At 37.3% G+C, this 60,948-nt stretch overlaps 4 protein-coding genes across 4 annotated transcripts; 1 reads left to right on the plus strand and 3 right to left on the minus strand.

Annotated features, from left to right (window-relative positions):
- Positions 1–1,339: 1,339 nt before the first annotated feature.
- tap2t (transporter associated with antigen processing, subunit type t, teleost specific) lies at positions 1,340–15,448 on the minus strand. Its single transcript, XM_054599038.1, has 12 exons — positions 15,357–15,448; positions 13,662–14,204; positions 13,244–13,358; positions 12,963–13,093; positions 11,942–12,147; positions 10,583–10,780; positions 9,678–9,806; positions 9,410–9,598; positions 9,130–9,303; positions 8,308–8,467; positions 6,888–7,024; positions 1,340–4,484 (listed from the first exon to the last, which is right to left on the minus strand). The coding sequence occupies exons 2-12, from the start codon at positions 14,164–14,166 to the stop codon at positions 4,290–4,292; spliced, it is 2,139 nt and encodes a 712-aa protein (XP_054455013.1). The 5' UTR covers positions 14,167–14,204; positions 15,357–15,448; the 3' UTR covers positions 1,340–4,289.
- Positions 15,449–16,708: 1,260 nt separating this feature from the next.
- Positions 16,709–34,285, minus strand: slc16a5a (solute carrier family 16 member 5a). Its single transcript, XM_054598925.1, has 5 exons — positions 34,178–34,285; positions 26,708–27,171; positions 22,765–22,908; positions 21,093–21,932; positions 16,709–18,786 (listed from the first exon to the last, which is right to left on the minus strand). Exons 2-5 carry the CDS (start codon positions 27,066–27,068, stop codon positions 18,515–18,517), a joined length of 1,617 nt encoding a protein of 538 aa, XP_054454900.1. The 5' UTR covers positions 27,069–27,171; positions 34,178–34,285; the 3' UTR covers positions 16,709–18,514.
- A 1,209-nt stretch (positions 34,286–35,494) lies between these two features.
- Positions 35,495–48,903, minus strand: kctd2 (potassium channel tetramerization domain containing 2). Its single transcript, XM_054598971.1, is given in 7 exon segments — positions 35,495–40,716; positions 41,554–41,679; positions 42,595–42,690; positions 42,801–42,892; positions 42,988–43,096; positions 48,174–48,389; positions 48,392–48,903. Coding segments are annotated over 7 exon segments (831 nt in total). The 5' UTR covers positions 48,554–48,903; the 3' UTR covers positions 35,495–40,686.
- Positions 48,904–51,279: 2,376 nt separating this feature from the next.
- Positions 51,280–60,611, plus strand: tubgcp2 (tubulin, gamma complex associated protein 2). Its single transcript, XM_054598958.1, has 18 exons — positions 51,280–51,368; positions 51,565–51,722; positions 52,604–52,732; positions 52,971–53,147; positions 53,454–53,616; positions 54,334–54,541; positions 54,621–54,820; positions 55,386–55,575; positions 55,666–55,811; positions 55,883–56,063; positions 56,588–56,768; positions 57,580–57,752; positions 58,738–58,866; positions 58,945–59,065; positions 59,169–59,312; positions 59,727–59,843; positions 59,980–60,143; positions 60,235–60,611. The coding sequence occupies exons 2-18, from the start codon at positions 51,573–51,575 to the stop codon at positions 60,308–60,310; spliced, it is 2,649 nt and encodes an 882-aa protein (XP_054454933.1). The 5' UTR covers positions 51,280–51,368; positions 51,565–51,572; the 3' UTR covers positions 60,311–60,611.
- Positions 60,612–60,948: the final 337 nt, after the last annotated feature.

The following is a 60,948-nucleotide window of genomic DNA, read 5'->3' on the forward strand; positions in this document are numbered from 1 at the left end:
AGAGCTTGCATCCAGTTTAAGACTCTGGTGCTAGCCTACAGGGCAGTGAAAGGAACAGCTCCTTCCTATCTCCAGGCCTTGGTCAAACCCTACACCCCTGCCCGACCACTTCGCTCTGCTGCCTCGGGGCGATTGGTTGCCCCGTCGCTCAGAGGTCCCTGCGGCCGATCCACCCGGTCACAGCTTTTTTCTGTCCTGGCCCCTCAGTGGTGGAATGAACTCCCCACTGACGTCAGGACAGCAGAGTCGCTGCCCATCTTTAGGCGCAGGCTGAAAACTCACCTCTTCAAGAAGTACTACCCGGAGCCTTCCTCGTAGCACTTATTGCACTCGTATTAGTTGCTGCACTTACTGTATTCGTATCAGTTCGCTGCACTTATTGAACTTGTATTTGTTTACTGCACTTATCCTATTCGTAGTAGTTTGTAGCACTTACTATATTCGGATTAGTCTGTTGCAATTATTGTTTTCATAGTAATCTGCCTCTGCACTATACTTTTGCTCTGGCTTATGCTTTGAGATGCTTGTTTAAGAAAGGAGATGCACTTATGACTTCTGGGGCCGGTATTTCAAAATGATCCGACAGGATTAATCCACCTGGATTGGATTAAATCCTGATCAGATCCTAAAAACGGGTATTTCAAAGCAAATCTGATCCTGAAGATTCAGATTCAGATTTGGCAATCCAATCCTGCCTTTGATCCGGATTAAAAGCTGCTGTTGAGTATTTCAAAACTTAAGTGGGAAATCTGGATCAGTTTGATCCTAAAAATCAGGATCACCCTGATCCCACCTCAGAGGTGGATTTGAGGGAGATTACATGTTAAGATTTGAACAGTTGAAGTGTAACTGCTCCCAAAGTTCTTTGTTTAATACAACTAAGCTTCACTGCTGTTTGATCAATGTTTATTTCCTTTTCACGTTCCTTTTTTTTTTCTGCAAACATGCACGCTGTTCACTGCAATGCTTTAACAAATCGGCGTCAGAAGTGCAACACAGAATAAACATTACACTACTGCGTGTAAGTGACATTACAAACTCCAATTAACAAGGAATTATGAAGGAAAAACAATGTGATTTATTAAACAAACAGTGTTAAACTATGCAGTATACATTTCAGTCTTTTAACTGCTTTTCCAGCAACTGAATTCTTAACTTCACTTCTTCTTGTTTAAGAAGTGTTAGTTTGATTTGTTCATTTGTTAGAATTATTTGTTGCTGAGCCCGTTCCGTTTCCACCTTCAGTAGTTCATTGTATGTTTTTATTCACATGCATTCAGCACACACACTTAATTTTCATAGCTGTTGAGTGGAAAACAAGAGAGACTTCTACACCAGATTCAAATTAAAACAAATTGGTATTTATTTTAGGATAACAGGAGTATATCGCCCAGCAGTTATACGTGCACGGGCCTAGCAGTACTGAGAAGTTCAGCAACTAAAAGGCGCTTATACAGAGTGCGCATCATGTTATATAGGTTTTGTGAGTTGAATATGATAGGTCCAAAAATGAGAGAGGCGGCTCTTGGTTTAGACTTTTAGATTTTCTGAGGGCCTTGGTCAATTAGTTGTAAAAAGAGCCTTTGTTATCTGTGGTCAGTTGGTCGTAAAGGCACATTCCTTCTTTAAGTGTCTCTGTTCTATTCCATCGCACGGCCAGGCACTAGAATGCCCTGTCCGGAGTATTTGACCTTCTAACAGAACTTATAATCATTTACCGCAATGTGCACAGTGTGGTGTGATGTGAAAGCATAGACAAAATATACTGTGTTTGAGATTTGTATGTGTGCATTTATACATATGAATGTAATATTTTACATGACATAGCCAAAGCTCAAAAAGTAATGCCATTTGGAGCAAGTCTGTGCAAGTCTCTTCCCACAGACATCTGTAAAGAAAATCTAATATTAAGGTTTTAGGGCTGTCCCCTTTGTTAACAACTGTTTCCTAAAAAGATATGTACAACACATTTTAAAATCTACACACAATGCCTTGCGAGTGAATGCATTCAAATGGACTGTGGACCGCGACATACAGACGCTAGCCTATTTACTAGCTTGTTAGCTCCTTAACACAGGAGTCAATGGAGCAGCGTTAGCTCGCATTAGCGCGAACTCTGCTTAATTAGAGATCGCCGAGCTCTTCTTTCAACTTTGTGCTGATTTACATAATTGGTTAACTCAATATAATGATTGCCTTTCATCTAGTCTGAGGACGCATCAACACTGGCTAAGATTATACTTTAATTCAGAGACAATAGTTGAGCTAGCTTCTCCTTTTTCTGTAAAATGTTGGCTCCATTTCCTGTTTCCTGTCTGTGATCCAGGGGGCGGGACGGATTTGGACATCCCAATCTGCCGGTATCAGGATCACTCTGATCCAATCCAGCAAAGTTTTGAAATACCGGGATAGATCAGGTTGATCCGTGGCTGAGGACAGGGGGATTTGGTTATCCGGATCATTCTGATCTGGATTACAAGTTTTGAAATACCGGCCCCTGGTGACTAGTAGTTCTCTTGAATACCTATGCTGAATACACTTCCTGTAAGTCGCTTTGGATAAAAGCGTCTGCTAAATGACTGTAATGTAATGTAATGTAAAGTACACTTATGAACCTCCCTATGCTCAAACATGGTGTTTGTTATGGACAGTCTATGACTAGCACAGAAGTCCAACAACAAAGCACCACTCGGGTTCAGATCGGGCAGGCCGTTCCTCCCAATCACACCCCTCCAGGTTTCTCCGTCGTTACCCACGTGAGCGTAGAAGTCTCCCAGAAGAACTATGGAGTCCCCAGTCGGCGCCCTTTCCAGAACACCACCCAAGGACTCCAAGAAGGCCGCGTACTCCGAACTGCCGTTTGGCGCATAGGCACAAATGACAGTCAGAGACTTTCCCCCCAAGGCTTCATTACAGGTAATAAATATTTTACTAATGCACTACTTTGTGTTTTAGACCACCTTAGACTTTTTAATATGATGTGCCACTTTCAAATGTTCTTGTTCAAATGTTGTGTGCCATATGAACATTTAGGTTTAATTATGAAACCACATCAAAATTTAAACTGATCTGTAGCTTTATTCCATCCACTTAGGCGCCAATAATCAGGAAAGTGTCATTTCTATATGAGAGCACTATACATGAAGGCTGCCATCCTTTTAAATAATCAACCTATCAACCATCCACCAATCATGTTAATCTGCTATAATTTTTTTGCCATAAATACTGCCAAGAAAGGCAACTGTTACTATCCAATCAGAGGCAGAGTAGGGCTGAAAAAACAAACAAATTATCGTAAATGACAGGTTGCGCAACTGCCAATGCCTGTTTGGCAAGAGGATTAGAGAGCACTTTATAAAAACTCCCTTGCTGCCTCTACCACTGGCTTAGATTAAAATAAGACTTTGCTCAACTTAAGTAACTTTTCTTTTTTACATATTGTTGTATACAAATGTATAAGAGCAATGTTGGAGGAAGAGTTAATCCTCAGAACTGAATATCCAGTGACAGCTTCACTTTAATTGTTGTGTATACAACATTAAGAACCTGAACTACTCCTTTCACTGATTTATCCTAATTTCAACCTCCCTGAACTCAGTGAACAATCAAACATTCTAAATGCTTTCCTTTTATTTTGTTGTAGTCACTTCTTGTGGCTGACATAAAACCCACAAATCCGAAAATGATAAGGAAATAAAAGATTACATCAGAGGCATTTCTGGTACTGGTATCAGAACAACTTTAAATTGTATTTGGTGATTAACACCTCACAAACTAAACAAATAAAACATAAGGAAACAAACAAACAGTGGTGGAAAAACACATCATGATTCGACTGCAACACATTGTCCATTAATATTTTACACAAGTAAAAGTATAAAATATAATAAAAGAAAGTATCTAAATCAAAGGTGGAGTAATCTTTTTTACACAAAAAACTTTTTTTTCCTCTCAAATGAAACTTGAATTCAGAATTTTTTTTTAATCCTGGTTCCATTAAAACACTTGATGGTTTGGCTGCTACATTCTTACTTGATTACAAGTAAGAATGTAATTTACATAATTTACATAATTTAATTTACATTCTTCTACTTGACCAGATATTACTGGTTCTTCTACCATTACATTACATTACATTACATTACAGTCATTTAGCAGACGCTTTTATCCAAAGCGACTTACAGGAAGTGTATTCAACCATGTTCTATTATGTAGTATTGCCTAATACACTCACTTGTTGCAGCTAAACTTCAATTGGAAACTGTAAAACTTAATTTACTGATCTTTTCTCAGCTGACTTGAGAGAACAGTTCTTCCTTCAAACGGTGGTAGCGCCCCCTCTTGGCCATGAGTTCTTGGTGCGTCCCCTCCTCCACGACGACTCCCTTCTCTATGAAGACGATGTGATCCGCCTCCTCCACAGTCTTCAGCTGATGAGCCACCACCAGGACGGTCCGACCGCAGGCCAGAACCTCCCGCAGCACCTGAGACAACGAAACCCAACAGAGAAAAGACAAAGTTAGGGTCTGTTTGACTCTAAATGGAGCATAATTTACTAAATGAACATCATGCTGAATTGAAGAAGACTTGAAACTAGAGATTGAGACCATAAACTCATGTTTACAATGTTTACTGAGGGAATAAATCAAGAGAGAAGTAGAGTCATTTTCTCATAGACTTCTATACAACCAGAGGAGTCGCCCCCTGATGGACAGTAGAGAGAATGCAGCTTTAAGACACACACACTCCAATCCTACTCAATCATCTAGCTAAAAAAAACTGTTTACTATTTTGTATTACTATTATATAATATTTTGTTTCTTAATTTAAGTGACAATGGACGATCACTGACTATAGTATTCTTTAAAGATGAATTCATAAAAAAGAAATCACCTTATTAAGACAATAAGACTCTGAACTCTTAAGGACAAGCTTGCTATTGTGAATTAATCTTTCAAGGGCCAGTACAATCATACAAGACTTAAAGTAATCTCCAGTTAATACAATAAATTAGATATTTTATGATTATCTCTTTTTCCTGATGTCATTTGAGAATAGAAAAGCAAATGTTGTCAATGCGGGAGGAGTAAGACGGTGGGTGAGTTTGTTTATTAAGCAGGAGTTTGTAAGGTACAAAACATTATGAAAGGTCAAAAGGTTGTAATTATTTGACAGAGATCAACCCCTCGTAGCCTTTTGGTCCAATATTTGGAAAGTTATTTTGTGTGAACTGTGCATGGGATCAAGTGTTAATACAATGAGCCAGAGAGTGAGAATTATTGAGGAGCAGCCTCATCATTTATCGTCATTATGCAACACAGGGATGCACGACGAAATGCAGTTGTTGCCCATTTGCCACACGAGAAAAACAGAAATGCATTCCTGTAGTGCACTTTTTGAATTTGCCTCATAAGGAATGTAAAGCGCAGCAACAAAACAAGTTCTCTGGGAAGACAATATGGCCGACATCCTAATGTAAAAAATTAGACATCAGTCCGAATTTTCCATCAACTTTGACTGTGTGTGAGCATCAAGCATCATGATGTAAACACAGAGTCCACCTCCTCTCTTCCCACCAGAGTCCTGCACTCAGACCTGTCCGTCCGTCAAGTGCGGCTTTATTTATTTTATTTTCATCCATCTTGTTTTTCTGCTACTGGTTATCAAACAGCCAGGAGCATGCTGGGTAGTGGAGTAGCCTTAGGTCCTAGCTACACCATGAAAAGTGAAGGTCTGTGACGCTTCTCTGTTCGTCTTTTCTCTCCATTCCTCTAAAGATACACAATCTATAAGCTTGTTCTGTATATTAATGATAAAAACAAAAACACACACACACACACACACACACACACACACACACACACACACACACAAACATTATCAAGAGCGCTATCACTGCCTGTGTGTCAGTCAAAAACTAAGATTATATTACAAGACGGATGTAATCATTCAAAAATTAAAAACAAAAATGTATGAAGACTTTTATTATTACTAACAAGAGCTGACCGTGATAAAGTGTATTGGATTAGAATCATAGACTCCACCTTTATATATATTTTCAGCCTCTGTCTTATTATAATAAAAATATTGAAGTGACAGGTTGTAATAGATTTGGATGGAATTTTAACAACCCTGTCCGTCAAAATGAACGACTAAACTAAATATACAGGTGGCTGAAGGCCTAGCCTGTATGCTTCGGTATACACAAGTTTCAGCTGTTTAAACGTCTTCAACACCTCAAAATGAACTTACTGTGAGGCTGTAGGCTTCTTTAAACATAGACTGTTTACATTGACTTTTTCACAAGAGTCAAACGCCTTCCCATTATCCCCTAGGCTGTGGATCATAAGGGGAATTGTTGACAACCACTTGTGGTAGATAAGATAAGATAATCCTTTATTAGTCCTGCATCGGGGAAATTTGCAGATCATTTGTACATAAGGAGAAACAAACATGGGCGGTGTACGGATGCTTTGAAAATATTCCACAAGAAGTGACGGATCTCCGATTCTTTGGTGGCGCTGCATTCTCATCAAAAATGCCTGTTACTGAAAAGATCAAGTGATCAGGGCTAGAATGACTTTTCCTAGGAACTTTAAGATATAACACCAAAATTTGACACCATTTTCCTCAAATTCAGTCGGTGCCATTTTCTGATACCCCGCCATATACAGCACCGTACTACACTAAATAGTACTAAATCAGATCAGGTGACTTAAGGTTCTTTAGGTTGAATTTTGTATCATGTCACAGTAGGAAAACCACAGGTATAAATACTAATATTAATTCTGGCTGGATTCCAAATAGCTGCTTGAGTTTCAGGGTCCTGGTATTGCACATGCTGGCTCACTGTCACACTTTCAATGATTACAGGGACTGTTACTTACAGCATGCTGCATTTCAACATCCAGTTTGCTGGTGGCCTCATCCAGTATGATGACCTGCGGCTCTCGAACCAGAGCTCTAATGATGGCGATGCACTGCTTCTGTCCATCTGAAAGCGAGCCGCCACATTCGCCTACATCTGTGAAGACGAAACACCGGAAATAAAGATTATTCAGATAATAAAAACCCAAATCTCCATCAGAATTATTCTGTTAATCATTACTGAATTATCACCAGCCGGACGCCTCTATAAACTATTAACCAAGACTCCTCCCATCACATCACAACTGCCACGACCATTGTCTGTTAAAAAGTTCAAATGTAACTACATCCAGTCATAAGACAGTTACAGTTCCCATTACACCAGTGTTTCCCAAACTTTTAATCTAACCACTTTTTAAAAAAATGCAAAATCATTGCAACCAAACTCACACCAGGCTTTATCCATAATTCATAACGAGCGAATTTGTGTGGAAAAGAACCTTCCTGAACCATTTTTTCTTACATTTCCACAACACCATATATCATCTTGAACAGATAAACCAGTCATTTAAAAGAGATGTACATTTGATTAATCACAACTTTTTTTGTGCACATTATTGAAAACATATACACGTGTTAAATACTTTGTAAATGAGACCAAATAAATGTGTTTATGAGACGGTAACAGTTCTCATTCTTTTCATTTCCTCCCATCATGTTAAGCAACAGAATGTACTCGTTAGCGTTTCATATTAGAAACAATGTTATAAGTAGAACAATACGAACATTCAGGCTCCCTAATGTGCCTCAAAGGTGAACTGCAGATATACATTTTAAATAAAAGACTCCGGAAGAAATTCTGCAAATATATTTGAAACCCTAATGTAATCTCCTGCGACTCACCGGTGGGTCCCGACCCATTGTTTGGGAATGAGCGCATTACACAGATAAGTTTTTAGCTTCACAATCTGCAAAAAGATTTTCTTGTTACTTTATGTCATCATTTCTATTGTACATTTAAAGACTTGTGTATATTTAGAGTTGATTACAGCAGCTGTTTAAGTTTAAGTTTAACCTACAATGTTGATTCAAGATAAGCTTTATTTTCATTTTACATTACTTCAATTAAAAGCCTGTGCCCTGCCTCTCTGCCCTCATACTATGGTACAAATACATACATAAGAAAAGGAATACTACGCCTGCATCAAACGGACTATAAAAACAACACAAAGGCAACTTAAATGGACAATAAAACAACGTCATTAGACAGTTAACTTCAACCAAAATAGGATAAGATTATAAAACAAAAGTATACTGTATTTGCAGCATTCAGAAGTGATGGGTTTTAATTAGTCTTGTATTGTATTAAATGTGCTCTATGTCTATATCTACAGTATAACTATATATTATATATCTATACATCCATCTCAACTTCTGTACCTGTGTCGTATTCATTCTCCATTTCAGAGATGAAGTCTTCTGCGTTGGCCTTCTTTGCAGCTTCCTTCACCTGCTCGATGCTGCAGTCCTTCAGGCCGTACGCGATGTTGTATCTCAGTGAACCAGAAAACAGCACAGGATTCTGGGATACCAGGGCCATCTAAATCGAGAAGTTGAAACAAGACACTTGTATTGGTGCAGTGCTCGTTGAAAGAATTGGAATTTATGGAGTACATATGATAAAAATATATTTATTGTTTGTTTGATTAGAAAGTGCAAAAAAACAACAACACGTATTTATCCACCGTTGAATAATAGGTAAACATCGCCCCATTGCTTTTTCTTATCTATTTGGGCTACTATCTGTTTGACATTGTTTTTCATCATAAGCACAAACCAAAGCATGCTTGCTTTATACTTTGTATGAGATCGGCTCCAGCACCCTGCGACCCTTAACTGGATAAGCAGGTTACGGAAAATGGAATGGAATGGAATGGATCAGCTTGTCACTGCTCAATCTGACAGCTGTGACGCAGTCAGAAGGATGATCTTTCTGAGATAAGTTGTGTGGCGATAGAAGCACACCGAGGGGCGTTTCGGTCTTTGTTATGAAGCTGTCTGCCAGAAATATAAAGCTCAGCATTAAAAGATACTGCCAAAACAAGCTTCTCCTCATTTTTTTCTACAGTGATGTCACCAGCACTTTTCTGACAAATTCAGAGATTCTAAAATAGAACAATTGGAAAAATGCTGCTGGGGCTCAGAAAAAGGACACTATGTGGACACAGACCCTTAAGCCTACTTCCACTGAGCCACCTTTACCTTCTGATGGAAGTACTCGTGTTTGTAACGGTGCAGCGGTTCTCCGTCCAGCAGGATCTGTCCCTCTTGCGGCTCGTACAGCCTCTTCAGGAGGCTGACACAGGAAGTCTTCCCACTGCCGGAGGGACCCACCAGGGCCGTCATCTTCCCTGGCTGAAGCTCCATAGAAACAGACTGTACACAACATATTAATGATGATCTGGATTATTGTTTAATCTGTTCTAGACATATTAATGCTATCTAAAACTAAACTGTAACTCTCAGTCTGTGAATCAGTTACCTTCAGAGCTACTTTGTCTTCTGCTGAGGGATACGTGAAGGTGACGTTTTGGAAAACGATTCTTCCCTCCAGCTTCTTAGGGGCTAAATCTCCCGCTTTCTTACACTTTGATGTTCTGTCAAGATAACTGAACACTTTGGAGATGATTCCAACGGTCGACATTGTCTCTCCATAGCAATACATAATCTCCTGTGACAAACACAAATCATCTTCATTAACAGCAGGCATTGTGTACTTAAATATGTGAAATACTTGTAACTCAGCTCACCCTTAAATTGTTCGACATGGGCTTCTGGTACAAGAGGAAGGAGACGAGACTACCGACGCTGAGTTGACCCGACAAGATGAGAGTGTGGGCCTTTACCAGCATGAGGATCTTTATCCCCAGACTCACCAGCTGCAGGAACACAGAGAGGAATCACTCACATTGTAGTTTAACTTTAAAAAATGTATTTCATTTTTAGAGCAGCACATACAGTTCGTACGGAAGACCAAATGTGCCAGGAAAGAAGAAGCGATGATGATGACATGTTAGAGATAACTATAAAAATACTCGAAAATGATCAGCCACTATGTCACAATTTTGACTTTCTCAGTCAGAATTAATTAGATAAAAAGTAATCGTAATTTTTACCTAATAAGTTAAAGCCTTGACTTGTTATCCCATAACTTCAAATGATTTACTCATAATTTTTATTTAATGAGTTAAAGAATTATTGTGATTATAGAAAAACTTTGACTTTGTACTTCATATGTTTAACATGCAAAGTCAAATGTTTGCAACCATTTCATAATTCTGATTTTAGCTGATTGAAATGATGACTTATTGTTAATAATTTGTATTATATCATGAACTTTAACCTTCTAATAATTAATATATATTAATTAAATATATTTATGACTAGGAAAGTTTAAATAATAATAATTACTATCTCATATTCTGACTTAAAAAATAAATTGTAGACTTTAAAAAGTCTAGATTTTGACTCACTATCTATTAATATTATTTACTGACCATGTATATTTATTTATTTCATCCCTAACTTTACTTTGCATATATTTTTCTGGTGGAATGCACCTACAGTACATACATGATGAATTAAAAGCTCAACATGCTGCTTCCTAAATAATCAAACTCTTATGATCCTTGGATGCACATCGCTGTCCTCTTACCCTCCGTAATAAGCAGAAGATGGAGCTGTAGATTCCCAAACGTGTCTTCACGGAGCACATGCGGTCCAGAGCCTCGTTGTACCTCCTCAGTTCATCCTTCTCCGCCTGGAAGCTGCGGACCGTGCGAATCCCGCTGATCGTCTGGTGAGCCAGCTCTTTGTTCTGAGCGTGGCATTCCTGGATCTGATCCTTCAGATCCTGTTTGACAAAGACAGGAGATCACACATGAGCAGACTGATGCTGCAATGGAGACATCATCACAGCATCATCACAGCTTTGATGTCACATTTTGCACTACATTTCTATAGATCTCATACTCTACTGCATTTAAAAGGTCGTATTAGTTTTCATGCTTTAAAAGAAACAAAATCATTCAACAACTGAGGTCCCGTTTGATCCTTAAAAGGAAAATGTGCCACCTTTTATTTCAGAGTCCAATTAGTGTTGATGTTAAATGTAGTCGGTTGAAGCAATACATTCCTCAGAGTTTGCTATATTGACCAAGAAAGCTGAGTTCACAACTGCAAAATCAGCTGTGCTTCCTCCATCCAGAACTGTGTGTGACAGTAACAATTGCTGGAAGCAGGGAAGAACTACAGGCTGGTATTTTACCTTGGCCTCTGGGAAACGAGGGGTTGCGTATGCTCTAGATGCAGCTTACAAACAGAACTTCCTAAACCTGCTGTGATTTTCATTTTTTTGTTTTTGTTCTCTTTGCTGGAATTGCAAACCAGTTCCGTTCCCTTCAGCAGATTGTCAAACTGCACAAACACAATTATCAAAATAAGTATTTATTTCTAGAATAAAAGGTGTATCTTTAACACCAAAAGCTAAACAGACCACTCTCAGGAATGGTCACTGACCAAATCAGTATTTTTTTTGCATTGGAGCTCCACCTACTGGTGACTGAAAGCACTATTTATTATTAATGTTTAATTTTAACAGCAAAATAATATAAATACAATATATATAAATATATTTATGAACCTGTGATAATGCTCAGGTCAATGAACTATTAACCATTATCACCTTAGCAGTGATTCACAGTTTGATACTTGCTTACTAGAGGCGACTACAAAAGCCAGAGAAACAAACAGCAGACCGACCAAATTACTGATGACATCCTGAACACTGATGTTCAGATAAACTAACCCTTAGATAAAATGAACTGCAAAGTCAGCAACTAAAAATCTTTCATAAAAATGATTAAAAATGTAACAATGTGACAATTGGGATAAATATGCAAAATAACCAAAATAGCAACCAAACAACCAAAACACGTGATGACAGCCCTATACAAACCCTGTTTTCTTCTGTTGTATAATTAAAGTAGACCAGGGTCAACCTCATCACACCTACCTTGGACAAGTTGATGTATCTATTCTGCAGGAGGGCCAAGAGTGGCATCTCTATGCAGGTGAGCACAGTGAGCTCACCGGACAGGCCTAACATCAACTTGAGCATGAGGCAGCTCTTGACGGTGCTGCGAACCAGCGCGTTGGCATTCAGCGCAACTGTGCGGCCCATCCTGTCCACATCGGAGTGCAGGCGGGAGGACAGACGGCCTGAGGGGAGAAACGGACAAAAGGCCACGTTGAAGAGCATTCTCTGCAGAGTTTCAATATTTGTTATAGATTACAAGGATATTTATTGTCGTTGTACAGAAGGGTTGTGCAGTCAAATGCAGTTTGTAGTCCCTTTTTACAACATAAGACAAACACAGAAAAACAAAACAAAAAAGAAACTATATTATATGTGCAGGTAAAGTAAGGAGTCTAGAAACCAGAGTAAGAAGCTGCTCTGGTACGGAGGCTGATATTTCTGCATCTCTTTCCAGACAGGGTGAACAGTTTGTCGCTGGTTTGGTTTTGTCTTTTAGTATCCTTTGAGCTCTTTGCAGGCACCTCTTGTCACCAATATAGCTGATTCTTAGTAGATGGGTGCCAATAAAGGTATAGCCTACAAATATTTGATTCCAAATTTGTGGCAACAGTTTGTGTTGGTCCCTTTCCTGTTTCAACATGACATTGGCCCATTCCCGCTAAGTGAACGATTTAGGGCGATGTTTAATAATGACAATTTATATTTTAAATCTAACTTAGGTAATCAAGTTACGGAACCGTCAACGCTTCCCGAGCTCCTGTATGTAACAATAAACAAGAGATTCCTCTTCAGACACAAGAAAAATATAAAATAAAAGTGAGGAGTTTTTGTATGTACCATGTTTTGGTGTTGTCAAGGCGACATGATAAACGTAACCAGCTACCCAATACCATTAAGTAAGAACTCCAACTTTCAGTGGTGTTCCATTTTGCTTTTTCTAGTAGGAGATCAGCAAAAACAGACATGTTGTGTGTTTACTACAGAATGTTGTTCTCACCAGGGTTGTTCTCCTCAAAGAAGTGCACTTCCTGCTGCAGCAGGCGGTTAAACAGCAGACCCTTCAGTCTCTTGTTCAGTCTGGCCAGCGTGCACATAAATATTCCTCCTCTTAAGCCAGAGAACAGTGAGCTGATAAGTAGAGACAATAAAAAAATATTATTTCTCAAATCAGTGAAACAAATCACATTTTTCCAATCAGACAGGTGATTAGTAATGATTTTGTTTTCGTCAGCAAAACACGTAAGACACAAATAAACACAAACAGTTTAATTTCAATACCTTCCAAGAGAGACAAGTGCCAGCTGTCCAATTGGATAAAAGAAGCTGGTGTGAAGTACTTGACCTCTGAGCATATCGATGACATTCCCCTGATACAATGGGATATATGCATCACCTGTCAGGAAAGATGAATGACAGCGATTAGGTAAATAGGAAGTGATAAATACCATGTTTCTGTGGTGTAAGTCTTAATTTCAATAATAACCTTAGATTTAAACGGACTGAAGCAATCTTTGAATTTTAAACAGATATGAATACAAATGCACTTTTTAAACGTCTTTGAGTAACACTTGCTAAAAACCACAGTGTCCACCTGTTTGAGGAAATTACTTTTCATTTTCTAAAAGTATCGCTCTATATTTGTGATATGTGTAGGTGAACAATAATGTGTCTTGTAGAGAGTCAATATTTCACTTACAGATTACACCTAAAATGAGGAAACCGAAAGCTGCAATCAGGTAAAAGGTATCCGGTTTGTAGTATTTCACCAATCTGACAAGCAGCCGCCTGGCATCCAGTTTAATGTTATCCTTTGTCAGTTTTGAATCACCACAGAGGCACTTTTCCCAAACCACGCAGGCCAGCAATGCCGACATGGAAAGCAGGAGCAGCATGCCGAGGTCAGGAGTCAGCCCGGTGTAAGGCTCCGATGGAGGCGCCATGAGGAAACGTCCGGTTTCAAACACAGGAGACAGAAGGCAGAGGAGCGCCACCAGCCTTCGGAGAACACCCTCCGGCTGTCCATCAGTCAGTTTAGAGGTGAAAACATGGAGGCTCGCCCACTTCACGGCCCCGAAGGCCCAAACACCTGGCAGCCCGCCGCAACTGGAGCACTGCAGCTGCACGAGTCCGGCCCAAAGTCCCAAACACAGCACCGTGTCGAAAAGAAGGATGAATAATCCACGAGCTACCAATTCCCCCATTTTCCTTTAGTGGACGATGAGACTGCAAGAGGTTGAATCTGACAAAGGAACAACAAATGTTTCTGTTAGTTTACTGTGGTGGGACGTAGAGAAGTAAATTTAATCAATTATTATACTAAAGTACAATTTTAAGGTTCATGTCCATTTTATGCTTTTAAAAAAAAAGTAGCAATACAATAATGATATGCATTATGTGAGAAGTTATGTTCTTAATTGTTTCACAACTGCAATGGTACATTTGGTGTCTTATAAATCCATGTAGGCCATGATACAATAAATAAAATTGCTAACTAAATATAAACAATCCATTACTAGTAAAGTACTGTAAAAGTCCTGCATACATAATTGTACTTAAGTAGAAGAACAGAAGTATTAGGGCACAAAATATACCTAAGTATGAAAAGTAAAAGTACTCTGCTACGGGAGTTTCTGGAGTCAGATTGTTAGATTACGTTACTGGATTATCATTATCATATTCTTTATTTTATTCAATATATAACAAAATACACCATATTTCTATAAACTGATGCTCTGTTTGTCAAATGTTGATCTTAAAAGCTGTAGTGGAGTTAAAAAGATTACAATCTATCCTTCTGAAATGTAATGTAGTAGAAAAATAAAGCAATACATTCAGGTAAAGTATATAGATCAAAGTTGTATTGAACTAATTGAGTACATGGATATAAGTGCAAACCACAACACACACATTACTTTTCAGAAATTGTAATGGAGTAGAAGTTTTACTCCACTACATTTCAGAGGAAAATATTCTACTTAAGTACAGTTTAGTAAATGCACATAGTTACTTTAAACCACCAGTAGACTGTACCAGACTACTAACAGAAAAGTGATGTTTTTCTGTGGTTGGCACCCATATCAATGCACTCAAACACTGTTAGTTAAGCCCAACTTTTAACTATATACTTCACTTAAACGTTTCTTCTATAAAACAGAACAGTGTATTACATGTATATATAAGTAGTACTTCATTAACAGTGCCTGAGGGGAATGATTTAACAGTGACACAACACAAACAGTAGATTCCCCTCTTCTCTGCTGGTAGTCTGGTGTGGACATGTGACGTGGCTAGCTGGTGTTATCCACTAGCTTGAATAGCACGTTTTAATAACAACACATGGCTCCATTCATTGCTGCTCTTTAGCACTTAGCTTAGCACTAGTTTAACAAACCTGTCACGCGTTAATGTATCCACGTGGTTGATGCTATCGAGGCTACGGATTGTTTTCCCCCCGAAGCTAACAAGCTAACAGACTAACAGCATTCAGGCTGGTTTACTTTCACTTTCACTATCGGGTGACGCCTGGTTACACACATACCCATAATGTACACAACAAAGAATACTAATAAGACGGAGAAAAAAATCAATTTATAATTATATATGCATATATATATATATATATATATATAATACAATATATATATGCATATATATATATATATATATATATATATATATATATATATATATATGCATATATATATATATACATGCATATATATATATATATATTTATAATATATATATGCATATATATATATATATATATATATATATATATATGCATATATATATATATATATTGATATATATATATATATTTATATATATATATATATATATATATATATATATATATATATATAATTATATATATATATTAATTGCATGGGCTGCACGGTGGTGTAGTGGTTAGCACTGTTGCCTAACAGCAAGAGGGGCCCGGGTTCATTTCCCGGGATAGACGGCCTTCTGTGTGGAGTTTGCATGTTCTTTCTCCCCGTGTCAGCGTGGGTTCTCTCCGGGTTCTCCGGCTTCCTCCCACAGTCCAAAGACATGCAGCTTAGGTTAATTGAAGATTCTAAATTGCCCGTATGTGTGGATGTGGGCGTGAATGGTTGTCTGTCTTTACATGTCTGGCCTGTGACAGACTGGCAACCTGTCCAGGGTGAACCCTGCCTTTGCCCATTGACAGCACCCCTGTGACCCTTAACTGGATCAGCAGGTCACGGAAAATGCACACACAGATAATAAATTAAAAATTAAGTAAAATAGAATAAAATAAATAAATGTATATAATATGCATATATATATATACATACACACACAGATAATAAAATAAATAAACTGAAAATAAAATAAATTAATAAATACAAAAAATAAAATAAACAAACTTTTAATACTTTTACTTTGATACTTAAAATGTATTTTGATACTAATACTTGTGTACTTTTACTTATGAAGTTTAAATGCAGGCCTTTTATTTGCAACATAGTATTTCTACCCTGTAGTATTACTACTTTATCAAGTAAAAGATCAGTATACTTCCGTAACAAGTGTATTTCAGAGTAGTATGCTGTATATTATTGGGTTGTAGGTATTGATGCATTAATGAGTTCATCCTTTAATATTGCAGCTTCTAAATGTGGAGCTAACTGTGATGTTAAATTAATATATGGATTCAAACTTAAAAAACACACAACAAAGATAAGGTTGATTTTCAAACATTTATTTTTACCCTGATCATAATGTATAAATAAAGACTTTATAATAAAGATATAATTTGGCCCAAAGCAAAACAAGCCCCTGAAAATTACTAATAAATCCTCTCACTGCATTCACTTTACAGTTCATACCTGAAAAATTTAGATTTATTTTTCCGTCACGTCCGACATTAAACAGTCTCACTGCTCATTTAACAAAAAAAACAAGTCAGTCACATAAAATCTGTGATCGGGTCTGAAGGTAAACTCAAGCTACAGTGTCGTAAAACGTCAGTGACTTTGAAATACTCCATCATGCTGGCAACATGAAATCACCTGCTTCTATCCTCCTGAAAAGGGTTTTGATTTTATCCTGTGGTTGTAAATGCACCGGTTCTATAAAAAGGCACTGTTCCATTAAGGACTGAAAAGCGTGAGAAACATGTAAAAAAAACAGCAACATGATGAATCACAGTACTAATGTTCATTTTGTACAGTGAACATAAACAATCTCAATGATCTAAAGCAACCCATATTAATCAATGTGGGTGTAATCTGCTCAGCATGCTGCGTTTAATGCCTTCACAACACATAGAAAATACATTTTCTTACTTTAAAGATATTTAAGATGACAAAACAGTTCTGACTGATTAAAGGCCTACTGTTACACATCTTAAGTTATTAATATCAAAGGATAAGTCTGGAAATATTCTACATTTTTCTTATTGTAAACGATGCCAAAAAAAGACCAACAATGAAAGTCTCAGAATAATACTTAATACATATGATATTATTGGTAGGTATTGATGTATTAATGTGTTCATCACATTAATATTTTAAAGGCTTATTTTATCTTAACCTTTTATAATACACCCTAATTCATTTGTTGATTATATTTTATATATTTAATCTGACTTTTCAGAGTAACTAGTAATTCATGTAGTAGAAGTATAAAGTAGCATATAATGGAAATACTCAAGTAAAATGCAAGTACTTAAATAGTATACTTAAGTAGAGTAAATGTACTAAGTTATTTATATTTATTATCAAATATTTTTGGTTCTGCATAATAAATATTTTTACTTTTGGTACTTTAAATATGTTTGGATGCTAATACTTTTGTACTTGTAAACTTTTTACTGTTGCCCTGGGTGACATGTTGAATTCTGTAGGACAAAAAAAATACTGCATTAAAACTGAGGTTAGGGAACAAGAAGTGCCAAAAACGCCGACTCATTTCCTGGTTTCATAACTCATCTCCTTCAGCTCACTTTTCCTTTTTTTCAAAGGGAAACACCCCTGATATGTTTGTGTTTAATAAAATCACTACAAATTCCTTTTGCACGCTGCACATTTGAGGCCAGGGGGGTAGGAAAAATATAGAATATTAAAACCAGACGTATCCTTTAACCTTGATGAAAGCGACTTTCTACTCACTTGGATTTCATCCATTTCTATTCCCACTTGACCTACTACCTACTGAAAGCTTTTCATTAAACACTCCATAAAAGAACTATTTAAAGTGATTTCTTCAACTAAGAAGCATGTGTGTAACTTGGCTTGATAGACGATATAGATTGTGTGATCACAGAGATAAGATCAGCAGCATTTTTGCAATAAATAGTACAATCACATTGTAGCTTTAAGTGCACATCTGTTCATTTTGGTATGTAGGATCTGACTTTGGTCAAACAGACCCGCAAATTATTCACCGTGTTTGTTTCGATTTGCACCAGATGGAAGTAAAAGTAAACCTTGCAAACATCTGGCGAATCGAAGCCAAACATTAAGGAGATAATCTGCTAGATCTGTCTGAGCCAGAGTGTGATGATTGTGTGAGAGGCCTTCAGATGCTGGTGATGTTCTCCGTCCCGTTGGTCGAGGCCTTTTCTTTGTCTCCCTCTGTGGGAACGCTGCTGTACTGACAGCCGGGAGCCAAGTCCACATGAGGCCTCGCCGGTTCGGGCAGCGCAGACGGTTGACCCTGCTTCAACAGCTTCCTGTCCTTTGTGTCCAGCCAGTAGAACGCCACCATGAGGAACACGGCGGAGGAGGCAACGACGACACTGCTGACGAAGAAGACGTGGAAGTACTGACCCGTCCTGTCGATCAGGACTCCTACAGCAACAAGAGAAAAATGATTAGTCATGTTCTATTTTTTACTTGTTTTACATTTTTTTATTTTACAGGACTTATGTTTTTCAAAAATTTCCTCCAAAATGAACTCATATAAGTTCATAGGAAGGTTTCTGAGAAGGTTTTAAAAGGTGGATTTTTTGTATTTAATAATTTATTTTATTTCCATTTATTAATGTTATTCTATTTTATTTAATGTTAATTTTATTAGGTGTGTGTGTGTATATATATATATATATATATATATATATATATATATATATATATATATATATATATATATATATATATACACATTTATTTGATTTATTCTATTTTACTTTATTTTAATTTTATTGTGTATAAATACATTTAATCATATATATATATATTGTATATATTATATATTTATTTTTTCTCCATCTTAATGGGTATTCTTTTTTGTGTACATTGTGGGTATGTGTGTATGTATATATGCATGTATGTGTAGGTGTATATATATTTAGATATGTATATACTACTCGCTAAATTATTAGGTCTTATGTCAGGGACTGTTTTATTTTGTTAAAAAAACCAAAATTAAAACGAAGAAAAATTGTGGTATTTATTAGATGAAAAATAGAGTGTTAATTGCAGATTAATAAACTCTAATTAATTGCTAGAGCAGTGGTTTTAAAAAATCTGAAGAAAGCAGAATTTTATGTGAATTCCTACATAATTTGTCTTGTGAAAATGATTAAAAAAAAGCAAGAGGGGGAAAATATTTTTGGGGTTTAACTTATCACAGCTGGTAGAGACGTGCAACCAATCAGAAATGTACACGTTCCTTCAGTTTAAGGGGATCAGAAGCCAGAACGTTTGGGAATCACGGAGTCTGTTAGTTGGTGAACTGCAGGTCAGCTGATCATGCAAACACGAGTAATTTGTCTGCATGCAAATTAAGAATTCAACACATGAGGAATAAATTTGCAACTGTAAATTAATAATTAACAGCTCTCAAAAAATCCTCTGTCAGTTCTATGTGACCACATGGAGGAGCAAACCGAGTATATGTGAAGTGATCTCGTTGTGACTTGTGTCTGCGGTTACACGGTGGCTGGCTGTCAGCACACAGATGCATAACTGTCATTTGAGACGAGGCAGCCTCTCTGCCCTTTCCCCCCCCTCTGCTGCCACTGATCTAAAAACTCCAGAGTGAAGCGCAGACTCGTTTCCTTTGTGTGCTCGTGGTCGACCAAACTCACTGAGAACATGGTGTTATTTACAGCGACAGCCTGGAGCTCTCGATTCCTGAGATTTTAACATTCACATAACACACACAAGCAGAAACATGGCTCCAAAGCACATGCAGAGACACATATTGTAAAGGTCATCTGACTGCACACAAGTGATTCTGTAACTTTTCTACTGATACATTCACTGGAATTACGCAATGTATTAAATAAGACCACAAGTATCATTCTATTTCTCATCATAACTCTCAACAAAAGTAACAGTTAAGTAACATTAACATTTGTTACATCGTTCCAAATCGTGTTGAATTAGTGAAAAAGTAGAAATACAACAATATATATCAGATAATAAATGATAAAGTCCAGAAAGAATAAACCCAAGTATGTAGATAGGTCAGTCATTGGGGTCTAACAGCTGCAGGATATATCAAGAAAAGAGATTTCTGGCTCAGAGTCTATGAGAAGAAAAAGATATGTTTTGTATAATTACAAACATTTTGAAGACACTACAGGTGAATAGGATAATATAATGAAGTCATAGATATCAGCACGAAACTTCCCCAGTGTTTACACAACAAAATCCAGAGCAGCAACACATTCACGTCTATAAACGTTAATATGACCCTGAACATAACCCGGCTCTTTCAGATGACAGTGTGGTTCACTCTCAACTCAAGGAAAACAAGATTTTGCAGAAATGTTTTTGTGTCTACAATGAGCGTGTGGAAACCCTGTTGGCGTTTTCATTTTCAAAAGTCATGATTTACTTTAGTACAAAACAGAAAAGTGTATTTATTTCTTGTGCACTACCTGCAGTATACTATGAGTAAGTATTATGGGACAAAATGGTGTCTTTTACTGGTTTTGTGGGTTCCACCACTGAAGTCTTCCTCCAGAGCTGCTCTTCTATTCATAAAACTGTTCGTTACCTAAAGTTCCAGTCCGCCTGAAGCCTGTAAAACCAGCTGAGGCAAATCTTATCTGCTCCATCTGTAATGTGAGCGCATCCCAGATGTTCCCCGCTTTATCTACCCTCTCCACCCTCTCCACCCTCTCCACCCCTCATATGTACGTTACCTGCCAGTGGAGGCCCGATGAGCAGCGTGATGCTCTCCATGATAGCGAGCAGGCCCAGCGCCGAGGGGAAGCGTTTCATCTCCACCACGTCCATGAGGACGGTGAACATCAGGGAGCCCACCACGCTCATGGAGAGGCCGTAGATGATGACGTAGGCCAGCAGGACGGAGAAGCTGGGTCCCAAGCAGCAGATGCTGTTGCTGAGCCCGTTGACCAGCAGCGCCCAGGCGAAGACGTAAATGTGTCGCCCTTTGAACCACGGCATGCTGAAGATGATGCCGAAGGGCGGCCGCACCACGATGTTCACCAAGCCCAGGATGGAGAGCAGCAAGGCGGCGCGGCTCTGCGTTATGTTGTTGGCGGTGGCGTAGGGAACCAGGTAGATCAGGGGCACCACGAAGCCCAGCATCATCCAGGTGATGCCGATGGTGTACACGCAGTAGCGGGGGTTGTGGCACAGCTGGTCAAAGGCCATGTGTTTGCTCAGAGAAGCAGCCAGGCAGCTCCACATCTGTCTCATCCTCCCTTTCTGCTTCCTCGCGACCTCCTCCTCGGGCGGAGGCGGCCCGTGGTTCATCAGGGGCTGGCCCCGGGGCTCGGGGGCCCGCAGGGGCCTCATCACCGCGCCGCACACGCAGCAGTTCAGCAGCACGGCGCCCAGGACGAGGAAGCTCCCCCTCCATCCCAGCTCCGTGTGGAGGTAGTTACCCAGGAAGGGCAGAGTGCACAGGCCCAGCGCCGTGCCCGTGGACGACATGGCGTTGGCGAAGGCGCGGCGACGCACGAAGTAGTGGCCGAGGATCGTCACCGCAGGCTGGAAGCTGAAGCAGAACCCGAGTCCTGTGACCACCAAAGGAGACATTCAGACGACAGGGACAGCATTGTGTTTATTGATTTAAAAGATCATGTTTAGAAAATGTGCACAATAGATTCAGTGTTATACTTGAGTATTTGAATTTTCTTCAACTTAATACTCAGCTCCACTAGTGGAGAGAACCAGAAGTGCAAGAATGCTGAGTCATCTCTGGGTTTAAGGAATCATTTCTGCAGCTTTCTATAACATCTGCCTTTGCTGTTTAGTATTAAATTATTGATAAAAACACAGACTAACATCATCCTTCTTAGGAGATGAGAATCTGTTTTGGACAGGAATCTTTATTTTAATTGTACAACATTGAGTTTGTCACTATATTCAGTTTCTCTTGTAATAAATAAAGTTGCTAATAAAAGAAAACATGCTGTAAGTGTAGTTGGCTTCTCTTCTCTTTTTCCTAAATCCTCATGAATTCTCCTTCACATCTTTCCTTGACCTCATGACGAAAAGAGGTTAGGAAAAACCTATTCGACTGCAGCCATATTCCTATTCCCAAATCTCAGCAATTATCTTTAGCAAATACAATTAAGTCATAAATATCTTATTATCTATGACAATTATACCCAAGTTGTTAAAATCTGGAATTATCCTTCAAGTTTAAAATTAGTCGTTTCTGGTATCTAAAGTTTTAGCTGTATTAATTGACTGCCAGCTCTAACACACTTTATGACGTTGCCTTTTTTTCACACAAAGCAACATTAGCTTTTCTGTTTTGGTCTCCAGCTGCCGTTTTGGTGCCGGGCAGGTTGCCTTCAGTCGAATCAACCTGGGTAATAAATCAGTCGAATGTTTGCTGACCTGTAATAACCCCGGCCGTGATGTAGAGCTGCTCCACGGACTGGGTAAATGAGCTGGCAGCCATTCCGAACCCACTCAGGACGCCGCCCAACATGACTGTCGCCCGGCAACCAAGTCTCTCCACCAGCACGCTACAAAAGGGACCTGTGGATCAAAATGTAATGCTCTTAAGTTTGAATGCATACCAGAGCAGGAACAAGCAAAGGGGCTTACAGAGAGGAGGAGGTCACTGATGAATTGATCCAGCAGCACAAAACTTGTGTTTAGCTGTATTCTGTACCAGCAGGAATGAAAGCATGCTGAACATGTTTGCTCTCTCACTCACTGTGAGTGTGCACATGGTGTGTAACTGATGTATGGCTGTTTGCTAAACCCATAAAACTCTGATTCTGTAACGCCAGCATGACTCTTCAGAATAAATATATCGGTTTCCCATCTCTACCACCATTTTGACTGATATGACCCGAAGAGGAAGTTGTGTTCTCTGAGGCCTTAGTGCTAAATACAGTGTATATTGGTTAAAGGTCACCGAAGGAGGTGGTCAAATCAACACACCACTCTTTGTAGTTAGGCAACAGGGCAGCAGGGTAGTGATGGGGATAAAACCTGGACCTAGCGGAGCCTCCGTTTGCAAAAGTAGTCTCAAGGATAAAAGATAAACCTTTGCAAACATTTTCCGTATCTACATGTTTCAAATCATGTCAGTACTTAAAGTTTTATTCACACCTAACGTTATAGTTTTAATTGCAGATGAATCAACTCTCCAAACCGCAGATTTCAGCCTGGAGGCGGCTCTGTACCTCTCTGAACTTTGTGCTAATGTAGATAAATCTGAGATTCATGTCACATTTCTGTCAGCTCAGGATGATTTCTATAACGAAAGCATTCCTGTACTCAGAAAACCCATGAGAACTGTGTGCAATCATCACTTCCCACCCAACTGGTTTAAAAAAAAAAAGGGGGGGGAGGCTCTTTGCTCAGCATGCAGCAGTTTAAAAAGGTCTGTATATATCTTACTTTTCATCTAAAATAAAAAGTAAAAAGGCAAAAACAAATACTTTCTAAATTCATTAAAAAGGTGCAGTTTGTAAGATGTGGCCACCTGCTCCTAAATAAATATATAATCATATATCTTTATATACATAGCAGCTTTAATTGCAAGGCAATAAAGCCACAAACAGTGAGGCCCAAGAAAACAAGACCAACTAAGGTAAGAGTTAAACCCTGATAAAACGGTGCAATAGATGAAAAATAAAAACAATTGATCGGATAAAAATAAAATAATAAATAAAATAAAATAAAATAAAATAGCTAAATAGAATAATTTAATAAAATAAAATGAATTACCTTTAAAGTTTTTTTTTATTGCATCTCTTTCAATGTACTTAAACATATGTAGAAATAACAGCAAGGAACAACGACAAATAAAGATAAACAAAGGAATGTTATGTAAAGTAGTGAAAAAAATGGTGTGTATATAAATATATTAAATGATGCGGACCAGTCCTGACTGTTTTGATGCAACCACAAAAGTTATTTTGATTAAAAACTACATTTCCCTTCACACAGTTATGTACGAGAACATGAGGCCACTCATATTAAAAAATGATGACTATTAATAACTATTTTGACAGTTGCAGGAAGAGTAAGAGGAATGTTATTACACCAATCTGTTAACACATCCACTGACATTAAAACACTTTTTCTGGAAACAGTTGGCTGTTCAAATAATTTGGTAAAACCCTGTATTATTTGGATTCATCCTTCCACCAAGATATCCACTTACATCCCCTGGTTTTAATCCCTCTAACACGACTCCTGGACTGAATAAGAGGGCTGGACTAACAACATTCCTTCCGGATCGTTTGTCCAAGGGTTGGATATCCTTTCAAATGAACCTTTCCACACCAAACTCCTCTCTATTTTTACTAGATTTAAGAGGAAGTCTCTTGCAGCAGCATACAAATCATGCTCATCACAACCTACACATTCTGCTTTACACACAGACAAGAAGATGAAGTTACCAAAAATAATTAAGGCATTCACCTTGATCCTCTATATTGACCTTGTTTGCCATGGCTAAGCCGACACTACTCCCTGTTTTAAGGTTACATAATGCTCAGAAGAATGTGTGAATGAGGAAAGAAGTTCACATTATTGACTGGACAGACAGCGCCACACTTTGTGCACCACACTCAGGACTTCGTGCGCCGACAAAAGGATTAAAGGATCTATAAACTCTGACATTTGGTGAGCAGTTTTCCTTTTTGGTGACAGAGTCCACCATTGAAATCTACGTACAGGAAACAATGCACCATGGCTCCCTCGTGTTTTTAATTTAACCTCTGTGATATCAGCTTTCCTATTTACTCTGCTCACTCTCCTACAACCAAATCACAGCTGTATTAAGTTACTGCTAATGCAAACCCGACATTTCCCACAGCTGCTGCTTCATACTGTTTCCATTAGGGCTGGGGGAAATGGAGAAAAACAAATATCTCAATAGGTTTGACTTCTGGTGCTTTAACAAAATATTTAAACAATGAGATTTGTGAAAAATAATCACTAGTAGTGTTACTATAATGACCAAGTCTGGTAAGTAAAAAAAGAATACATCACTTTGCTGAAAAGTAGGAAAAGACAACAGTAAATGCCATATCATAATGAAATATCTAAGAAGATATAGTGTCATAATGTGATATAATATCGATATTTTGTCTAGCCCTAGCTTCAATTATATGTTTTTTATAGATTATACAAACTATTTTTCTTTGACGTGTAAATAGCATCATTGTCACTATGGATTTAAAGACACTGTACTGCCACATTCACCTGCCTCTTGTATTTATAGCAACGTCCTACATTAATAATTTAATATTTACTCCAGCTCCCTTTTGCACTCTGCATACTCGTCTAACTGTCTATAGATTTTATTTTGATGTTATTTATATGTATATATATATATATGTATATGTACATATATGTATATATATATATAGGGATATATGGATACTTCATTTGTATATTTATATCTGTACATAATAGTCTATGTTGTCTCGTCAAGCTTTGTTGTCCTTGTTTCTAGCAGTATTGTCTTTTTTAGGTTTATAGACATATTTTTGTATGAGTAACAAAAAAAAAACAGACAAAAATGATTCCGATATATATTTGGTGAAATACGTTGGGTAGCTTTTATTGTGAAGCAGTCACAGGAAACGCATCATATCCATCCCTGAGGTTAGCGCTAACGGTGATTGTTTGTGAACATGCAACATTTTCTGCAATGTAAAAAATATATATATGTAAAAAACCATAACCATAACTAACATTTTTCTTTACTAAACAAAGTTCCAATGAATGAAACATGACAAAAACTGTGTCTTTACATTAATATTTTAAGTTTGCTAACATTAGCCACCATAAGCTACTGGTCATACCAGACCAAGTTATGCTGTAGCAGTAAAACCCTCTTTAGTATATTAAATTAGAGCAGAAGTGTGTTTTATTGTTCATGAGCTCAACTTTTTTTCTGTAAGGGAGTTAATGTGCTATTAAATCTCTTTAAAAAGTATATAATGTCACTTTATAAGTTTGGATAACCCTGAAGTCTTGATTTGTAGCACACTAAAATCCCTGTGAGCTGTGGGTAACAAGCAAGCTGCAGTTTCTCATGGAATAATCTTCTTTAAATCAACACCAACACAGCAAGACAGCTTAAATCCTGCACAAATTCTCTCTCTCAGGTTTCACATTTTCCCCCCAAACGACAACAGCAGGTAGGAACTAAAGTTACCCCCAAAGTTAGGAGGCATTTAACTTAAATTTTACAGATTGAATAGTGTCATCTAATAAAGACATCAAGGTAAATGAAGTGTGTAGAGTGTTTAAAGTTACACATTGACTAAAAAAGATAAACTAAATAGTTCCCAGTTGTTTACTTTACCTCCTGCGTGGAGCACTGACGTCATGATGGAGGGCACCCACGAGGTCTCGCTGTTGGAGGCGTGGAACTCATTCTGCAGGTCGGTGTAGAAGATTCCCACACAGGATGGGAAGGCCAGGGTCAGAGCCAGGACTATGATGGTGGCGGCCAACACCACCCAGCCCCAACCGCCATCCGGAGCCGTGACGGCGCCCGTTGGAGCCGCAGAGTCTCCGCAGTAATTTCCCTTCGCCCCTTCCTCGGATTCACATTCATTGGCCTCTTGAACTTTCTCCGTGCTGTCGGCACGCTCGAGGTCCCCGAGGGCCTCAGAGTGGAGGCGGCCATTACTCGTCCTTCTGATTCCATCTGCCTGAGTCATTTTCTGCTCTGCAGTTCAGGAGGGGCTTCTGTGTTTGCTCTGCACGGTGTATAATTACCTCTGCTGCCCATGTCACTGTAACTGCTGAGACCTTCAGGCACACCTGAAACAGCAAAAGGAAATAATACATCAGGTTGTTCAGAGCAACTGAAGTGGTGAAAGGACACATCGATGTGTCCTTGGGCAAGACACTCAACCCCAAGTTGCTCCTGAAGGATTTGCCATCAGTGTGGACTGGATGATGCATGAATGTTAGTTAGAGTCTGATGGGCAGGTGGCACCTTGCATGGTAGCCCTGTCATCAGTGTGTGAATGGGTGAATGATATGTAATATGCTACTGATTGTAAGTCGCTTTGGATAAAAGCGTCTGCTAAAATGACTGTAATGTAATTGCTCCCCGGGCGCTTCATTGCAGCCCACTGCTCCTCCGGGATGGGTCAAATGCAGAGAACCGAATTTCCCCATTGTGGGACTAATAAAGGCTTAATTATTATTATTATGTAATGTAAATGTTCCCCTGAGGATGGTTACTAATGATTTTGAGGGTCCCCTGACCTAGTTTTGAATTCAGATATCTCAACAGCTATTGGGTATTGGCATTCATGTTCCCCAGAGGATGGTTACTAATGATATTAATGATCCCCTGAACTAGTTTTGAGTCACATATCTCAACTGTTACAAGATGCAGAGATTAATTTCCACCGAGGATGAACCCTAATGATTTTAAAGACCTCCTGAAATAGTTATTAGTGAAATATCTCAGACATTCATGTTCCTAAGAGGATGGATCCTACTGATTTGAATGATCCCCTGACCTAGTTTTTAGTGAGATATCTCAACAGCTATAGGATACAGACATTCATGCTCCCAAGAAGATTGATCCTCATGGTTTAAGGATCCCCTGACCTAGTTTTGAGTGAAATATCTCAACAACTATTGGATACAGACATTCATGATCCTAAGAGGATGTATCCTACTGATTTTAAAGATCTGCTGACTTAGTTTTGGGTGAGATATCTCAACAGCTATTGGATACAGACATTCCCCTGAGGATGGTTCCTAACACTTTTTATCAACCCCCCTGTTTTAGTTTTGAGTGAAATATCTAAACAACTACTGGAAACAGACATTCATGGTCCCCAAAAGATGGAACTTAATGATTTGGATGACCCCCTACCCTAGTTTTGAATGAAATATCTCAACATCTATTAGATACAGACATTAATGTTCATCAGAAAATGGATCTCTATGATTTTATTCATCCCCTAACATACTATTTGGCACTGTGGGTTTAACTGAAATAGCTCTATAACTATCAGATGGATAGTCATGAAACTTGGTTCAAACAATCAGGTTACCCTCAGGATAAATTGAAATAACTTTTGTGATTCTCTGGCTTTTTCTTTTGGTCCTGGGGAGGTAGCATATGACACCAAAGATTCAGTGAGAGGCTTTCCAACAAAAGACTATTCCCAAGGTTTGGAGCCTCGACACAATCTTCCTTTCAGCCTTCTACATAAGTGCAGAGGTAAAAAATAGTGAATGGCACAATGACTTTTAATTACAACAAAGTAATATAATACAGAAGATAAATAGGAAGCCTGTGCTCAAAACTTCTAGTGGTCATGTTTTGTACAAGCTGTAGGCAAACAGTTAATTTGTTAGGTTGCCCAAGTTACAGTCATTTAAACAAACATTCGAAATTGAAAGAAAAGACCTGACCATGGCAATGATCCTGAGTTGACAGATGGTGGACTTTGTTATGTTATTAAAATGTTCAGAGAAACTTCAGTCAGAGTCTAGAACAAACCCTAATATATCTAGTCTCATCTTATGCAGAATGTAGCTGGCCAGATATCAGACACAATTGTAAACTCGTTACACTCTTTTTCTGAAATCCGCGGATTGGGTGGATACAAGGCCTTGACAGTCTGAACTCAGGCAAAAATGTAGCCTTTAAGTTCAGAAAATGATAAGACAGGACTGGGTCGTACCAACAAGGACACATTTTTGAACCTGATAAAATCATTGTAAAACTTCAAATCATGTTGCACCAAACTTTAAAACTATCTTGAAATGATGATTCCTTACATTTAACAACAAGTCTTTCTCAAAGGAGAAGAAATAAGAGCTTTTCTGCCAAGTCATCATGAGTAACGTTAAGCTAACTAACGTTAACTGACTTTTTAGCTAGCTAGCTTCATCATTTCTGCTGAGTCATCATGAGTAACATTAGGCTAACTAACTACCTTTAAGCTAACTAGCTAGCTAGAGCTTCTCTACCGAGTCATCATGAGTAACGTTAAGCTAACCATTTTGAGCTAGCTAGCTAGAGCTTTTCTGCAAACTCATCATGAGTAACGTTAAGCTCAGGCCCGCCGACAGGGGGGGACAAACGGGTACGTTGTCCCGGGCCCTGGACTGGCCCTGGAATGGGGGGGGCCCATAACTGGACCCCCATGAAGTTGGGATTAATTATTGTATGTATACTTCAAAATGTGTTGATTTAGAGAAGAAAAGTGCTTTATTTGCATTCAATTAATGACTCCTAGATTGTTTGCCTTCATTGCCCTTGAAAAAACGGCCAATAACCCCCTATCACCCCTATGCCAAAATGGTTTGGTCTTTGGAGAAGAAAAAAGACGACATCATTCCATTAGTGGTCAGTGCGCGAGTTGATTCAACATGCACAAGTCAGGAGCCCTGAAAAAAAGAAAGGCGAAAAAGAGAGGAAGAAGCCGAAAGCCTGAGGGGATCTCTTTATAAATATTTCAGAAAAGACTCAGGTGATGCTGCAGGTACCAGTAAAGGCAGCTGTGCAGCACAGCCAGGTAAGACACGGCCAACTTTTTCCAGCCCCGTCGTCAAGTAACACAGGCACAGGCGGCGTGTCAAACATATTAGCGCAGCACCACATGAGCAAGTCACACGGAGATCAATATCAGACAGACAGGGGGCATTGAATAATTTGATAACCACAACGGCTTTATTACACTGTGTTTCATACGCCTATATCTAATTGAATCTTAGAATATGCACATTACCCCGCAAATAGGCCCATGTCCAAATCAAATGTTTCAGGCAGGCACGCGCTGCGCACTCCAATCAGGCTGAATTGATTTGAGAATCATTCCCAGTCAGCTGAATTACAGCCAGTGTAACGCGGCTCATGGTTTAAAATAAGCCAGTGGCATGGCAACATGTGAAATTGCCATTTAGATAGAGTTGGATGTAACGAATGGGTTATAAACGTGACGTTTTGGGGTAGCCTGTAACTTAGTTTCTGATTGCCGTTAACTTGAAACTCGCCAGATGAATGGGCTCCGCCTTGTTCCCCAAACATTCTCTGGAAGTTCAGCGGACATAAACGCGGGTCTGGCGATAAATAACAGTACCCTTGACATGATTCCCCTTGGTCAAGTGAAAAATGGTCGATGAAATGTGCAGTTAATGAGCTCTAAGTGAATACAATAGCGTGAGTTTTATTGTGGTATGATTCTGAAAGCCATAACTTCACTCAGTCCATATCCATAGCCTATCCAATTAAAGTTGTAAATAATCCTTTTGGTTTATCCGTAATAAATGGGCTTGTCATCCCGACGTCATGTGTTTGGGAGCTGCACAAGGGAATTCTGTGGTTGTGTTTCGGCGTTTGACAATTTTGGGAACAAAAAAAAAAAAAAAAAAAAAACCTTAGATTTTTAAACTTTTGTAGTCTTTGGGATAGAGTTAGCCAAGTTGATCAGTCTATTCTTTTCTGTGTTAAATCGTCAAATTAAGGGGTTTTCAATTTGTTCTTTTTTAAATGGTTCATTTTGACCCCTGTTAATTTAGATATAGCCCTTTTTATCGAAATATGTTCACCTTTATAGGAGAGGCTAGAGAGGATGAGAGAGAAGAAGAACAGGCTACCAAACAGGATGAGAGAGAAGAAGAACAGGCTACCAAACAGGATGAGAGAGAGGAAGAACAGGCTACCAAACAGGATGAGAGAGAGGAAGAACAGGCTACCAGTGAGATAGAGGTGTGTGTGGTTTTTTTTTTGGGGGGGGGGCCCATTGAGAGAATTTTGTCCCGGGCCCAGCCAAACCTGTCAGCGGCCCTGGTTAAGCTAACTAACGTTAACTGACTTTTTAGCTAGTTGGCTAGAGCTTTTCTGCTGAGTCATCATGAGTAACATTAGGCTAACTAACTAACTTTATAGCTAGCAAAAAAGAGCTTCTCTGCTGAGTCATCATGAGTAATGTTTAGCGTACTAACATTAACTGACTTTTTAGTTAGCTAGATAGGGTTTCTTTAGCGGGTCACAATGAGTTACCTTAGGCGAACTGACTTTAAGCTAGCTAGAGCTTCTCTGTCTTGTCATCTTGAGCAACATTAAGCTAAGCTAACTTTTTTGCTAGTTGTGTATTTTGTAATTAGTTAGCATCATATTGACATATTAACATATCAATTTTGGTTTAAATGTATAAATGTATTAAATGGAGATAGTTTGTAATCATGCAACAGAGCTCTGCTTAATTTCAATCTGGATCAGATCATTTAAAACTTGGATGAATTGTTAGACTTTTATTAGAACTAATTTTAGATTAAATGAATTCTTGTTGGGGCCACCCAGCCTGAATGTCTTCAGGTCAGCCTGCAATTGAACAAAGAGGAAGTGTGCTTGGTTAAATATGTCTGTGTGGATACAGATGGGAATCTCAATCTGGCAACCATGAGACTCAACACGCACTTGTGAAAACCCTTGAGAATGAATGAACCTCTGTGCAAATGTTCCAGTAGAATTTCGCCCCGAAGAATCTCAATCTCATTTCCAGATGTACCAAGTGACTAAGCGGAGCAACATGCTCTCAGATTATGTTTCTGAGGATACAACTCTTAGCTAATGTACTCAGACATGAACTTTGTGGCAAAATGAATGTGGAAACCTGAACCTCAGATTTCACAAAAGCAAAACTTGTGATTCAATGAAACGAAAAAAAATCGAAATACTTTCCCTTTAAACCCAATAGTGCGAAACATTAGATCACATGCTCGGCCCTCACACTACAGACTGGGATCTTTGCACAGGTTTCGGTGCTTATCACTCAGAGTGCACACTTATTGGATCATTCATAACGAATAAATCACGTGTATGCAAACGGAAAAGTGGCACTGCAATATCATTGCAACCATTTAAACATTAATAATTTACAGTTAAACACATTTATTTACTTACAGTTTAAATAATGTATGTATTGAGAGTCTGTTGATTTGAAGTTGTTTGTTTTACAGTATTTTAAGTATACTGATATAACTACAACTTGAAAAAAACCAGAAAAAGTGTAAATGGATGCAGTGAATTTACAAAAATATTTTGTTTTGTATGAATTTAGGATAGTGTAAAGTCATTCTGCACTACATTATCTTTATATATTTACAGGCAGTAACACAGCAGTTAAAAATGAATTGCGTAAATTACACGTTTTTTCTCTTCACTATTAATTGGATAGTCTTGCAGAATTGACCATGCATACGGTTATCAACATTTTAATTTAAATTGCAGGGACTGATAGGTGGATATTGTTAACTCTGGAAAGAGCCAGGCTAGCTGTTTCCCCTTGTTTCCAGTATTTGCAGCTAAGCTAACTAGCTGCTTTATATTTACAGTACAGACAACTCTTGGCAAGACAAGAGCACATTTCCTTTCCTTTGGACAGAACAAAAGCACACAAAAGTATTTGTACTGGGCAGTGGTCACCACACACTTCTGACCGTACAGAACGTCTTCCTCTCTTATGTCTCCCCTTCACATTCCTCTTCCTACTCTGAGTGTGTAATGGACCAGAGAGGTGGAAAGTCCTCACATATGTCAGCAGTCTGATCCACTAAGCCATAACATCCTGTTTTTACCTCCTTCACCTGCAAAATGTCACTCAAGTAGACTTGTACCAATCAGGAAGATACACAATATAAGCACAATGAGACGCCAAAAGACGACAAAGAGACACAACATGACTACAAAGAGATAAGTACCAACTAGAAGGATACACAAAATGACATGGAAGAAACACAAAATGACCAAAGGAAGATACAAAATAAATACAAAGAGACACAAAACAACCAAACCAAGACACAAAACGACTACTAAGTAACACAAAATTACCAAAGGGGACACCATATGACTACAAAGAGACACAAAACAACCAAGAAAGACTACAAAGCGACAAAAAAAGACCAAAAATTACTAAAAAGAGACACAAAACAACCAAACCAAGACACAAAATGACTACAAAGAGACACAAAACAACCAAGAAAGACTACAAAGTGACCAAAAATTACTAAAAAGAGACATAAAACAACCAGAAAAGACAAAATAGTTACAGAAAGACACAAAATGATTACAGAGACACAACAAAGAAAAGACACAAAAGGACTTCAAAAAGATACAAAACTAAAGAAAGACTTTTAATGACAACATATGACTACATAAAAGACACAAAATGACCATGAGACACAAAAAATACCAAAAAAGACTCCAGAGAGACACTAAACAACATCTAACAGAGGCCAAACAACTATAAGATAAGATAAAATAATAATCCTTTATTAGTTCCACAGCGGGGAAATTTGCAGCAACATAGGGTAAAGTGCACACAATAATACTGTGTTTTGGTGGAGGTGTGGCCTCATGCATGTATTTAGTTGTTTCATAACCCGCCCATAACTATGTGTCCTCTTGTACATAATTAATAAATGTACCTTAAAGAGAATTCAGTGTAAATCTACCTGGATGAATGAAAGTGATGCTGAGCTGCTGGTCCTTTCTGCAGGACAGCCCATGGAGGGATGGGAGCCCTGCAGGGTATCCACCTCTCTAACAAGTCAAACAGTGGAAGTCACAGCACAGACTGAGCTGCATATGCATTAAATATGATCTGCACCTTTTTAATTGTATTTCACCTTCACCCACGTGGTAACTCCTTATGATCTGAGCTTGTTTACGGATGTAGAGCGACCGTGAGCACGGCCCAGACTCCATCACAGTCCTGCTATAACAAAGAGGAAGTGATTTAAGCACCAATTTCCTCTGTGCAATAAAACGAAAATAAATTCAATAAATCACCTTTTTTTTTTATTTGGGTTGCGGTCCTCCAGCTCCCCCGGTAATCCTCACACATGCACGGTCCCTGCTCGATGACTGCCGGGTCAGAACTCCCCGACAGACCGGAGCTCCAGCCTCCGCCCGCCCGCTCTGACGCGGCCGTGATGGGAGGGTCGGATACTGGAGGAGGAGGAGCGGGGAGCTGCTGTGGAGAACCCGGCCTTGCTGCACCACACACCGGCGAGAGGAGAGGAGGACAGCCGGGGGCGCTGCTCCTGTGTGGGTGGGTGTGCAGAAAGATGTAGTACTGTACTAAAGTACACCATGTACTTCATGTGAGTATTTCCAGATGTACTACTTTGCAGTGGTGGAATGTAACTAAGAACATTTACTTGTACTTGTAACCGAGTACTTTTACTCAAATAGGTGTACTTAATTTTGGGGGGGATTTTTACTTTACTTGAGTACTTCTATTTTATTCTGCTTTACTTTGGAGATTGTATTTTTTATTTCTACTGGTATTTTTACTTTAGTTGAGTACTTCCATTTTATTCTGCTTTACTTTGGAGATTGTACTTTTTATTTCTACTTGTATTTTTACTTTTCTCGAATACTACCCTTTTATTCTGCTTTACTTTGGAGATAGTACTTTTTATTTCTACTGGTATTTTTACTTTTCTCGAGTACTACCATTTTATTCTGCTTTACTTTGGAGATAGTACTTTTTATTTTTTACTGGTATTTTTACCTTAGTTGAGTACTTCCATTTTATTCTGCTTTACTTTGGAGATAGTACTTTTATTTTCTACTGGTATCTTTACTTTAGTTGAGTACTTCTATTTTATTCTGCTTTACTTTGGAGATTGTATTTTTTATTTCTACTGGTATTTTTACTTTAGTTGAGTACTTCTATTTTATGCTGCTTTATTTTGGAGATTGTACTTTTTACTCCACTACATTTATTTAATAGCTTGAAGTTACTTCGTAGATTCAGATTACCAGAAACATATAAATAAACTACTAAAATATGATGTATTATTATTGATTAAACTGGCCAGCAGTATACTGGCTCTAGTGCTGTTCTGAAATATACGTTTAAAGTACATATGTGAGTATTTTCATTCATAATTTCATATCTATCATATTTGTTTAATATGATGGGTGGGACCTTAAACCTTAATGTAGTATAATCCTTGCAGGTTGACCACGTTTAAAATGGAGGTTATAACATTTTCTAAATCTTTCATTTTGTTCCGTTTGTTCAACATCTTTTTAAAATGCACAGAAGCAACAAACACTCAGCGAGCCACATTTTTTTTTTTAAAACACAGACACATTTTATGATTAAAAACCAGACTGGGTTTCGTTAAAATCGTCACATGTAAAGAAACGACAATTTTTGTAGACAAAATTCAAAAAAATATAAAATAAATAAAAGTGAAACAATCGGACAAAAAAAAAAAATGTTTTGTCAGCTTCCAAACATTATTTTTCTCCACAGTCTCCATTGACAATATTCACATTTGACATCAATACTGTTGATAAATGAACACAAAGTAACGGTTAATAGGTGAAATTTTTCAATACCTCTACATGAGTGTACAAGTGGTGCATGTCCACAAACGCATGCAAGTGTGTTTACAGATTAACTGGCAACATGATCCATGGATTTAAAAAAAAAAAAAAAAAAATCTTTCTTTTTGTGTGTTGAGCTGCGGTAAATGCTTTATAAACCGAGGTCAGAGGTCAAAGGGGAGGAGGGGGGGGGAGTCTGCAATCAAATGGGATTGTTCATTTTTTGTTCGAAAGCTTTTCTGCGTCTACAGTTGAGTTAAACCGACGTGACAAAGATACAAAAAACAACCAAGAAACGTGACGTGTGAGGTGGAGAATGTGTCTTAGCTGTAGACCAACTGCTCCACACAAGAATTCTACACCTACAAACCACAGAGCCATGCCGTCCCACTGCCCCCCTACCCACCATCATCACCCCCCACCCCCACCCCACCATGCATCACATACACTTTGCACCAACACGGAGGTCAGACAAAATCCAGTACACAGTACACGGCATAATCTCTAGAACAATGCATGCTCTCGTGTTTTCACGTGCCCCAACAACAGATATATTTATATTTATATATTTATTTCTATTTTTTTTGCAGATTTGTTATAATTGCACATAATCTGTTTGACTAACTAGTGCAGGTGAAAGTAAAAAAACTAAATGGTCAAAAGGTATTTTATTTGTTTTAAAAAATGGGTGCTTGATTCAAAACGTTCAGATAAACACACTGTAAAGATCAGCGGTTCCCAAACTGTTTGTCTTTAACCCTTTAAAACGCGTAAACTGGCTGAGACAAGTTTAACTATAAACATATTTTTCATTAATTTATTTGACTCCTAAACGACGTTGAACTGTGCGGTAATTCTAAAAAAACAAGTGTTCGGCCATGTCAGCATCTTATATCTTTCTTTAACATGTTAACATTCTATTTATTAGCACCACTGTTAGCACAAAGGTTTGGACGGTTAACATTTTTGCCCTCATGTTGGCTCTAGATGAAAAGTCAGAGCTCGGGAGGCCAAACAACGTTACGCAGGGAATTTTAAAAAATAAACTACGACTTGAACATATTTCTAATATACGTATTACACTCTAAGGACTTTGAAATTGTTGACTAAATTTAGTGAAATTATCTTTTTTAAACAATATTTTACCATTTCTGTTTGTTAAATCTTAATATATATTATAATAAAATTACAGATTTAAGTTTGTCCTTACGCTAGATTTTGATTATTTATTTACACATAACATCATAATATGTTAAGTGGGCATCAATTTAAATCAAATTCAAGAGCAGCAGAAAAATATTTTTGTTAATATGTGGACACACAGCAACTGCCAACGTCACACTTAAATTGTTTTGCAGTCTTGTGTAGGATTTTTCTGGTCTATTAATTCTCTGTGTAACTGGTTGAAAACTACCAATTCACTTTTATTCTGCTAGTGACTCGTTATATTTTTCTGCATGTAAAAAATGCAAAAAATATTTTCTGCAAAATAAAAAAACCACTGCGTCAGAGGATCCCCAAAGTCAGCAGGGTTCAACATCTGGGGGATATGAACGTCTGCACACAACTTAAGAGCAAAAGTGAGAAGAGCGACTGAAACATAACATCATTTTTTTTTTGCTTTTCTATCTTTTTAACCATCATTTGACGCTCCCTCAGTTTGAGAACCGCTGAACTATAAGCAACCGAGGGACGATCCAACTGGGACCATGAAGGTTTACAGGTATAAGTGCTTTTAAGAAGGTTGATTACATACATTTAAACAGAATGGGATCATCAGAAGTGGCTTCAGCATGCAACTCAAGAAAAAAAAAAGGAGAAATTGATTTCTGATAACAAGTGCACTGAGTTTTACTAAGATAAAAGCAGAGGAGGGAACTCTGCTCTGTTGACTCCCTCCCATTCTGGTAAAACACAAAGCAAACCACCGCCACTGGTTTTAGCAGATTGGTACACAATTTTTGAACTCCCTGTGAGGAGTGATGTGAACGGATTCAGCTCAAAAAGCAAATGGCACAAAGAAAAATCAGCCGGTTATCAGTTTGTTTGGCCGGCGTCTCTTTAAAAACACAAACATTAGAAAACCAGCAAAGCACCGCGTTACACACTTTACCTCAGGGAGGTGTCTCCTGTTTTATATAAGGGATGAGAGGCACCGAATGATAAGAGAGGGGGGGGGGAACAACTGTGCACAACACAGGTCAAAAGGCACAACACTGGACACACACGAAGGGAAACAACACCCAAGGTGCTTGGCAAAAAAAGGCCCGGAGAAACAACAAGGGGGGGGAATAAAAGAAGTGCTCCTCAAAGAGACGTTTGGGCATTTTTAGCAGCTCACAACTCAGATTAGCAGAAACTGCAGAAACTGCACAAAAACACACGTGAGAAGAAAAACAACAACAAAAAACAACGAAGAAGAAGTTACATCAAAGTTTGAGCTTGGAGGCCTCAAAGAGCGGGACAACAGCACAGGTACAGGTTTGTTTCTTTTTGTTCATGCTTGATATAACGTAACTGCATCAAATATGGTCTTTGTACAAAGAAATGTGTTTCAAAGTTATTAAAGATCTTTTTTTTTTTTCTTAAAATGTGAGTTCAGTCTGAGATGTTTCAATTCTCCATGTGATATGTGTAAATACGGCTCAAACTCTGCGTTAAGTTGCTTTTCTAACAAGGCTGAGTTTACACCAGTGATGACGTTGATGGCTGTTAACATTGTGTTTTTGTAGCATGTGGGGGTTTAAAAAAAATCAATGATTCAATCAGCAGAAATCAATCAACCGGCAAAAATTCAATGGTTTCAGTTTTTCCAAATGTTGAGATTTTTACTTTTTCTCTGTTTTATATCAATGTAAGTTAATATTTTTGGTGTTCATTGAAGGAAAAAACTATTTGAAGACGTCACCGTGGGCTCTAGGAACTTGCATTTTTCACGTTTTTCTGAACTAATTAGCTAAAAAGGAATCATTATTTGCAGCCCTACAGTTGTATGACAGCTATGGCTGCAACTAACGATGATTTTACGGATTAGTTTCTCAACAAACTCGATTAATAGATTATTCTAAAAAGCGTCTGAATTGTGTAAAATGTCACATTTTCCCCGGTTTCTTCAAACCCTAAAGATATTTAATAGACAATGATATAAAACAGAGAAAATAAGTTACAGTTGCAGATATAGTTTCTGTTAATCTATTAATCCGTCATTTAACTCCAGCTTTAGCTACTTAAAGCTTGCTTCAGTTTTTTTAAATGCACATTTGAAGTAGCAGCAAATTCAGTTTTACCTGCACAAAAAAAGAGAATTTCACAATGAATAATTTGAAAACTTGAACATATTCAGCCTGATAATCGTTTAGTTTCACTATAAGTTCAGTGTGCCGGTTATAAAAGAGGATAGTTTATATGTTTTCAATGTTGTTACAAGTCTTAAAATCAGCTCTATCACACTGCAACTTAATGTCAGTTATATTTCAAGAGGAACTTGAACTTCAGCCAAGTTATTTTCTATCTGCTGGCAGGGCAAAAACAACATCACATAACATCTGAAATATAAAGGCGTTGCTCGAGGACACCTTGTGGCAGGTTCGCTGACAGTCTGTAAATCTCTCCGTCGACGTAGGCTCAGGTATCTTTTAAACGTGACAAGTACGGTTATGCACGTGCGCAGCAGTTGCTACAAGTTCTGCAAGAACGTGAGACGATGCAGCCACAAGTTGAGGACTAAAAACAGAGTGAGCTGATGGCGGCGATGAGATCAGCACGAGGTGCTTTAGGTGTTTGAGGCAGCAAAACAAAAATTGTCTGGACTGAACGACACTTTTCCTTTAACCCCTTATTACAATTTTAAGATATGCAAGAGATCAAAGTAGGATATCTAAGAGCAAACGCTTTCTCTTTTTTTTTTTGAGGAACACTACAGAAAACGTGCAGCTGAAGAAACGTTGTGATATTTCATTCGTGGACATTAAAAAGCAGAGAGGCACCGCACACACATGTACTCACATCCATGTGACCGAGTTTGGGGGGGGGGCCTTCTGGTTATGAAACGTGATATTTTTCTCCCGTCGTTTAAATAGACTCATCCACCGAGAATATGTAAATATATGACAACTATGACACAGAAATCAGTAATTACACCATTTTCATATTATTTCATCATGTAGCCTATATAGATGTTTATAGATTCCTCACATGCCTTGACAAATTGTACAGTCTTTTTTTTTTGAGTCAGTTGTTTTCCTTTTTTTTGCGCGGAAATATCCCAAAATGTCTCCAACCAGAGGAGGAGCGACCGAATGGAGCTTGTGAGCAGGAAACAGAGGAGGAGGATGGCGCGGTTCGTTACTCCTTTAAGGTGTTTTTTAAAAGATGAAATGATCAAACACAGCGATCGGACTCCTCCTTCGACATCTAGCCGAGGATTCTGGGAGTGCACAGAGAGAGAGGCGGCGGGCGTTCACTCCATCAGCAGGTTAAAGAGGCTCAATCCGTGGAGTTGCGTTCGTTCCTTTATGTCCTTTGAGAGTCCTGAGGAGATTTCTGCTGAGTCGACAGAGCCAAATGTAAAAGTGATGATGATGATGATGATGATGTCTGGTAGCAGCTCTGTGCTCGGCGTCCATCAGCGCCGCAGTGACACTGACCGTCAAAAGGAAAAAAAAGCTGCTTTGAGGAAAACCGCTCTCTTGTAATCCCTTTTAAACTCCACCTGAAGTCGTTGATGGAGGAAGAGGAGGAGGAGGAGAGGGAGGCGTTGGGTATCCCCCGCTGTGGAACGGCAAACCACAGGAGGGGAGGAGGTTTGATGATGATGATGATGATGATGATGATGAAGGCTGCGATGGTAGGACGGTAAACTCGTGGATCTCGATGAAAACTGGAGAAAATGTTCCGTTTTATTGTTTTGTTTTGTTTTTTTTGTCGATAAAGTGTTTCTTTAGCTCGGCGTCTCTTCACATCCTCGAGCCTCGCTCCTGAAGGATCTGTGGGGACAGAAAGGAACAAAAGTCAGAAAATCCCTTTAAAATAATACCTTTAAATCTCGAAAGTAATATCTCAGAAAGCTGGTGAGATCACGTCATTTATAAAAGACACAAAAGAACAAAAATATTTTCTTCTTAAATGTGAAGATTTACTGTTCATCTCTCTTTTAAATGATTTTATGTTGGATGTGTTGATATTTTAACCGCTTGTGAACCATTTCCATATTTTTTAAAAACATTTTATAGACTCAATTGACAGATTAATAAAGATTATGGTAGCTTCCTCCGATTTATTAGGGGAGGGGGACTTGAGATAGTTATAAATATATATAATAGAAAGGGTTTGTTTACATTGCTAGCTGCAGATTAACACATGGAAACTATGTTTTGTTCTGTAATGTTGCAGGAGGAAAAATAAATTGTCAGATATAGCCTCTGTGATATTTTATATTTTTCTCATTGTCAAAATATCCCACGAAAAGACCGAAATCAACAACAGTTCCTGATTTCAGGACTCCGTCTTTGTTTCTAAGTTCATCAGTTCCTACTGAAGATATAACTTTGTGTTAAACGGCTCAAAAATATTTAGTTATATTTAAATGAGGAGAAAAACTAAAGGGCTCAGTAATTAAGATTGTGACTGTAGTTTTTAATCAAAAAAAAAGGAGGAAATAGTGCAATTGTTCTGGGACTATTTTCAGTGGCGGATTAATCCATATTTGTTTTTCTAGTTCAGAGGTTCATGACCTTTTGTTGGTATCAACTCTGTGTTGGTTTTGGTCTTTTCGTTGGATTTGTTGACATAAAGAAAAGTAGAGAACAGAACAGATCGCTCACCTTGGCCTTCTCGGTCGGCTCGATGACGATGCCGTTGGTGGAGTTGTTGAGTTCCCGAGAGACTACACATAGAAACTCTGCCTGGTCCTCGTTGCCGTAGTTATAAGAGGAGCCGATACTTATGAGCTGAAGATCGGAGAAAAACACAAAGACAGAAAATATTAGGTTCACTGAAAAGCTCTGTGACTGAGCAGAGTTGGAACAATTTGCATTCTGGGTAATATTTCTATTTCTCAAGTTTTCTCTATAAGAGTATCAGCTTTTCAAACGAGAGGATCTTCTTTTTTTTTTATGTGTATCATTGTAAATGAAATATCTTCGTATTTTAGATAATTGGTCCAACAAACTATCAGTTTGAAGATGTGAAGAAACATTTCACATTTACAGATATTTTAATGACAAATGATTAAATCAATCAATCAAGAAAGAAATCAACAGAATAATTGATGGTGAAAAATTAATTGGTTGCAGTCCTAGTAGTCAACAGACGTCAGGGCTTCTGTGTTTGTTTCAAGTGACAGTAAAGTGATAAGAGGTGACAATAAACTGAATATATTTGAGTTTTAAACAGTCACCCCCAAAGCGAGAGCAGCAAAACAAACAAAAAAATCTGCAAATGAATCAAATATGAAAATGATTTACTATTAATAAACTGCCGCAGGGGACTACAGACAAAAATGAGCTCGCTAGCTAACTATGACACATTTAAATAGAGATGGAAACTGAAATGTTTATTAATGTGCACCATCACTGGTAAATAAATATATAAATATTTTTTTTTCCCTTGAAAAATGCATCCTAAATAAAATGTATTATTATTATTAAAATTATCGTTAATATGAGCAGATATATGATGCTAACTATCAGTGCTTTTTTATATATTTGGTTTGATAGACAGTCTAATCATGATTAAACTGGCTTCCCAACGCTTTATCCGTCAGTAATAAATATATAAATATTTCAGACCTCTCTCCAAACGACTGAATCATGAACTAAAGCATGACAAAAATGAAAGAAAAATACAATCTGTATTTTCTGCACCTGCTCAAACTTCCAGCCGTCCGACATGGTTGAGACCATCTGTGTGAGCTCCTCCTCTTGGCACTGAAGTACTCGGTACACGTGTTTCACGGGACCCTGAATGCAACGCGACACAAACACACACACGGAGAGCAAACTTTAACAATCTGCACACAAATAAATAAAAAGTTCTTGTTTTTATTTGTACTAGAATCCGTCTTCTGTACCTGAGAGGTCCGGTTCTCGTTGTCCCGTATCCTCTCCTTCACCAGCCGCACCAGAGACGCGATGTTGTAGAACTCTGCTTCCTCCAGAACGCCTGACAAAAGAAAACATTTAAATCATCATTAGACGTTATTGTTTTTTGGTCTCTATGTACTTAAAACTTATTAATAAAAAGGTTGTTTTTTTTACCTTCCTCTGCCAGGTTTTTATCCATGATCAGCTTCCCATGCCGAAGGTAGTTGAGGATCGGGCCGAAGTACGTGGGGTCCCTGTCGATCAGGTAGGCGCCTGTCTCGTCCTGCAGGGAACAAATAAAAATGTTGAGAGAGGATTTGGTTTGTCTTTACTGTTAAGAAAGGGAGAAATGTTCCAGAAGAAGGAGAGTTAATAAAACTTAAGAAACTTAAGTCAGATTGACGAGTCGATTAGGTCCATATCATCAGCTTGAACAACAGCCAAACTGGTCTTTGAATATAAAGCTCTATTTCCCTGAAAGTCAGTGTTTTTTATTTTATTTTCCATGTTGTTAGCAGAGGTTTGTCTATGTTTGAGAAGAGTTGGTCCACCACTTTCACTACAAAAGACACAGCAGGAAAACATCTAGGTACAAATTATAAATGGAATTAGAGCTGAATTAATTTGTTTGGTTGATGGACGGAGCTTTAATTGGCAACTATTTTTGATAATCTTGGACTCAAGAGAGAAAGTAAAATATATTGTCGGCCTGGTATATCTAGCTACTAAAAGACTCATAATTTCCCCTTAAACTTACATAATAATAGGATCGTCATATACAAGACAGCTTCACATCTGCATTTAACCAATCTGAAGCATTTAGGAGCAATCGGCTGATGTAAAACTTACGAGGAGCAATAGCTCGCTTAAGGACGTTTCCATGTGGACACAAGGAACCAGGGATCAAACTGCCAATCTTGTTAATTAAAGAGACGACCTGCTTTACCCACTAAGTCACAGTAAGCCATCTCGCTTCCTTCTCGTAAGAGTTGCACATGCTCAGTACCAATCGGGGACGCTTGGGAGAAAATGGCATCGTGGAAAAAGACAAACTGTGCGTTAAAATACCAGGATGTTCTGGCTATGCTGACCCACAATCCTTTGCACATGAGCAAAGGAAGGTTAAAGCTGACATGTTATGAGGAAGTAGTACGTCCCAAATGAGTACATTCTAAATGCAACACAGCATACTTTGTAAAAAAAGCTGCAGCATGTACTAAAAGTAAAAGTGTGCGATTTGGAACGCAGCTAAGGTTTATGAGCATTTCAGTCGTCATGGAAACAGGACGTTTAGTTGGGCGGCGTTAAGAGGACGTTGGAGAAACTTTAAATTAATTCATCATTAAATAAAACTATTTGATATTGGGGGCAAATAAAATCACTGTTGAATCTTGTAATCGATTGATCGTTTGAGGCAGTTTTCAAGCCCAAAAATGCCACATATTTGCTGGTCCAAGCTTCTCCAATGCTTTTTCTCAGTGTTATCTGTGCTTTTCTTAAAAGAGTCTCTCATCATGAAAACAAGAATATTTTAAAACTGAATATCTTTGGATTTTGGACTCTTGATCTGACAAAACAAGCAATTTGAAGACAACGATCAATGGATGTCAAGAAAATAGTCATGCATATTGATATCAGTTTTGACTCATTCTATGATAATGATTTCAGCCGTATCACTTTAACTGGAGCAAAAGTCTGTCATCAATAAATATAATTTACTTTAGTACACCACTTTTACTTACAATAGTAAATAACAGAGTATTTCTACACAGTGGTATTACTACTTTTACATATCATCCAGCTGTAAATGGCCATTTACCTGTGTCCTGTTACCATGTATCATCCTATTGAACATAAGGTTATGTCCATTATGTTATTTCATTACGATGCCTAAATGTATCTATTTAAAAACTGATTTTGTATAAAATTTATCTATATGACAACGAACTCAACTTATTCTTGTAGTTATTTATTTTCATATTCAATTACTCCCCTATCTGTTATTTTCTTTGTACATTTGTTTCTGTTTTTTTATTTATTACAGATTTATTTATTATCTTTTCACTGTTTTGAATCCTTCAAAAAAATACAGTAGATTAAAAAAATAAAATATATATATATAGGCAAAAATAAAGCAGCTGTTTTTATTATTTGAAATTCATCCCATTTTTTCTTGAATATTGCAGATTAAAAAAATAAATATATATATATAAAAAAATAAAATGTATCTATTTATTTGACAATTAACTCAACTTATTCTTGTAGTTATTTATTTTCATATTCAATTCAAAATACTGTATATAAAAAAGGAAACCCATAACCAGCCTCACACTCTCCCTTATCTGTGTTTGACTTAATAAAAATAATAAACAACTAAAAACATCACAATAGAGGTAAAGAAGGGTCCCTGGATGTTAATATTACTTTATTCTTCCTTTTTTTATGTATTTTTTCATGCTTTTTAGGTTGTTATTGTCATTTCCCTGGATGTTAATATTACTTTACTCTTCCTTTTTTTTTTTAAATGTATTTTTTCATGCTTTTTAGGTTGTTATTGTTATTTCCCTGGATATTAATATTATGTATTATATAAATAATATTATATATTTATTACTTTATTCTTCCTTTTTTTAATGTATTTTTTCATGCTTTTTATGTTGTCATTTCCCTGGATGTTAATATTACTTTATGTATTTTTTCATGCTTTTTAGGTTGTTATTTCCCTGGATGTTAATATTACTTTATTCTTCCTTTTTTTATGTATTTCTTCATGCTTTTTAGGTTGTTATTTCCCTGGATGTTAATATTACTTTATTCTTCCTTTTTTTTATGTATTTCTTCATGCTTTTTAGGTTGTTATTGTTATTTCCCTGGATGTTAATATTACTTTATTCTTCCTTTTTTTATGTATTTTTTCATGCTTTTTAGGTTGTTATTGTTATTTCCCTGGATATTAATATTATGTATTATATAAATAATATTATATATTTATTACTTTATTCTTCCTTTTTTTTTTCATGTATTTTTTATTACTTTATGCTGCTTTTTATGTTGTCATTTCCCTGGATGTTAATATTACTTTATGTATTTTTTTCATGTTTTTTCATTTTTTAGGTTGTTATTTCCCTGGATGTTAATATTACTTTATTCTTCCTTTTTTTTTTTGTATTTCTTCATGCTTTTTAGGTTGTTATTGTTATTTCCCTGGATGTTAATATTACTTTATTCTTCCTTTTTTAATGTATTTTTTTATGTATTTTTTCATGCTTTTTAGGTTGTTATTGTTATTTCCCTGGATGTTAATATTACTTTATTCTTCCTTTTTTTATGTATTTTTTCATGCTTTTTAGGTTGTTATTGTTATTTCCCTGGATATTAATATTATGTATTATATAAATAATATTATATATTTATTACTTTATTCTTCCTTTTTTTAATGTATTTTTTCATGCTTTTTATGTTGTCATTTCCCTGGATGTTAATATTACTTTATGTATTTTTTCATGCTTTTTAGGTTGTTATTTCCCTGGATGTTAATATTACTTTATTCTTCCTTTTTTTATGTATTTTTCATGCTTTTTAGGTTGTTATTTCCCTGGATGTTAATATTACTTTATTCTTCCTTTTTTTATGTATTTCTTCATGCTTTTTAGGTTGTTATTGTTATTTCCCTGGATGTTAATATTACTTTATTCTTCCTTTTTTAATGTATTTTTTAATGTATTTTTTCATGCTTTTTAGGTTGTTATTGTTATTTCCCTGGATGTTAATATTACTTTATTCTTCCTTTTTTTATGTATTTTTTCATGCTTTTTAGGTTGTTATTGTTATTTCCCTGGATATTAATATTATGTATTATATAAATAATATTATATATTTATTACTTTATTCTTCCTTTTTTTAATGTATTTTTTCATGCTTTTTATGTTGTCATTTCCCTGGATGTTAATATTATTTATGTATTTTTTCATGCTTTTTAGGTTGTTATTTCCCCTGGATGTTAATATTACTTTATTCTTTTTTTTTATGTATTTTTCATGCTTTTTAGGTTGTTATTTCCCTGGATGTTAATATTACTTTATTCTTCCTTTTTTTTTTAATGTATTTTTTCATGCTTTTTAGGTTGTTATTGTTATTTCCCTGGATGTTAATATTACTTTATTCTTCCTTTTTTTAATGTATTTTTTCATGCTTTTTAGGTTGTTATTGTTATTTCCCTGGATGTTAATATTACTTTATTCTTCCTTTATTTTTTTTTTTAATGTATTTTTTAATGTATTTTTTTTCATGCTTTTTAGGTTGTTATTGTTATTTCCCTGGATGTTAATATTACTTTATTCTTCCTTTTTTTATGTATTTTTTCATGCTTTTTAGGTTGTTATTGTTATTTCCCTGGATATTAATATTATTTATTATATAAATAATATTATATATTTATTACTTTATTCTTCCTTTTTTTGTATTTTTTTATGTATTTTTTAATGCTTTTTTTCATGCTTTTTAGGTTGTTGTTATTTCCCTGGATGTTAATATTATTTATTATTCCTATGTATTTTTTATTTGTTATTTTTCTTTCCTTTTTTTATTTTTTTTTATGTATTTTTTCATGCTTTTTAGGTTGTTTTTTCCCTGGATGTTAATATTACTTTATTCTTTATTTTTTTTGTATTTTTTCATGCTTTTTAGGTTCCTGGATGTTAATATTACTTTATTCTTCCTTTTTTTATGTATTTTTTCATGCTTTTTAGGTTGTTATTGTTATTTCCCTGGATGTTAATATTACTTTATTCTTCCTTTTTTTATGTATTTTTTTATGCTTTTTTTTTAGGTTGTTATTGTTATTTCCCTGGATGTTAATATTACTTTATTCTTCCTTTTTTTTATGTATTTTTTCATGCTTTTTAGGTTGTTATTGTTATTTCCCTGGATGTTAATATTACTTTATTCTTCCTTTTTTTATGTATTTTTTCATGCTTTTTAGGTTGTTATTGTTATTTCCCTGGATATTAATATTATTTATTATATAAATAATATTATATATTTATTACTTTATTCTTCCTTTTTTTATGTATTTTTTAATATATTTTTTCATGCTTTTTAGGTTGTTATTTCCCTTTTTATTTATTATATAAATAATATCATATATTTATTACTTTACTCTTCCTTTTTTATGTATTTTTTAATGCTTTTTAGGTTGTTATTTCCCTGGATGTTAACATTACTTTATTCTTCCTTTCTTTATGTATTTTTAATGTATTTTTTCATGCTTTTTAGGTTGTCATTGTCATCATAGTGTATCAGAGAACAGAACCAGTGAGTGCATGTCATTGAGCCCATTAGGTGAGGCTCTCTGTGCCCACCTTGTCGGAGTCCAGGTCGGGGTCCTCCTGGCACAGCCGGAACAGGAACGACTTGGGGTCGCGGCAGAGCGTCTGCTTCGTCGTGATGAAGTACGTCCCGCCGACGTTCAGCCGAACCCAGCGCGAACCGGGCTTCTCCCCCGGTTCTGACGGGGAGCTCGGGCTGCTCCTCGCGGGGAACCCGAACACCGAGCGCCCTCCTCCTCCTCCTCCCCCCCGCCGCTGCCGCTCGACACCCCGCCGGGGCTGAGCTGTGCGCTCCGCGGAGGCACCATGAGGGTGGGCGAAGCGAGGCGCAGAGAGCCGCGAACATCGCGGTGGTGCTCCGGCTGCTCGATGGTGCTGGTGCCGCTCGGCTCCACCGCATGCAGTTCAGCCATTTTATTTTTTTTCTCTCCCTTTGTCTGTCTTTGTCTGTTAATAAAAACACACAACTGCACGGTTATCTGTCGACACTCTGCAGGGAAACACACTTTCTCGCCGATTTGTAAACAGAGCGCGGATCTTTTTCCTCCGACGCGGCAGCGGCACGCGTCAGGGCGTAGCTGCTCCGCCTGCACCGCCTCCGAGCTGCTCCGGCCGCCGACGATTACGACGCGGATACGACCCCTAAAGTCTGCACGGTGGAAGCAGCATCGCGTTTACTCGTTTCCTCGCCGGATAAATTGCTCATTCTCGTCTGTTCAAACGTTAATCAGAGGGGGGGTAAAAAAGGGCACTACTTCCGGGTTGTAACGTGATTACTGTTTACTTCCGCCGTGTCGACGTTTTTCAAAATAAAAGCAAACGCGGTTATATTTCGTTGGTGGGATTTTATCTTCTCAGGGAGGCTATATATTTTATTTTATTTTTTTTATATATATATATATATATGGATTTATTATTTATATAATAAATAAAAAGGGAAATAACAACCTAAAAAGCATGAAAAAATACATTAAAAAAGGAAGAAAAAAGTAATAAATATATAATATTATTTATATAATAAATAATATTAATATCCAGGGAAATAACAATAACAACCTAAAAAGCATGAAAAAATACATTAAAAAAGGAAGAATAAAGTAATATTAACATCCAGGGAAATAACAATAACAACCTAAAAAGCATGAACAAATACATTAAAAAAAGGAAGAATAAAGTAATATTAACATCCAGGGAAATAACAATAACAACCTAAAAAGCAAAAAGGAAAAATATTACATTAAAAAATACATTAAAAAAAGGAAGAATAAAGTAATATTAACATCCAGGGAAATAACAATAACAACCTAAAAAGCATGAAAAAAATACATAAAAAAAGGAAGAATAAAGTAATATTAACATCCAGGGAAATAACAATAACAACCTAAAAAGCATGAAAAAATACATTAAAAAAGGAAGAATAAAGTAATATTAACATCCAGGGAAATAACAATAACAGCCTAAAAAGCATGAAAAAATACATAAAAAAAGGAAGAATAAAGTAATATTAACATCCAGGGAAATAACCTAAAAAGCATGAAAAAATACATTAAAAAAAGGAAGAATAAAGTAATAAATAAATAATATTATTTATAAATAAATAATATTAATATCCAGGGAAATAACAATAACAACCTAAAAATACATTAAAAAATACATTAAAAAAAAGGAAGAATAAAGTAATATTAACATCCAGGGAAATAACAACCTAAAAAGCATGAAGAAATACATAAAAAAAGGAAGAATAAAGTAATATTAACATCCAGGGAAATAACAACCTAAAAAGCATGAAAAAATACATAAAGTAATATTAACATCCAGGGAAATGACAACATAAAAAGCATGAAAAAATACATTAAAAAAAGGAAGAATAAAGTAATAAATATATAATATTATTTATATAATACATAATATTAATATCCAGGGAAATAACAATAACAACCTAAAAAGCATGAAAAAATACATTTAAAAAAAAAAAAAGGAAGAGTAAAGTAATATTAACATCCAGGGAAATGACAATAACAACCTAAAAAGCATGAAAAAATACATAAAAAAAGGAAGAATAAAGTAATATTAACATCCAGGGACCCTTCTTTACCTCTATTGTGATGTTTTTAGTTGTTTATTATTTTTATTAAGTCAAACACAGATAAGGGAGAGTGTGAGGCTGGTTATGGGTTTCCTTTTTTATATACAGTATTTTGAATTGAATATGAAAATAAATAACTACAAGAATAAGTTGAGTTAATTGTAAATAAATATATTTTATATTTATTTTTTTTTTTAATCTGCAATATTCAAGAAAAAATGGGATTAACTTTAAATAATAAAAACAGCTGCTTTATTTTTGCCTATATATATATATATTTTTTTTAAATCTACTGTATTTTTTTGAAAAGATAATAAATACATTTTAATAAATAAAAAAACAGAAACAAATGTACAAAGAAAATAACAGATAGGAGTAATTGAATATGAAAATAAATAACTACAAGAATAAGTAGAGTTCATTCTCATATAGATACATTTTATACAAAATCAGTTTTTAAATAGATACATTTAGGCATCGTAATGCCTATATATATATATATATATATATATATCTTTTTTTTTTTTTTTTTTTTTAAATATACTGTATTTTTTGAAGGATTCAACAGTGAAAATATAATAAATACATCTGTAATAAATTAAAAAACAGAAACAAATGTACAAAGAAAATAACAGATAGGGGAGTAATTGAATATGAAAATAAATAACTACAAGTCCAAACTTTTGACTGGTACTGTATATAAAAAAGTAAACCCATAACCAGCCTCACACTCTCCCTTATCTACACCATATACCATTTCATATGTGTTCCTTCATAGTTTGGATGTCTTCAATATTAATCTACAATGTAGAAAAAAATAAAAAAATAAAATAAAGAAAAACCATTGAATGAGAAGGTGTGTCCAAAGAACAATATTTGAAACACATTTATACATTAATAAACACAAACTGTATAATAAAAAAAATGTGCAAAACATTAACAGTTACATAAGAAACGAATGCACTGGATATTATTTTCTGCTGCTAACTACAGGTGCAGTACCACCGTTAACCTGTGGAGGGCGGTGTGGCGCCATCGCTGCATGCATTACAGCAGCAGAAGAAGAAGAGTTTGACTATCTGAAGGCGCGTTCTCTCTGCTCCAGTGTTTGTTGTTGTTATTGAACCAGACTCCACTGACAGGTACTGTGCATTACACCTGTAATAAGGCTTATTATCACTGAGTTACGTTGTTATAACGGTTTGGTAATATTACATGTGTTATTTTAGATAAGATAGCTGCGCAGTTAGCATCCTGTTTTAGCCAGTGAGCTAGCTAGCATCGGTGCAGGAGACTGTGCATGCATGCATGCAATTCATTATTGTCATTTTTCTGCAGCCTGAGCCATGAGTGAGTTCAGGATCCACCACGACGTGAACGAGCTGCTCAGCCTGCTTCATGTGCGGGGAGGTGATGGAGCAGAGGGCTACATAGACCTGCTGCAGAAACACAGGACTCCCTATGTGACCACCACAGTGTCTGCCCACAGTGCCAAGGTGGGTGTGACTCAATAAGACATGTTTTAATACAACTTTCAGGGCACAGAAAAGTCCTGGAACATTATCAGAATGTCCTGAAGGTGATGAGGTGTCATGGGAGGATGATATTGTGACATTTTTGCAGGTATGATTAGTGAACAACTTGTTTTTGTTGCCAGATATGCATGCAACAACTGGTAGGAGAAATGAGGGCTGTGTTTGGTTTGATTAAGTACTTTACTTGTCCCAGCAGGAATTTGTAATGTTACAGTAGCTGAGAGCTAAAAAGAGAAAGATATTGTGCAAAAAAAACCAATTGGACCTGAGTTATAAGTGCATACTTTGTCGTTCATCGTCATATATGTGAGATTTTTTTTTCAGTGCAAGTTCTGCTATAAATAATAACTTTTAAAAGAGGAATGAGGAGAAAATTATAATGGGAAACCTGCAGTAGTTGGAGTCCAGAGTCCTTTATTATGCATATTTACATATGTGCATGTAATGGTTGTGACACAGTTTTATTATAGAAATATAAGTATATCATTTTGTTGAAGAACCTTATTGAAATGCGTAGAGGTCCAAACATCCTCAATGTTTGTTTTATCAGTATCAATACAATTTTGAGATTTCTTTTTTTTTTTTTTCTTAGAAATATATTATTGTTGAAATATGTTTTTGAAAATGATTTATCTCAATACATCATTTATTTAAATATAATTTAAATATAAAACAGCCAGTAGGAAGTAAAGGCTGATTTTACAGGAAGAACGGATACAGAGTTTAAATCAGGTTTGAAAGAAGCATATTACTATGAAAATGATTTGTCAAACTCCATGCGGAAACAAATGTGTTGCAAACTGGATATTCTCTCTTGATATTGTCTGTTACGTCATTTCCAGGTTAAATTAGCAGAGTTCTCTAAAACCCCCGAGGACTTCTTGAGGAAGTACGAGGAGCTAAAGTCCAAAAATGTTCGAAACCTGGACCCTCTGCTTTATCTGCTCTCCAAACTCTGCGAGGATAAAGAGGTAATACAGCGTTAATAAGCAGCTTGTTATATGGTTTTGTTTGTTATTACTTCAGATTAAATTATTTCACCCTTTTGGTGTTTCAGATTTAAAAGGATTATGATGTAAAGAATGAATCCCGTGTTTTCATATGATTGTCTTGCAACTCTCAACAATATTAAACCTTAATAGTTAACCTTTCTTATCACACCATCTCACAGTTTTGTCTTGATTCTTTTTTTTTTTTTTTTTTTAAAAGACACTCCAGTTTCTGCAGCAAAACGCCAAAGAGAGGTCGGAGTCATCAGCGAACACGACGTCCACCACAACTACCAGTTACAGTCTGCCTCAGACCAGCACCAAGATGTCCATGCAGGAGCTGGATGAGCTGCGGAAGAAGCTCGGCAACGTTACGGCCGGCTCCAACGCTCCTCTGGTGAGCATTCCTTACTCCGATGCAGCAGTTTGACCCGTAAAGCTGGAAGACAGGTCATTTCACAACGAACATGACGGAAACTAAAACCAAAACAATGATCAGACAGAGGAGAAAAGGCTCTGTGAAGGGAACTGCAATTCCGATTCATTTTTATTTGCGCAGCCCGACATCACAAATCACAAATTTGCCTCAGAGGGTTTTACAATCTTTACAATAGGGCTTGGGGGGGGGAAAAATCAATAGAGCATAGTATCGCGGTAGAACGTCTAAGTTAAATCTCATGTGTCTTCGTGGTTTTGTCTTCAGCCCGCTGAGGTCACACGGAAGATGCTGAGGGACAAACACAACAAGAAGAACCCGACGCAGCCCAACCCCGTGTTCCCTAACTGGGTTTATGACCGCCCCGCTCTCATCGGAGACTTCATCACCAGCCCGACTCCTCCAGGAGATCCAGCAGCAGCAGCCATCGGTAAAACAGCTTAAAATTCACGTCTGCTGCAAGACACCAGCTCAGTGTATTCTGTTAATACTGGATAAAGAACTAGGTCAAAACCAGTGTTTGTATTAGATTTTCTCGTTGGTTTTAATAATTCTGTCATAATCTGTTATTACCCATCATTGTCATTTGTTATTTATTATGAGACATAGGCTAAAGGCACATGCATGCAGCGCTCGCTGTCCTGTGTGTGTTTTTTTAACTAGGCATTTATAAGGGCCTTAATAGAAAAGATGAACAGAAACATGTCACCAACCGTGCGGCTACTTTTCATGTCAACACAAGGAGGCGACCTCCGGTTCTGAAAAGTAAAGCCAATGCTTCATGTCTTAAAGCTGTATTCTCTCTACTGTCCATCAGGGGGCGACTCCTCTGCTTGTATAGAAGTCTATGAGAAAATGACTCTACTTCTCTCTTGATTTATTCCCTCAGTAAACATTGTAAACATGAGTTTATGGTCTCAATCTCTAGTTTCAAGTCTTCTTCAATACAGCATGATGATCATTTAGTAAATTATGGTGCATTTAGAGTCAAATAGACCATAAAGCAGGGTATGCTTTAGGGCGGGGCTACACAGTAATTGACAGGTCGACACCAGACACGTATATGGTGTCTATAGGTCACTCTTCCGCAGTCCAAATATTGTCACTTCCTGTTCACTGGTTGCAAACGCCCCTGTGTGTTGTTCAGGAACCATGCCGCTGCCGGCGCAGGAGCAAGCTCTGGTGGAGGATCTGCTGTTTGTCCTGGTTGGAGTCGACGGACGAGACATCACCGCTCAGCCCGTTCTGGGGAGACAGAACCGCTCCTTCATCGTGGACTCGACGCTGGACATGTCCATCAAAGAGCTGGTCAACAGAATACTACCAGTGGCGTCGTATTACTCCACTATAACACGGTAAGAACGTGACAGTGCCGTTCACATGCATTCATAACTGAGGACAGATTAGATGAGTGGTGTTGTTTTTTTCCCTCAGCTTCATTGAGGAGAAGTCGTCCTTTGAGTACGGACAGGTGAACCACGCGCTGACGGCGGCCATGAGGACCCTGATGAAGGAGTACCTGATCCTAGTCACTCAGCTGGAGCACCTCCAGCGGCAGGGTCTGCTGTCCCTGCAGAAGCTTTGGTTTTACATCCAGCCCACCATGAGGACCATGGAGATCCTGGCCTCCATCGGTAAGAGTCTGGAGAACATGGGTTTTATGTCTTTGGCATTTTCTTTCCAGACTGTTTCGAAGCGGCTGCGTCTTCGGACCAAAGAATGTTAGTTTTCCTGCTATTTGCATTCTTGCACACTTCATTTGAGACTTTTGATATCGCAAATAATAAATGGAGAAGTGACACATGGACCAGCTCAAACACAAGAACAACATCTAAGGACAGTTGTCCTTGAACTTAGGTGCTTCTTCAGGTGAACACCAGCTGCTCATTTTAACCACTAGAGGGCGCTTGAACCCGGTTTCTAGAGAAATATACAGCAGATTGAGTCAACAACCAAAGGCACATGTTTTTTCAATTTGACATCAATAAATACATAATAGGAAATCTATACATCCTCTGAATGCCCTCAGTCTGTAGTTTGTGGTTGTAAACTTTCATGATCCTGATTCCTGCAGCTCTCTATTTTCCAGAAGATGACTGCACTAATCAAACTGTTGCTATTTGATTGTTTTATCTTTTATCTTTAGATACCTAGCGCTATTTTGAAAGTAAAAATAACATTTATCCACTAATTCCTCAGCGTCCTCGGTGGACAAAGGAGAGTGCATGGGCGGCTCGACGCTGAGTCTTCTTCACGATCGAACCTTCAACTACACCGGCGACAGCCAGGCTCAGGAGCTGTGCCTCTACCTCACCAAAGCAGCTAGCGTCCCGTACTTTGAGATCCTGGAGAAGTGGATCTACAGGGGCATCATCAAGGATCCGTACAGGCACGGCTCTAAACCCACGCTAAGAATGAACAAAACATAACTTATGCCTCTGTGTCTGCTCTGTGTTTTAATCTGACTGTGTCCTCTTAGTGAGTTCATGGTGGAGGAGCACGAGCTGCAGAAAGAGAAGATTCAGGAGGACTACAACGACAAGTACTGGGACCAGAGGTACACCATCGTACAACACCGGATTCCCTCCTTTCTACAGAAAATGGCAGACAAAATATTAAGCACAGGTAAAAAGAAATACAACATTATAAGAGCCTTTCTTAGAAAATAGGTTTTAATCCCCTTCCTCATTTCGTAGGGAAATACCTCAATGTGGTGCGTGAGTGCGGCCGCGATGTGACGTGTCCCGATGCCAGAGAGGTCCTGTACACCCTGAAGGAGAGGGCTTATGTGGAGCAGATAGAGAAGGCTTACAACTACGCCAGCAAAGTCCTGCTGGCCTTCCTCATGGAGGAGAAGGAGCTGGTTTCACGCTTGAGGTAACTGGTTTAAGGAAGGCTTGGTAATCTAGAGTAACGAGCAAGAGCACGCTCGATTTTTAAAACTATTCAACATTAAAAAAAACAGCCCATTGTTGCTTAATCTTTTCTAATGAAAATAGCAGCACTTAATTTGGAGTTACAGGAAAGATATCAGAGAGAGGATGAGACAAGACAGGATCAGCGTCATTGAAAAGCCATTTATATCTCATAATAATAGTCTATGTTTAAGTCTAAGTTTAAGCTACTTACATTTAACCCCAGGGCAGTTTACATTCAGAAAAAAGCAAGCATAAATAAACATTAATTAAAAGCTTGGAGTGCGGGACTTTGATATAAAATCTAAACTAAAATTCAAGTCCTTTTCAAAAGAGACAAAAGCTCTGCACTCCAGTTGAAGTCCAGATTAAATACAGAAATGGACTCTGTGTTAAAAGTTTCTCCTCTAACTTGTGGAGGCTTGCATTTGTATGTATTGATTTTTTGATATACCAATAAAACTGCCTGTGTTTGTTGTCATTTAGATCCATCAAACACTACTTCCTGATGGACAAAGGTGATTTCTTCGTGCACTTCATGGACCTGACGGAGGAAGAGCTGAAGAAGCCGGTGGACGATATCGTTCCTCCCAGACTGGAAGCCCTGCTGGAGCTGGCTCTGAGGATGAGCACCGCCAACACGGACCCCTTCAAAGACGACCTCAAGGTGGGAGGAAGAGAGACCGTAGTGCTCGGATTAATAAACTTATGTACACTAAAACTGCCCGAGTTAGACAGACCGGTGCATGAATATGAATCTGTGGTGCTGTTTGACCTGTTAGTTTAATGACGGTAGAGACACTAAAGCTTGTTTTTTTGAAAAAATCATTAAAATGGTTACCAACTAAAATGGTTACCAACTAAATACCTCAATAACAATATTCCAATGATATAGTAGGGTTATTACCTTATTATTACGTTATTTTAATTCGTTTATATTTACTTTATTTTTCTGTATTTCCTGTAGAAAATTAAATAAATAAACTGTTCAAAAAAAATAATAAAATAAAATATATTGAAGACCATGTGTCCAATTACAAAATATTATTTTATTATATTATTATATTATATATTATATTATATTATAATAAAAATGTTTATATTAGTAATGCCGCCTTCAAAGCCAGGAAGGGACAACACTTATGTCAAATTATGATATCCAAAATCTATGATGATATCTAGTCTCATAACACCATATCAATATAATATCAATATATTGTCCGGCCCTACTACAGAGTCTACAGAGCCTTTTAGCGTCTTGTTTCCAGCCCCAAACTGTTTTGATTTTGCCGAAACCCATAATATTAGCAGTAAAACACTAAGAGATGAAGAGTTGCAGGATTCAAAACAAAAACGGAACAACCATCCGTTCCTTCATCGTATACTGACACTGATCCAGTAACTGACTGATCTCATGATTCATGAGTCACGCTGTCTCACACTTCATATCGTCTGAACTTCCTCTCATCTTTCCACAGATTGACTTAATGCCTCATGACGTCATCACTCAGCTGCTGCGGGTGCTCGCCATCGAGACCAAACAGGAGAAGTCCATCACCAACGCCGACCCGACGGACGTGGCCCTCAGCGGGCTGGAGGCCTTCTCCTTCGACTACATCGTCAAGTGGCCGCTCTCGCTCATCATCAACAGGTTCTGCTGCTGATTTGATGTTATTTATATGTTTTATATTGTTTAGTTTTCTTAACCTTTAAGATACTTTAGCATCATGGTCATCATAATAATCAACAATAAATCCTGTAATGCTTAAAGAAATGCAGTAAACGTCAGCTATTTTAGAGAATAATCACTGTAATTTTGACGTTTTGTATTCATAGGAGAAAGGTTTCTTTATTTTAGAGACAACACGGCAGCCACAGATAACTAATAATTTAAACAATCAAAGGTATAAATGCATTAAAGGAATAATTTAATTCCTGTAATAATCCTTCATCAAACATAAAGTACATGTTGATGAATAATTGATTAATCAATTCAAATTCAAAGAGCTCCAGTTAGTAAACATTCCTCCCAGCAAAGATCCGAACCTCATAAATGTCTAAATTGTATCTTATAGCCTAAAAATAAAATAGAAAACATGCATTTCCAAATAATGTCAACAATATTTATGTTCAATTTTCAAAAAAGAATACTATTAAACATACAGAGACATGGAAATGTATGGAAAACAAATAGCTATCTTTAAATATATTAATAAAATACATACATTAAATAATGAAAGTCCAATACAATGAACTTGATGCCCACTTCTAATCTTCTAAATAAAATAAATAAAAAGTGCCTATTTTATTACAAAGGACAAACAGTGCTCTAATCAGCCTCTCTCTCTCTTTATTTATTCATTTTCCCCTCAAAAGAAATTCTCCTTCCTCTCTCAGTGAGAGAGCTGTTGTGAACTTTCTAAGTGGTAAAGAATCGATTCGATTGGCTCAATTGAGCAAAGTTATTACCGTATTAACTGGATTAGCTGCGCCCTTCAGAAGGAAAAAAAAAGCTCTGTGAAGATTATTATTTATTTATCAGAAATGTGTGACTGTCACTTGGTCCGAGCGTAAATTCTGTAGTAAGTAATCCGTAAATATATTTTAACACATTTTCATTTACACAAATTTTCCAGGAAAGCCCTGACGAGGTACCAGATGTTGTTCAGACACATGTTTTACTGCAAACATGTGGAGAGGCTGCTGTGCAACGTGTGGATCAGCAACAAAGACTTCAAGCTGTACTCTTTACATTGTGCCAAATGGTGAGTTGATGCAGAATTTAAGGGGGAATTTAAAGCAAAACAACAAAATGTCCTCACCCTCAAACTGCCCACACACAGGTTTGCTGCTGCGTTTGCCCTCCGACAGCGTATGCTCAACTTCGTGCAGAACATCCAGTACTACATGATGTTTGAGGTGATGGAGCCCACGTGGCACGTCATGGAGAACAACCTGAAAACCGTGAGTAAACGAGCTCTGATCTCACTGTTATCATAACACCAAAAGGTATTTTATCTGACGCTGCAGTTTGCGTTTGTTAAACTTCTCTCCTCTCCGCCTGCAGGCGTCAAACATCGATGACGTTCTCTGTCATCACACCAGCTTCCTGGACAACTGCCTGAAGGACTGCATGCTGACCAACCCAGAGCTCCTCAGGATCTTCTCCAAACTCATGTCTGTCTGCGTCATGTACACAAACTGCATGCAGGTATGTTGATCAAAAAAGGATATGTTTTTTTCTGCAAAACAGCTGCTTGTTTTCTGCTTGTAGAGACCTGACATAGTGACGTCGCATACAGCTCCGGTAGAGACCTGTCAATCAGTGTGTAGCCCCGCCCTAAATCATACCCTGCTTTATGGTCTGTTTGACTCTAAATGGACCATAATTTACTAAATGAACATCATGCTGTATTGAAGAAGACTTGAAACTAGAGATTGAGACCATAAACTCATGTTTACAATGTTTACTGAGGGAATAAATCAAGAGAGAAGTAGAGTCATTTTCTCATAGACTTCTATACAACCAGAGGAGTCGCCCCCTGATGGACACTAGAGAGAAAGCAGCTTTAAGACACTTTAAGAACTTTTTCTAAGCTGTTTTCTCTTTTCTCATGTGTTGCAGCGCTTCACTCAGAGCATGAGGTTAGAGCGTCTCTCTCTGGAGCAAGGCACCATGGATGGGCCTCCCACTCAGAGCGAACATGCTGAGGAGGCAGAGAAGAAAAGGCTGAACACAAAGGTATTCCCAAAAACCCTCATCAAAGAAACATGTTAACATCAACACTGCATTAAAACCAGGAAACATTCCAACTATTTCACAACTTTTGGTTTCAACACGTCTCAGATAATATGTTTATGTTCTTTCTCTGCTTCAGTTATTAGCGGAGCATGCAGACACCCTCCAGTCAGACGCAGGCTTTGAAGCCACCATCAGCAAGTTTGACAGTAACTTCAGCATGCTGCTGCTGGACCTGCTGGACAAGCTGAGCATCTACAGCACCAACGACTGTGAGCACAGCATGATCAGCATCATCTACAGGTAAAACGCTGTTAAAGTCCATGTGTTCCTGCATGTTACTGATGTTTTTGTTAATTGATAACATGCTAACTCAGCGCTTATGATTCCACAGGTTGGATTTCAATGGGTTCTACACCGAGCGTCTGGAGAAGATGGCCATAGAGCGGAGTCAGAAAGCATCAGTGTAGCATAAAAACGCAATAAAAACACATCCTTACTGTCTGTCCATCGTTACCATAACTTCCATTCAGACAAAAGAGCCGATGCTTCAGTGTGTATATTATATATCATGTACTGTTTGACATGTTGAGTTACAGTCTGGTGTTTGCAGCTTCATTTCAATGCTTCAAATTGTAAAGTTTAGGAAACGATGAACTAATGTGTTTATTCTGATAAAAATGAAAAGTTGTGGCACTCCATGTGGGTAACTTATTGTACAATGAAAATGTATGTTTGTATTCATTAAAAACAAGAATTTACTGAATGAATTAAGACCCTCAACATCCTTTAAACCTTTAAAAGAATGTTCTAGGTACGTTCCCATTAGGTATCATAGTCCTCGGAACATTCCCAGAAGATTATTTTTAAAAACCTCTGGTCAACGTACTGAGAAAGTTTTTTTGTTTAACAGAACATTTAGGAAACATCTTTTTAAACCATATAGAACCTTTTGGGGGACATTAAGAAGATTAAAAACTTCACAGGACTTATATTGAACGTTGAAGATTATTTAAAAAAAAACCTTTTAAAGAACCTTTTTAGGGAACAATCAGAAGACTGTTTTGAAAAAACCCTTTGCAGAACTTATAGTGAAGGTTCTAACAAA

Source organism: Anoplopoma fimbria, chromosome 5, assembly GCF_027596085.1.
Source record: "Anoplopoma fimbria isolate UVic2021 breed Golden Eagle Sablefish chromosome 5, Afim_UVic_2022, whole genome shotgun sequence".
In the NCBI taxonomy this organism is placed as follows: Eukaryota; Metazoa; Chordata; class Actinopteri; order Perciformes; family Anoplopomatidae; genus Anoplopoma; species Anoplopoma fimbria.

What these genes read in the sequence shown, in the direction of transcription:
- slc16a5a (XM_054598925.1), bottom strand. Translation starts at nt 27,068, where the DNA reads ATGACTCAGGCAGATGGAATCAGAAGGACGAGTAATGGCCGCCTCCAC. An exon ending in GTCAGTGCTCCACGCAGGAG is followed by an intron (nt 22,909 to 26,707) that starts GTAAAGTAAACA and finishes TTTGATCCACAG; the next exon opens with GTCCCTTTTGTAGCGTGCTG. An exon ending in CATCGGGCCTCCACTGGCAG is followed by an intron (nt 18,787 to 21,092) that starts GTAACGTACATA and finishes TTGTTGCTGTAG; the next exon opens with GAGTCCTGATCGACAGGACG.
- tubgcp2 (XM_054598958.1), top strand. Translation starts at nt 51,573, where the DNA reads ATGAGTGAGTTCAGGATCCACCACGACGTGAACGAGCTGCTCAGCCTG. An exon ending in CCGGCTCCAACGCTCCTCTG is followed by an intron (nt 53,148 to 53,453) that starts GTGAGCATTCCT and finishes TTTTGTCTTCAG; the next exon opens with CCCGCTGAGGTCACACGGAA. An exon ending in AGAAAAGGCTGAACACAAAG is followed by an intron (nt 59,844 to 59,979) that starts GTATTCCCAAAA and finishes TCTCTGCTTCAG; the next exon opens with TTATTAGCGGAGCATGCAGA.
- tap2t (XM_054599038.1), bottom strand. Translation starts at nt 14,166, where the DNA reads ATGGGGGAATTGGTAGCTCGTGGATTATTCATCCTTCTTTTCGACACG. An exon ending in GCACTTGTCTCTCTTGGAAG is followed by an intron (nt 13,094 to 13,243) that starts GTATTGAAATTA and finishes TCTACTTATCAG; the next exon opens with CTCACTGTTCTCTGGCTTAA. An exon ending in CCATGTCGAACAATTTAAGG is followed by an intron (nt 9,599 to 9,677) that starts GTGAGCTGAGTT and finishes TGTTTGTCACAG; the next exon opens with GAGATTATGTATTGCTATGG.